Consider the following 72,089-nt stretch of genomic DNA (forward strand, 5'->3'; position numbering starts at 1 on the left):
AGTTTGAAGGAAGAATTCTTAGGTAGGGTGTTATTTGTCATAGATAGAGGTGGCTGAATAATTATCCATAAACTCAGTAAATTAGATGTTGAACAAAATCCACAAAACCATACTGAACATCACTAAAGAGGTCCAGACTTTCTAGAAAATAAATAAGCTTGTCGGTGACCAACTTTTCAAATCTTTGCTAATAACAGAAGACTAACAGGACCGTAGGACCATACTTAGTTGGGTCAGACCAATCACCAGCATTTTTAAAGATAAGATCAACATAGGACTCTATCCAACAAGAAAGGAAACAAGACTGAGAAAAAGAAAAAAAAAAAAATCAGAAAAGAAATCTACAAGGTAGAACAATAAAATTGTTGCCCAAAAGAAAACAACACTACAGCTTTATTTTAAAACTTTTATTGAAAAAATTAATTCAAGTGAATTGGTTATGTAGTAGAGCTGACATCTATTCAATGTAGCTTCTTTCAATCTCAATCACCACCTCGAGACAGGTCTGGAACTAGGATCATACCTTTTCCACAAGCAGCAGCGATCAGGCTGACTTTAGTGTTGAGCGAGGTCATGTTGGTGATGTTCTCGATGTATGATCACATGAAGTAGTCCAGCAGGTTCAGGTTGGGGGAGGAGGGGAAGTAGTAAGAGAAGGGTACAAAATCGTAGCACTCCTTCTGAAGCCAAGCCTTGGTCTCTTTGAACTTGTATGCTGGCACTGAGTCTTGCTGCTAGCAGCCATCCGATTGCACCAGGAGATCACCACACTCTTCAGCACATCCAGGTACACTTTGGTGTTGACTTTGAAAGCAATTTCGAAGATGTGAGGTGGTATGATGTGGCTCACACATGTAACCACACCAAAGACCATGACCGTGGCAGGAAACTTTTTCATCACCCTGGGCATGCCTTCAAGCGTTGAACCATTCGGATTTGCATTTTGAGGGTGCTGGCAATGGTCCTGCTATTATGACTTGGGTCAGTAGAGAGCATGAGTTGTGCAGCGACGCATCTCTGATCTCGCTTGTTAAACATTGTGTTACTTTCAGACATGATAGAAAGCCCCTATTGCTCTTGGGATTTGTACACAACTGGCCAATTAGTAGATGGTCTGCAACAAAAAGAGAAAACCGGTTTTCATCAAATGGAAATGGAATCATGTCGTCTTTGCTAGGGCGACAATTTTATCGTTCCACTATGTTGTATTCTCAGTAATCTTCAGATGTAAAGAAATTTTATTTGGTGTGTATAGTTTAATTGCTTTAACTTGTTTTCTTTCTTTTTTTTTTATAAGCGATAATCTAGAATTTATTTTTTTTAGTTGAAACATTTTTATATTTTATATTATGCCTGCTGATGTTTGCATCTTTGCATATCTTTCCTCATCTGCTGTTCACTCGGTTAACTGCTGATTTTACTCTAGAGGGAAGTGGTACATCCATGTTTCATCCCTTGTTACATATTGATGCAAAAACTTCTTTTTGTTGCATTGTATAAGGTGCAAACGATGCTCTAAAATGTTGATATTTTTAATCGACTAAGCCAGTGGTCTCTAAAGTATGGCCCGTGGGCCAGATCCAGCCCGCCAAGATCTTTAATCACTCAAGCCCAGAATTAAAATTTTCTTACCTTTCACTGTAGCCATAATTTTGGGGACGAAGACTTCGCTTTTCATAATCATCTGGTCTCTTTCATTTTTCCACCATTTTACTCTGTTATTTTAATATGTTATGCAATCCTTCTTTAATGAATAAATGTCACAAAAACACGAAAATCTAAGTTTTTTCCCCTGTTTTTACCAGAATTGCATGAAACTGAATCCAGCAGCATAATTGGTCACAGTGTGGTATACCTTAAAACATTGTGCAGAGTAGAGAGCCTTATCACACTCTGAACAGTAATAAATGGTTTCCTTCCTTCTGTTTTTGGAATAACAAATATAGCAACGTTTTTGTGGATGCTGCTTCTTTTCAGATGGAGGGTGGACTCTGTCAGCCGAAGGGGTGTGTCTGTGAAAGAAGGTCTCCCTCTTTTATTTAGCTTTGCTTGAGGTGGGACTCCTTCCTTGTACTTCATCATGTTATCTTTGACAGACAACTGGAAACTCAACCTATCATCATTACCCCCATCCTTGTACAAAATGAAGATACTGAGTGCTGCCATGTCCAGAATATGTCTGAATTGTTTTTTGATAGCATTTTTTCAAACGTTTCCTGACTGTTAGATAACTCACCAGGTATACATCACTCATCTCCCCCCCCCCCTCTCATTGTGTCATTGCAATCAGCACACACCTTTGGTTTTATATTCCTCTCTCAACCCCTTCTAGGAGGAATTTCTATTTTTTTTTATTTTACTTTTGTTAGTTTTAAGAGATCAAGGGGCTCCTTCCTGGGGCTAACACTTGATTCTATTATAGTTTAAATTTATATCCGAGGGCTCTTTTAAGAATAGACACTGTTCCCTTTATGGCTGCTATCTGTATTTCTTTACAGCTTGGTTTTCCAGGGATTGCTTCTAAGTATTTTTGAAGGTTCTTTTTTAATAGGCCAGTTGCTCCTGTCACAACTGGCATAATGTTTATTTCTTTCAGAGACCATGTTGTTTTTAGATCATTTTTTAGGTCCTGATATTTTGTTATCTTTTCCCGTTCTGCTCTATTAAGGCCAAATTCGTTTGGAACTGTGACGTCGATAATGAGTTCAGTCTTTTCGGGCTTGTTCCATATTACTATATCTGGCTTGATGGCCTTGTCTTTTATGTATCTGCCTGCCTGTATGTCTTTGTCGTAGAACACTGTCACTTTTCCATTTGATATTATCAGTGGCGGTTCATGTTCCCAGATGGTTGACGACCTATCTAGTTGCATCTCTCTGCAGATCTTCCAATGTAAGTATCTACATACTTTGTTGTGCTGAGCAGTGTAATGACCATCGGCTAGAAGGATCTTGCATCCAGATATTAGGTGGCTAGGGCTTTCAACAGCTGAGTAACAGAATCTGCATTGGTCGGTTTTTTGTAGACCAGCCATTTTCTTAAATCCATTTGTGAGTAAGCCTTGGTCTTGTGCAGCTATAATTAATCGTTCTTCATCAAATGGAAATTTGTCACTTTTAAGCCATTGTAGTGAGGCCTCCTTGTCAATGTAGCTCTGGTTCAGTTCTTCCATGAACCTGCCTGCTCTCTTATGTTGTTGCCATCCTTGTCTTCAATTCCCTTTTTGTATACTCCTTTCTCTTTTTTCGGGCGATTAGGGTTGCTGGGTTGTCATATTCTTCTATTGTGTTGTCCAGTGTGTTACCACTGAAATTTTCACCGAGCTTTGTAGTTGACGTCTGCTGGGGCAAACATTTGGTGTGATGTTCATTCACCATTTTTATTTTGGGGTCAGAAGACCATTTGATATATTGGCCTATGCTTACCACTGAAGCTTGGTATGCGTGGTTTATTTCAGTGAGGCCTAAACCACCTTCTCTCCGTGGTAAGTACAGCCTGTCCATGCACTGATGTTTGTAAATGACTTTATGAAGGGCCAGCATTTTCTGAGTTTTTACATCAAGGCTATTGATGCAGTTTTGTGACCAAATGATTATACCAAATCCATAAGGGACAACGGGTATTGCCAATTGACTGATGGCAGTAATTTTGTTTTTTGGTGATAGTTCTGATGAGAGAATTTTTTTAAGTCGCTTGAAGTATTCTCCCTGCACTTTTTCTCTCATCTTTCCATGTTCAAGTGTCTTATTCTCCTCCACTCCCAGGTATTTATAGACAGCATCTTCTTCAAGATCTTCAATAGAGCCATTGTCAAGATTAAGATGTTCTGATACTGTCTTTCTTCCTTTCTTTATGGTGCACTTAGCTCATTTGTCGAATTCAAATTCCATGCAGATGCCCTCTGTATAATTTTTAACAATGCCTATTAGAGAGACAAGTTGTTTCTCGGATTCTGCATAGTTTCAAGTCGTCCATAAAGAATAGATGGTTTACTCTTTTATTTTCTTCCTTCTTTTTGCCCATGCTGAGATTGTATCCAGCATTGGATCGCTTAAGTAGCTTACTTAGTGGATCCATTATGAGGCAGAAAAGGAGTGGTGAGAGGCTGTCTCCCTGGAATATTCCTCGCTCAATCTTTATGTTTGGGGTCTGTATCGTTCCTTCCGTGTGCTGTAATGTAATTGATGTGCACCATCTGGCCATTTGTTTTTGAAGGAATGATGTAATATCAGTGTGCACATTGTACAACTCCAAACAGCAAAGTATCAGGAATGAGGTATACTGTCAAAGGCCTTTTTGTAATCAATCCAGGCCATTGACAGATTTCTTTGTCTTCTTCTGCAGTCTTCTAATATGGTTCTGTTTACAAGGAGTTGGTCTTTTGCGCCTAGCTTTTTCCTCGTACACCCTCTCTGCTCACTTTCAAGGTAATCACCAGTAATTAGATGGTCGTATGTTGCATCAGCGATTATCCCTGTTAGGAGCTTGTAGGTTGTTCTGAGGCAGCAGATTGGTCTATATTTGCTAGCCATGTGGGTGTCCTCATTTTTGGGAATAAGTGATGTACTGCCTACAGTAAGCCACTCAGGCGGCTCTTCATCTCCACTGATGATTCTATTGAATGCTTTGGCATAGTGATGATGAAGTGCGCTCAGTTTTTTCAGCCAGAAATTTGGTATTTGATCTATTCCTGGGGTCTTGAAATTACTGCATTGAGCTACCTTCCAGCAGACAGCCTCCTTGGTAATTTTTAGAACTGGCATCTTTTCTTTCTCCTTGTTCTCCTCTTTGATGGTATTTATCCAGTTGTTTTCTTTATGTACTTTAGTGTCCTCATAGAGTGGACTCCAGAGGTTTTCAACTTCTTCTTGTGTTGGTGGGGAGCTCACCTTTATTTCTTCTTTAACGAGGCTCCTATAGACAATTCTTGGGTTTGCTGCAAAAAGTTTATTTATCCTTTTTGCTTCAAAGTTTTTAGTTTTATTTTTTATTTGTGCAGCTAAGGCTTTTATCTCAGCCTGATGTTCTGCCAACTTAGCTCTTAGCTGTGCTTGGTTTTGGAGGGAATAATAAGTTTTCAACTTATTCACCTTCTTATTTAATTTTTTGCCTGGGGTTTCACAGGATAGGAATGCATATATCTGGGCAGTTTCCTTTTCAGCTGGAGTTTACGTTTCCAGGCTGGGTTATATGATTTAGCCCTCATGTTTCCTCTTTTACTCTCCTCGTGTTTGGGTAAGAGTTTTAATTGAATAAATCATGCTGCCCCATATGTTGTATGATTTATTTCACTCAATGGTGCGTTAATCGGAGTGATTCTTTCGAGGGCATCGTTGACTTTTGAAACAAGCACCTTGAAGGCTTTATTCATACTAATTTTTACCAGTCTGGGCCGATCTTCAACAGCTAGACATCGTGCTATTCCTATCCTGTTTGCCAGCTCTTCCACTAGTTTCAACTGGTCCACGTCAAATGTCACATGTTGAAGTGGGACATACTATTGGTATGTCTGCCCATGTTTAAATTGTGTTGGGTCTGTTGGAAGTGATTCCTGGGGAGATGTTGCATTATTTGATGAAGTGGCATGTCGGGTATATTTCTGGTTTGTTTTTGGTAGACTTGGACTTGTTGGCATTGTCTCAGGAAGCTGTGTCAGGTGAGAATTTATTGTAGTGTCTTCTTGTTTGGTTTGGCAGATCTTGGGTATACGGAGGAGATTGATGATTGGGCAAATGCTGTTTTTAGTCATTTCATGGACATCTTTTTTTAGCTGGGATATTTGCTCACCAGAAAAGACATTGTTTCTCAGAAAATTAGATTTCTGGCATGTTAACTTTTTGTTCTCAATCCCCTTCTTGTTTGGGCAATGGTGCTTAAAAATCTTTTGCCATTGCTTACAACTGTCTGTGAGTTTTTGGTATTTTATTTTTGCGTATTCCATTGACCAAATCAAGGTCCATTTTTCCTCCCTATTCCACTGGGGTTGGGAAAATTCAGCAGTGTTAGATTTGGTAAAATTAATCGCTGCTTCACTAAAAGCTTTCTTCTCAATTGACTCTCTAACATCTTTTGGGAGATATTTATATATTTGCGATACAATTGAAAGTAAGTTCTTAGCTGTGGTTGTTGTTTTTTCTTTTTGTAAGGGTGAAGTTTTTATTTGAGCCTCGAATACTGTGTTCTTTTTCCTACCCCATTTCTCATACCTGGAGTATGCGAAACAGTGAAGAATAATTTTTTTCTCCTCAAGAGACCACTTGATTTGGTTATAGTGTCTTTTCTTAATGGTTCTTGTTTGGTCTTGCCAGGTTCCAGGACTAGAATTTGACTGGTCTGATGGAGTGTCCAGCTTAGTGTTTTCATTTCTAGAAACATCACAAGGAGAAGGTGCACCGTTATTTTCCTCATGTGACCCAATGCTTATCCATGTTGAGGGGATCTTTTTATCCTGGGCGACATCCTGCCAGTTGGATGATTTAGTTTTATTTTTCATTTTCATTTAAATTCGAACATTTGGTCAGGGTTTACTTTAAATTAAAAATTGAAAGTATCCTCATACCAGAGTCCCTGGTAAACCCCTGTACAGAGAGACCGAAGACACCCAAGGTTGGTGTCTAGTAGGCATTCAATTCTCCCTCCTTTCTACAGTTTGGCCTTTGTGAAATATGCTAAAAATGTCCTTTTTGTCCTTCCATTTCAAGGTCATTAGTTTTCCCCTGTAGCATGCAGAAATTTCACCTTTCAGTTGTTTTTTTTTTTTTCACAAGATCCTTAGGCACTTCCTTCCTGTTGGTCCTGAGGGTATCAACAGCATTAGTATTGTTAGCACAGAATGTGTTGTACACATGTGGGAAATTAAAACAATTGTCTATGTTCACCATATACTCCTTACCAAGAAGAGGATGAACTAAAGTGAGAACTACTTTGCTACCCATTGACCTTTCCTGAATGTACTCGAGCCTGTATTCAGTTTCCCTTCTTGTATAAACAAAGGAATCCCAAATGTATCTAGAACTGGATTCACACAATTCATGCAATTTTATGCGGTAGTGTGAACGCTTAGATGAAATATATTACTTCCAGGAATCCAGGAAAAGTCTGCCCTTCCAGAGAATGAAGCTCTTGTTGCCAGCCACATTTCTTTTTTTACAAGGTAGTCATCATTCTTATCAAGGCCACTCGAGGATAGGGGTTATTGCATGTACAGTAATCAATGGGATATTATCGTAGTAATCGTTAGTATTAGAGATTTGATAAAGTGTCTTACTTAAAGGTTGTTCATCAGGAATTTGTTTATGTTGGACTTGAAGACATCCAGGTTGTAGTCAGGTGGAAAACAGGTAAACGGAAGACAGTTCCACAGGCATGCACTTCTAAGAAAGACGCTTTGTTCATGGAATCTACGTTTTGGTTTTGGCACAGATAAAGAGTGGGGAAATGTTTTGACAGTGGTTTTGTTGGAATTTTTTTTGTACCAATAATGGTGCATTCCTCCCTGTTTACATTTATTATTGTTTATCTGGTTCTTATATATGATTTTTTGTGTTTTGTGTCCTTTATGATTTTCAGTTTTGTATATTTTGGGTTTGTACGAAACTCCCTTTAATTTGGAGAAAAGGGAAATGCTAGCTCTGTGGTGACGTCACGAGTCCAGCATGTATTTCGTCCTCTTTTGAAATTCTGCTGACGAGGAGAGTGAACGTGTTGTTCATTGCCCGGCGCTGAAAATGGAATTTTGATGAGCCTCCTTCAAAGAAGTAAACCCGGCAAGAAATTAATACCCGGCTGTGATGAGACAGACTTCTGAAAATTAACTACGTGGCTGCGGTTTTGCACGTATTTATGTTACAAGGAGTTGAATTTAAAGAAAATACCTTTTTACGTGACAAGGTATTATGGAATTTCCTATCTGGACAAGAGACAAGGTCTTGCTCCTGTAATACATGTGTGTCTACGGTTTTCATGCAACATGGAGGGAAGGAAAATTCTAAAAGAACTTTAAACAGAAAAAAAGAAAAAGGCACATGCCTAACAGGCTTTCAATTGTGAGTACGCTCCTAAAATTAATTTCATATGCGAGTGTGATTCGGATACTACTATTTTGTATATTCTTGTTGTATTCGTTAATGGATACACACAACTTCTTTATAAGAACCAGCAGTGTTGTTATTTTTTCATTACATGTTACTTTTTTCATATGTTACCTTGCCGTTTAAGTTTAATGCCCGCAAAGGGAAAAATTTGCAACTTATTGTAAATAAAGTTTCTTCTTCATTTCAAATCAAGACCTTTAGATTTCATTTTTACCCCCTCCCCCTCTTTTGTTTCATGTTTTTTTTTTTTTCAGCTTAGATACTTTAACGTCGAATTTATCTGGAAGCTAGATAAATTCCGACAGTTTCAGCTAGACGGGTGTTTTTCATGAAAGATTGGCAAGGGAGGGACCAGAGATTGGAGCTCAGACGATGTACACAGTAGAAAATTTCCTACGAACGTGATTCTAAAGCTTGTAAAGAGGGACCCCAATGTTCCAGTAAAGCTTTACGGGCACATTAAGATTCCTCTGTGTATGTGTAAAGTGCATGAACTTGCACAGCAAAAAAAAACAAAAACTTTCCCTGTCCATTGTCTTACAAAACACGGGGGTCTCAACCAAAGCTTTCTTACTGAAATACATTTTGTTTCTAGGTTTATGAATCACTCTTTTCAGAAACAGCAGTGCAAAAAAAAAACAAAACAATTTGATCCCATTTGCATTCATGGGGACCCAGTTTTTAGCAAAAGCTCTGGCTTTGCACAAACACCCTTTTACTGAAGAAACTGTTGTGCAAAAAAGGTTAGTCTGTTCAGCAATAAGATCCACTATCTCATCGTAATAAAATAACTCAAAGGGTTCTGAGTATCAATAATGTTCACCTGAATTTGCAGTGAAATCCAACCTCGCTATGCCTGTCCAGTTACCCTCCACATGGGAAGCATACCTGCACCGCCCTGTACATTCCCGCCATCGTCATGATCATTGTCATTATCGGAATGCTCAGAGTTACTGCTATCATCCTGCCCATCCGAACTGCCTTAATCAGAAGCTCCTATCAAATAACCATCTTCCCTACTGTCCTCATTATCATCTGATCCATCACTCCCCGATAGACAAGAATTTGCCATCAGTATCCATGAACAGCTTGTTTGGCAACACAACAAATGTTTTGGAGCCACCGTCCTGTTAACGAAGTGAGTGACAACTACTGCCAGCTGGTGTTAACTTGAAGAACTAAATCTGTACTTCACGTGGGGGATTCAGGCTTTTTGGGTGTACATTTTGCATGTATATATACATCATATGGACTGTAAGAACAGTTTATATATAAATACATTGTATGGGCTTAACTGATTAATCCAGCCTTCAGAACTCTTATGGAAAAAAAAAAAATATTTGGGGAAAATTTTTTGAATGGCAATGTGGTTGCTTTTGATTGTTCAGAAAAAAAAGCTGAAGGGCACCAGTTTCACTAAAAAGCAAAACTAATCAGTAAAACGGCAATAAACACATCCTCTTGTATCGGTACGCCGCATCTTCATCTTGACTTTTCATTGCTGATCTTCATTTTCATTTGCTTTCTGTGCATTCTGTGCACTGCATCTGAGACAGCAGTTTCCCTTTTTAAAAAATGGCCGGGGTTTATTTAATAAAATTGATAAACCACTGCAATAGTACATTAGCGATGGACTGATAGAGAAGGGGTGTGGCGACGACTCTTCGATGAGGCTTAGATTCGCTCATAACTCAGCTCCAACTGACTGAACTGACTGGCATGGGGACTCGTTTGTGTTGTGAGGTGACGGAGTAGGGTAGGTTGCTCCCTAGACCAATCGCCAGTAAGTACATCATCTCAGAGGGATTCTCCAATTCCTTGTATGTGTACCTTGCAGATTCGGTTCTCACGATCAGGAGAGGTTAACCCGTGACTCCTCGTCTGGCCTCAGAAACGAAATTATATTTTGTTATGTTTCTCAAAATGACATCAAATTGTCACTTTCACCATAAAATCAGATTTATATGTCAGTTTTACAAGAAAATAATAAATTAACTCTTCCTTTCAGCAGGGTCAGCCGCCGCTACCGGGACATACAATAATGCTTAACAAATAACACAAGCATAGTTGCCTGGCATTCCCCAGCGTTTCGGGAATCTTAACCTCCTCCAAATGAGGAGGTCTACTACTCCTTGGGACGGTCACGTTACACACCCCCTCCTCATCCCATATAATTATGTCAGAAATGCACCAATTTCATGCTTCTAAATTAACTAAATAATACTAACGAAATAATTAAAGTTGAAAAGGATTTTTAACAAAAAAATTCTACACTGATTCAAACTCTGGAAACAAATGAAATATTTACCATGTTTTATAGTTATTCATCCACTGTTTCTTAGTCAATTTATTTGTATTTTGGTCTGTGTAGTCCTGAAAAGTCAGCAATATTGTCCCCTATTTGAAACGTCTGGAGACCCCCGGACTAAGCAAACTTAGTACTCACTTTGAACAAAGCTTTCTCATGCAAAATGTGGAATACACTGGCTTCTGATATCTTCAATTCCTATCTCCCGCAACTTCAATGTATGATCAACTAAAACGAGTTTGAACTTTGCTAATGTTTTCCAAGACAGTTGATGGATTTGGGCGATTTGAACATTCATCAGCATTTATGCATGTATGATCATGTTTAAAGTAAAAGTATCACCTCTTAACCATTGTTTCTGATGGAACACAATCTGAATAACCCGTATAAGGCTATTGCTTTGCTTGAACAATATTATTCTCATTAGAAAACAATGTCTTAATCAACACATGGAATTTAGATTCTCTCATTGTTTTGAATGTTTGCTTTATTAAACAAATTGTAAAATGTGACCACCATCTGAAGGTTAGTACTTTATAACATTTTTTTTCTTGTTCTTTTTAAATTATTAGTGGCATTGTCTATATTAGGCCTGAGATTTATTCCATGTTAAAATGGATGATGATGATAGGGTTGGCGTTTTTAACGAACCAAACATTTTCTTTAGCTATAATGCCTTTTTTTCCGTTCAGATAACCTTTTTTACAATATTTTGAATTTAACAATAAATGCTAGTAAATTACCGAAACTTAAAAGTCCACACTTCCTCATGAGTCTCTTTTCCAGACGTAACTGTGGATAAAAATCCAGTGGGTTGTGTGTGACTGCACATTTTTTTTTATGTGTTGTATAGCTTTGACTATTTTAATGTCAAAGTAGTGAGGAGAGAATAGGTTGTAAAAAAAAAAAAAAAAAAAAAATCCAGAGGAAGTTGTGTGGTGTAAATAATCTCTTAACATATATATAAAAAAAAAGTGATGACGATCTGACAAATGAAAGTCAAAATAGAACACATTATGGTTAACAACCATTTCCAAAAATTATCCTTCTGCCATCATTACAGCATTACACGGTTTTACAAAACTTTACAAAAACTTAATGCTTTCAAGAACGTTTGGTATTCAAATTTATGCGCTAACCACATGATACATCATCCAAAAATGACTTTAATGCAACTGTCAAGAAGATAAGATGCTCAACTTTGTCTTCTAGAGTAATTGCTCGCAGAATTAACATCACCAAAATGAGAAAAAAACCAAAACAAAACACATTTGTATTGGAATTCGTTATTGAGATGAGTATTATTTATTAATTTTTATTTATTGCGGACCATTATCCTCATCTTTTCTTAGTTGTTTCATGACATTTCGGCCAACTATTCCTCTGGCCTTTGTCAGGTGATAACCGAAACGGGATAGGAACTTCAAATCTCCTAACTCCATCCACTGCAATTACTTCGGAGTCTGTGGCGCAGTGGATAGAGACATTGAATCTCTACAGTTCCAGGTGAGAATTGTCTGAAGATAGCGGTTTCAATCCTACCCAAAGCTGACCAGAGGCTTACTTGGCCAAAACATGGTGAGACGACAACAACTACGGAAGGCAGTATTGCAGTGGATGCATTTAGAAGATTCAGAGTTCCTATCTCGTCGCGGTTATCACCTGACGAAGGCCAGAGTAATAGTTGGCCGAAACGTTGTGAAACAACTAAGAAAAGATGAGGATAATAGTCCACAATAAATAAAATTAAAACACATTTGCACCAAAAGTCTCAGAAATCAAAAACGATTTTCATTTAATAAAACAAAAACAAAAAATTACAGCATTACTGTTTTCCAATGTTTTCATCTAGAAAATATGAAATAGGTTAATTTTATTTTTTATTTTTTAAATTAATGATCTATGGTTTTAAATTAAACACAAATCCGTAACTAAACACGTTTCAAGTTAGAAACTTTTTTCTGTTTTTCTTTGAGAAGAAAAGTAGATAATTGGTGTCTGTAAAAATTTAAAAAAACATTTTACGCTAACAAAAAGTAAAATAATTTCCAAAAGGTTAAACGTTTTAAATATATTACCAGTTAGTTTTAGAACAATTTGGTTTTTATTTTAATTGCCAAATGATAGTGTAAAATTATTTAAAATAAATAAAAAGCCCGGTAGATACAGTTAGTATGTTTAGTTTGTTTTTGAAATATATGGTCATTTAAAAAAAAACAGCATTTCTTACAAATTTGGAATATTTTTTTCAAGACATTTGATCAGAGTAAATTCTTCAAAACCAAACTCATTGAAACTAGTTTGGCATGAACTCTAAATTGTAGTCTAAATATCTTCTCAGATATTTAAAAAAGTAATTGAACTTAATTTAAGATTGAATTTTTCAAATTCAATCTTAAATTCTTCCACTGCTGGAGTAGAATGTTTGAAATATTTATTTAAATATAAATATAGTGTAATTTCTAATTATAAAATTAATAACCAATACTTTTGTGATAAAACTTGAAAATAAAATTATAACAACTTGTAAACAAGAGCTGCTTTCATTAAACAATCATAATTCGTATCAATATCTATGCTTACTGACATGAGATTAGTAGCTTTTGAATTTCAAATTACTTCCTTTGAGCAAGGTTCAACTCTTCACTTTTTATCAAGTAATCCAAGAAAATCCCCCCCCCCTTTACATGTGTATGTACTGTGCCTGCTAAAAATATCTCTAGTATCGATAATTCTTTTCTTTCTATTTAAACTTTTTTGAATTCTCAAATTAAATTGGAAAGTTATTTGTGTTCTTTTGGTGCTATGAAAGCTTTGTTCTTTGTTATTAGAGTGAAAATTAAGTAAAATCATATCTAGTGTCATGTCACAGTAAAAACATATCAAAAAATTACGAAAAACAATAAGGTGAAAAATTAATTATCAATGCAAAAAAGTTTTCAAAGGCAATCAGCAAACATTGAGTTTTGCTAAATTTGTCTGAGATTTTCAAAGTTTCAGAAAATAATTACTATTCGTTATGATTTACAAAACTTAGTTTTTGCTAATTTTCTTCAAAAACTGTTTTTATTATTAATTTTCTACTTGATTGTTTTTTGTAATTTTTGGATATGTTCATTACTGCAGCATGACAAGTAAGTAGATACCATTGGTTTTACTTCAAATTCAATGCGGGGTCGCAGAAATACCTGGATTAGGACCCAGGCGCGGGGAAAACCCTCTCGGTGCTGATGGACCCATAGATCTCCCAGGTCATCTGTCTAGAAGGAAAACTCTGAAACTAAACCTAAGAGGAGGGAGACCTCTTCAGTCTTGAATGACAACCTTCCTAGAGCTGGTGACTCAAACAAATTACCGGTCTGCAAACCTAAACTGCTTAAGGAGTAGATAGGCACTGTCTATTGCCCGGCTTCCATACTTCTTCTTTGCCTATTAGCCAGGCGTAGAGATCAAATCACAGGACTTCAACAGAAACTCTCAGTGATCAATCTTGTTTCCTGACTAGGGCAATGAACGCCATTTTCCCCACTCCCAACACATCCCATCCTTTTAAACTGGCCACTTGGAAGTGCTTGAATGCCGTAATGCCAGTGCAAGTAGATTGGGTTGACCATCATCTGATGGGTTGAAGGTACTGGATTGACAGTTCCTGGCTGCTGTTCTCGACTCGTAGTACAGGTGCCCTAACTCTTTGGTAGCACTTAGAGCAGCAGCTCCATCTACAGTTGAATAATATCGGGATGTTTGTGGTGCCATGTCACGCATGGAAAGGGACCCTACACTCATCCCCGGTGGGCTTTCCTGAGACCACAATCCTAGTAGATGGAAGGTCAACTGATGGTCTACTTGTGTTACATGTCTGGTATTCTGCATAACCACTTGTTCAGCACCCCTTAACTAAACTGAAACTCTTAAAAAAAATGACAGTACAATAAAAGATTACACTTAAACCAGGCCAAAACTTTAAAAAAAAACCAACTTGCCTCCTCCCTTGAGGCTTGCATTTATGAACATCCGTGGGCTTAGAACTAATTTAGATGATGTTGAAGCATTTCTCCTAACAAACATCCCGAATATCTTAGTACTAAGCAAGACTAACCTACACTCCTCTATCCCTTCTAAGTACTTTAATATGCCCGGATATCTCCCACTCTGCTGTAAGGTCTCTGACAGACATATGCACGGGCTTGGAGTCTATATTTGTAACCCCCCCCCCTTGACTAGAGAAACAAAACTAGAATCGGATGATCAAGTCTTTATGTGCTTTAGACTTAACATGCAACATAACATTAGCTACTTTTATTTTCTTTACCGCTCTCCTTCGACCCAGGACTGTACCCTAATAAAAAATCTCTGACAGTATAGACACAGCACTTTCCCTCGACACTAGTGCACAAGTGCATTTGGTGACTTCAATGTCCACTACAGCAACTGGCTTGGATTTTCTACTTACACAGATGCAGCTGGTACCACAACACATAGCTTCTCTATATCTCATTCCCTATCACAAATGGTTACATTTCCAAGCCGTTTCCCAGACCAGCAAGAATAACACACTTCATTTCTAGATCTGTTTCTGACCATAGTTCCCGATGATTGTGTAACAAATGCCTACAGCCCACTCGGGAACGCCAATCATGCAGTGATAATGGTTGAAATCGCTCTAAACTCTAGAGCCAAAACCAAAGCGTCACTGCTCAAAACGAGATATTATAAAAAGGCTGACTGGGAAGCCATCAGGGATCTCCTCAGAAACGCCCCATGGTGAAATATCTTTTCACTTCCTGCTAAACAGTGCATCAAGGAGACCACTGAATGGTTCAAAATGGCAATTGAAGCACATGTTCCCATGCGGAAATTTTATAGCCAGCCCCACTCTCCCCAATGGTTTACTTCTACTTGTGCAGCTGCTATTGCGCAAAGGCAGCATGCATACCACAGATTTAACCGACATAAGTCCAGTTCAAACAGACAGAGGTATATAGAAGCCAGAAGTAACTGTAAGAAAGAAATAGTGACAGCTAAGAGAGAATTTACTGAAACCACTAAAAAACGCACCGAAGCACAGAAATTAGGAACCTGTGACTTCTGGAAAATCTAGTGTAGTAAATAATGGGCAATCAACTATTCCCCCACTATCCAACAATTATGAGCTTGTTTGCTCAGCAACCGAGACGGCTAATATGCTTGCCAGTAGGTTTGCCTCCAACTCCACACTGGACCCTGCTAACCACCCCCTACCTGACTTTCCTTTGCAGACAGATGCCATGCTAGATGATCTGAAAATCACCCCTTCTCAGGTGCATGTTATCATAAAAAATCTTGACACTTCAAAAGCATGTGGACCTGATCTCATCCCTGCTGTGCTATTAAACAAATGCTCCACCGAAATAGCTCCAGTTCTCTCCAAACTTTACAACAAATGTCTTAATGAATCTTGCTTTCCTGCCTGCTGGAAAATTGCTTCTGTGGTACCAGTTTTCAAGAATTCTGCTGAAACCATTAAATTATCGGCCCATTAGCCTCCTCCCACTTTTTGCTAAAATATTTGAGTTCATAAGTAACCAAATTCAGTTCATCACCTTACAGATGCTAAACTTCTGACCGACTAACAATATGGATTTAGGCAAGCCCATTCCACAGCAGACATCCTCACTGTAATCTCTGAATGTATATAGCATTCACTGGACAAAGCAGGGGAGGGTAGAGCAGTAGCTCTAGATATATCTAAGGCTTTTGACAGGGTATGGCATGAAGGTCTTCTCAGGAAAATCAGATCATACGGTATCACTGGAAAAATACCTTAACATAATTAAATCCTTCTTAGATAAGAGAAAAATCCAGGTTGTCCTCGACGGTTGTACATCTAAACAATATGATATAAATGCATGAGCACCTCAAGGGTCTATCCTTGGACCTCTATTATTCCTAATATTCATAAATGACCTTCCTGACAAAATTGTTTGTGAGATGGGTATATATATATGACACCACGCTCTATAACAGACACAACAGGAAAACAAATGAACACATATCTAAAGAAATGGCAGAAACACTAGAGGATGATCTCTGATCTGTAATGGAATGGGGACAAAAATGGATGGTCACATTCAATATGCTGCCAAGACTAAACTTGTTTCCTTCAATAATTACAAGAAACCTTCTCTACCACCAATGGCAATGGCCAAAGACTCTTTATCTGAAAGTACATCTTTTAAATTCCTCAGTCTAACGTTCATAGGAAACATGAGTTGGAACAATTACATTGAGAGTATTGCCAGGACCGCTGCAAAGAAGGTAGGTTCTCTCTACCGTGCTAGAAAGCTACTAACGCCCAAAAGTATCCTGTACCTCTATAAGGCCACCATTCGCCCATGTGTATGGAGTATTGTTGTCATATTTGGGCTGGTGTATCTGCTACTAGTCTTCCGCTCTTAAACAAGGTTCAAAAGAGAGTCGCCAACCTGATAGGTTCTGAACTGTCAGCTAAGCTTCAGCCTTTGTCCCATCGACAAAATGTTGCATCCCTCTGTCTGTTCTACAAGTACTTTAACAGTGAATGCTCTAACGAACTGCAAACACTTGTACCCCCCTTGATGTAAATACCCCCGACAGACCCGACAAGCAGCTAAATCCCACCCTTTCACAGTAGAGATCTCTAGATGTAAGAGAGCCTTCTACTCCAGTAGTTTCTTCCCAAGAACCGCTCGATTTTGGAATTCCCTTCTGGGACCCTGCTTCCCCAACTGTACTGACATGCAGAAGTTCAAGTGTAACGCGAACCGACATCTTGCTGCCCAACTCCTTACATAGTACCTCTGTAGCTTATGTCTCTGATAGTAGCCTCCTACATCAAAGTGGCGATGTGCCATGTTTGGGGTGAAAATGTAAAAAAAAAAAAAATTTTGAATTTCACTCTGATAACGAAGAAGCACTACTGTTTGTACCAGTCACTGCGACATCACCATGTTCTGTTAGTATGAAAAACTTGAAAGTGATTTTTATTTATTTATTTCTCTCCTTAGTATTACTACTTGAAATGAATATGCCGAGTTTTAAGGGATTTGCAATTTGAATCTTTCAGTAGGATTACTTATTACTTATTTAATGGACACCTGCTTTTTATTGAATTATGAGAGGTGTAGTTTGCTTGTGCAAATATTAAATTAATTTCAAAGAAATAGGGTCTACACATTTTTGGAGCAACAAAATATTACTGAATATTGTAACCACGTCTGGGAGAGAGGTTGCACAGTCCTGCATCATGGGACCAATTATTGTGATCAGGCCAGGAGGAGTGTGTTGTTAACCTCAGCACAAGGGCACTAACCCTAAGTCCCAATGGCTACACTTTCATCTTCATCTAGTGATGGACCCTTCAAAATGTAACAGACACTCAGTGTTCACTGGAATTACCAGTCTGATGCACAGAGCACACAAAATACGCATGACCCTAAGTCTGTATGGCAATACCTTTAACTAGTTAGTTGCTGTTCGTCTTTAGATGCTGTGGTTGAGTTCTTAGTAAGTGCTTATCTCGATGCAGTCTGGCTGGCTTTGGTTGTAGTGTCAGTGCTGTAAATAACTGTATTTCTGAATCAAAGCAGACCTCTCAGTACAAACCAATAAGTCTCCTGTGCATCATGAATAAGTTGCTGGAGTCTGTGATAAACAGAAGTGGTTAACCACTTCAGCAAAAATAATCTGCTCAGTGACATGCAATATGGTTTCCATTCTGCTAGATCTACCGTTGATGGACTAATTGCACAAGATTAGTGAATCTCTTGACAGAGGCTTTGTTTCTAGAGCAATTGCTTGGCATTCAAAGGCTTTTGATAGAGTATGGCAAAAAGGTCTACCTCACAAGATCACCAGCTATTCAATAGCTGAAAATGTCCTCTCAATTATTAAATCCTTTCTTTATGATAGGCTAATAAGAGTAGTCGTTAATGGGCAGAAATAAGAAACAGAGTATTAACGCTGACATCCCTCAAGGTTCTTTCCTGAGCTCAATTATCTTCTAAGATCATTCGTAGACATTTATGCAGACGACACCACAATCTATGACAACACTTCAAAGGCCAGCAATGACCAAGATTTTTATTCTCTCTCTTCTGGTCTTGAGAACATGGCCAATGGGGAAAAAGGTGGCTGGTTAATTTTAATGCATTAAAGACCAAGCTTCTCTCTTTTCATCATTATCGCTCTGACCCCCATCATGCCCCAATTGAAATGAATGGCTCTCATTTAGGGGAAGCTCAATGTCTTGACAAGTTACTGGGACTGACCTTTACTCCTGTTGGCAAGATGGCTGGAAAAATGGTTGGATCACTCTACCGCTCCAGTAGGTATCTCACTGCTGATGCAATCCTCTATCTGTATACGAGCGCCCTAAAATAGAGTACTGTTGTCACATCTGGGCAGGAGCTGCTCGGTGCACCCTATCCAACTTTGATAGAGTTCAAAACCAGCTTTGAAACCTAGTAAGTAGTGCCCTTTCCTTTCCTCTGCAACCTCTTTCCCACAGAAGAGACGTTGCTATCCTATCTCTGCTCTATCGTTATTTTCGTGACAAATGTTCAACGGATCTACACTCTATGGTTCCTCTTGCCAAACTTTCACAAAAAAATACTTGACTAGCTACAACCACTATAAACGATTTACCTCACTCCCTATCTGTGCCTAAATCTAAACATAGATTCCATGAACAAAGCTTCTTTCTCAGAACTGCGTGCCCATGAAACACTTTTCTGCTGTCCTACTTCCCAGTTGAATACATGGTAGCCTGCAAATCCAATGCAAACAAGTTCTTGTTGAGTCGTTTCCATAAATAATCAAATTCTACTCAATTTACACCATTATCGATTACTACACTACCAACTTACATTCATTTATAACGGGAACATACTTGTGATGTATTCTTGGCTGTGTTCATCGCTCCCGGCTCGTAGGACCATAGATGCAACCCAGCAGGGCTACATTCCTACTTGTCTAGTGGTGAACCCCTCAAGCGTGACCAGACTCTCACCGGTCACTGGAAAATATCTCTGCTGCTCAGGACACGCGAAATGTGCATGACCCTAAGTCTGGGTGGCGACACTGTCGATTTCGCCCGTCACTCTGGCTTCATACTGGATCCAGTCTATCTCTTTCATCATCTGGCGTCAGGGCATACCTGAAATAAACTGCATCTTTATTCAGGTCGGCAATCGAGAAACAAAGAAAAACTCTGGTTCATTTTCGTAAAAACCAAACAAAATAATTATTTATAAATCATTTTACACTTGTTTAAAGTCGAGTTCTTTGATCCGAGCTTCATGATGCAGGTTGTATAACTTAAGTTCATCTAGTTAATTTCCCAGCTAAGAACAAGAGCTTTTCAACTTAGCTCTTATGAGGGTTTCGCCCCCCCCGCCCTTCTCCCCAGGCGGGGCAAGGGCGATGTGCACGTCCCAATACCAGCCAGCAAAAAGACCCTAATTCTAAAAAGCCAATCATTTTTATAAAACTGTCTTCTTCCCCCCTCTGTCATATTGAAGATTACTTTTCTTTTTTTTCTCTATCCGATTATCTTATATTCTTTTTCTTCTCCCATGAACTTCTTTCTCTATCCCCTTATTCTATATTCTTTTCATTTTCTCTTTTCTTGTGAACCTCTTCCTTCTCTTTTGTGTCCATATCTCTCCCTAGGTTCAATTTTATTTATTTATCTGTCCAACTAACTTATCACTGGCTTGGTGGCCTGGTAGTTAAATACAACAGGTGGACCTAAATGACAACATCTCCCAGACACCAAAACAGACATTTTGAATCCAAGTCATTGTTTCCATAATATTTGAATTGTTCTTTCTAAACTCAACCAGAAAACATTCCTGTATTGTTTTTCTGCCAAACTCAAGAATCTTATTATCATATTTATTTTTTTTTTTTTCCATTAAAATATTTTATTTCTTATAGACATTTTTGCTTCTTCTTATCGCTACATAAGTACAAAATGGAAATTAAAACCGCTTAAAGAACAATTATTATCTACTATCTCCTCCCCTCCTGATAAAGTCCCAGGGACATTTTTCTTTTTTTTTTCTTGATCAAATATCACACCCCTTCTCCTACCTTCTCTCCCTCTATTTGAAAAGCAAGACCATCTGGTATCGTCTGGAATCTTGCTACACACTAACACTTATCCTCAAATGGCTTTCGGGCCTTGATGAGTGGTGATTCCCAAGTAAAAAAAAAAAAAAGAAAAAAAAAAGCAATTCAATAATCAATGATAACTCTGAGATAATTTTCTTATAAATGAAAATAATTATTGCATAAAATAATTCCATATACAATTTGTGTAAAGAAAAGTTAATTTCGGGTTTTTCCCTGTGTTTAAGTAAAACAAACTAATGTTTTTGGATGCAGGCTTGTCTGCTTAAGACAAAGTTCAATTAGCTTTCTTGTGTTTGGAGATTTCATACTAACATTCAGGTTCTCTGAATTCACAGAGCATGGCTCTATATCGTGGGTTGGTCGGGGGGGGGGGTCAAGACAAAGCAGATCTGCACATCTAGCCAGTCGAGGCGAAAAGACTATTATCTGCTAAAACAATTGGTTTTATAAATTTGTGGTTTCCTCGCCTCTCTAGGCAAGATTACAATTTCCCCTCTTCTCTTTTACCGCCTTTCTTTGGAGTCTTTGGAAAAGACTGCATCTTATAATGGTCTCTCAACGTCTTATTCTTTATCAAACTATACCATGATGTGTACTAAAAAAATCGATTTGAATTGGACTCTTAGTTTGAATCATTTGTTTAATGTCCATTTTTTTTTAAATGTTAGCATGTGGTGGATAGCTTTTAGAAATTACTTTCCAGACTAACCTATCTCTGGCCAGGTCCTTATCCCTTTTTCTCCATGTTTTCTTTTGCTTTGCTTATCACCTAACTATTTCACATCTAATCCAAGAATTTTCATCCATTTTTTTCAATGTGACTATACCAACAAAGTCTCCCAGTTTGCGGTACATCTCTCTATACTGTCCATATCTAATTTTCATCTGAAGTCATCAGATCCAAATCTAAGACTCACATTACACATTCATCATATTCTCATATTTCTCTCTCTATGCAATGCATATCCTCAATTGTTGCTGGTCAGGTTTTTTCCCCAAAACATCACAATGTATTAACATGCATGATAATCTTTCCTTGGCCAACAGTAGTAACGCTCTGCTGGTTAGTAGAAGTGTTTTGAACTTACTACATTCACACAAAACTTGTAATCACACTAGTACCAGTGCTTCCCTGTGCTCTCACAAAAGTAACAGAACTCCTGAACAACCATCAGAAAAAAGTAGTACTTGTGAGTATTGTAAGTGTAAAGCAATGGAAACGGATAAAAATTCCAATGTGGAGAAAGTATACTCTAATCGCAGGTTGCTCATGAGTTTAATGATCACCATAAAACATTACCTTTTTAACTATTCAAAGTTTAAGTGAGAAAAATATGATAAAATGCTAGAAAAAAATTCAAAATGTTGATTTAAGGAAATAAACGGATTAGGGAGCGGACACATATATAACCCATCCCCATTAAAAAAAGAAAATGCTTTTATTGAACACCACATTTTAAGATTAGAAATTTTATTAGTTCAATTTATTTAGTGGAATTTCAGTTTGCTCTAAAAATTATCACTGCGTTGAAATTTTAAAAAGATGTTTATAAACGTTTTTGAATTTTTGAGATAAGGATCGATTTTCTGTATTCTTCGTTCTTATCTTAAGTGTCATTTTCACAATCCCGACCTTCTTCAGATGTATCTTGTTGAACTATGGAATCTTTCTTTGTGCGTAAGGATCCGTCGTATAGTAGATAAATCACTTGGTAAATATCAGATAAAAAATTACTCTTCTTCAGGCGACACTTAAAATATTATTTCGAATTCTTTAGGACTTTTATCCAGTGATGGCTAGTGGAACCTCCGTGGATTTAAATGTGAAATTCCATGCCTATCCCAAGTTTAACAAGATACATACACCTGAAGGTCTAAGGTTATATCAAGCAAAACGTTGTGGAAAAAATTCTCAGGATGAGAACAGTAGTCCGAAGAATCCAAATACGAATGTTTGTAAACATTATTTTGTCAAAATATTAAGTAAGGTAACCATTTAATATAATAAATTTACATGAAAAACAAACCGCTTATTTATTTTCTTTAAAAAAGAAAAAAAAAAGAATTTTTTAAATTCTGTTTGGATTACAATTTGAAAATCTATTCTGAAATAATTTGAAAAAGAAAATGTTTTTCTTATTGCATAATATACATACAAAGATCAGATTTTTTTTCCTTTTCATGTTTAAACCATTTTTATAACATGTTGGTTTATTTAGACAGTATGACTTTATACATCAACTTGGTAAGTGGAAAAAGATACATGGAAGAATCTTTGAGGTTTCTTAAAAATTAAACAGGCCAATTTTGTAGTAGATACTCCAAGAGCAATGAATTCTTTGAATATTGGTGCAAACGAGTAGTTTTCGATTTGTCTCAAATCCATTTGAGACACCTTATAATGAGCAAGAACCAAGGAGATATTATATCTTAACACTTTTTTTTTAATAACAAAAAATTCAATTTAAAATAGTTTTTCTATAAAATCCAGTATTTTTTCTGTAAAACGTCTAGGTACAAATTTTTTTTAATCAAAATATATAAATACTTTGATTAATGAAGATATTTTTTTATAAATCTTCAAAGATTACAAAACAGAACATTTCATAAAACATTTTTTTTTAAATCGTCTGCATATAACAAAATACTTGTAAATAAAATTCTTTTTTTATGGCCATTAATAAAACCTTTTGTAAATTCCTTTTCAGAAAACAAAACTCTGCAAAGGCAAAGTCACAAATGAGCAAACACAACATATTGTTTGTTTATAATTCAACCCAAAGTAAAAAAAAAGTGATGCTAAGACAAAATGTCCTTTCGATTGTTGTTCATTTAGGGTGCCTCAAATCTATTTGATCCAAACTTTGTGTGATATGAATATCAGTATCACCAACCTTTTATGTAAAACTACAATAATCATAAAACATTGGCGTTTTTGCTATTTGTATGCTTATTATACAGCATAATCACGTTTGACACACTGGTTCCCGTCAGATCACTTTGGAACTTCCAAGTACTGTATGTGCTTTCCACTTATCTCGGCGTTGTTTCCAGTCGTCCTGGACTACTTCTTGCCACTGGACTCAAGCAGTGTCAATTCAGAAGAAGTGTGGTTGGGGATTGCACAATCCTTGCCACACAATTACACGCGCAGCTGCCCTTACTCGGGGTATCCTTTGTCTTTCGATGCTGAACGGAGGCATTTGTAAGCTTATCTTATTTTTAATGCTTCATACTCTACACCTTCCACAAACAAAAAAAAATCTAAAAAAAAAATCTATCTTTTTATTTTTATGGCAATCCGATTCTAAAGAAGGAGCCAATCAAGCAGACATTTTACTTTAGATTCCTTTTTTCCTGGAGATTGAGTTTTCATTTGATTTCAAAACAAACCAAAATTTTCAAGGACTGTAAAGAAGTCTTTTGCAAATACCAACAAGAAGGATCCTTTAAGTTAAACTTCCATAGAAAGATTGAACAAATCAATTTAATATCAAAATTTACGTATTCAGATTCTTTGGACTACTGTTCTCATCTTGAGTATTATTTTTCACAACGTTTCAGTCCATGTAATTACTGACCTTCTTCAGGTGTATCTTGTCTAACTCAGGACCCACAACATAGTGATTAAAGTACTTGGTAAAATTCAGTTATAACACACTTCTGGAGGCTGATGGTTCAATCCTCAGTGCGAAATACATTCAAGACACAATTGGAAATTACTTAGGACTTCTACCCAGTTATGGTTGATGAAATGAAAGCATGCTACCCCCATGGATTAAATAAAGAGTTCTGTTCGAAATTTTGTGCAGATTCAGAGTTCAACAAGATACACCTGAAGAAGGTTACATCAACCAGAACATTATGAAAATGACACTCACAAAGAATTCAAATATGGATAATTAATCCTCATTTTAAAAATTCAGAAACAAAATTTTCATTTTTTTTTTTTTTTTTGTAATCTGACAATATTTCACAAAAGAAAAAATATTTGGGATGAGGGCACACTCTATACATTCACTCAAATCTTTGTCATGTGGATTAATTATACTTGTCTTTAAAGATATATTCCAAGAATGCAACAAAGTTGTAAATATTTTCTTACTGATATGTTGGTGTGTATGTGTTCTTCAGAAAAGAAATTAAAACTTGGAGATGAAAATCAGAAAGAAAGGAAACGCCAGCATAATTTTATAAAATCTATTTTTGAACACACGTAAAAAGAAAGTCTTTCCAATAATGGATATTTTCAACTGGAAAATGCACGATCAATGAGATATGGGTCGGAAAATTTACAAGTGACAATGTAGAATAATGTTGGGAAAACTGTCAGAACTAAAAGTGATGCATGGAATTCTGGCTTAGTCAGTTGGGTGATTGCAATGATACCGTAGGCATGCAAAAGCCAATGACCAATAATTATGATAAGATTTTTTAGTTTGGTAAAATTCTCCTCAAATAATCCTCGAATTGTCTGTAAAAGAAATAGAAAAAAATAGTTTAATAAAAATTAAAAAATTCATGAAACCAAAATTTATTTTTGAAACCACACATAAAAAAAATAAGTGAAGATTAAATGTAAAAATATTCTACAATAAGATCGATTTGTGTTAAAGAATCATGAATAGAGATGACATGAAATTCATATGCAACTATTGCAGTCTTTAGAAAGGTTTGTTCTATTTTCTTATAACAAATTTTGTAATCAAAATGGATATTTCCTTACTATTATAAAGTATGAATATTTGATATTCATTTATAAATACACGTGTTGGGAATATTTTTTTCTTCTTTTCTTGAGTATGTATCCATTCATGTCTTCCATGCTTTTATATAGTGATAGGGTTCTCGATTGATTAACTGTGTCAGATATATACTTGAGAGTCAAAACAATGAAAAGAATATTCTGTTGTCATAGCCCTAGTAATAACTAACAATAAATGGCTGCATAGTAACTTATATGATGAATGGTGCACCTTATCCAAGTGATGTTGCCTCAAGTAAAAGATACTCCATCAGACTAGATGAATTCTTATCCTGAAATCCAGCAAGACCAAGAGACCAAATCATATCTCCAGATATACTAGAACATAATAAACTGGGGAATTTGAGGTGAGGTGATTATTATTCTTCAATAATTCAATGTCTCAGATGTAAAGGAGAATCTGGATTGAATATCTATGTATCTCATATAGAAATCGTGTTGGCCCCAGAAGAGGGCTAATACTTACTTTCTGAGAATTTATACTGAAGTAAAAAAAAAAAAAAAAAAAATTAAAAAGATAAAACATGTTTATCATCTAGAGTGCAGCTATTAATTTTATTCCTAGTGATTTAATCAGAAAATTATTCCTTATACAATTATTCTGCTTAATCTTTTTTTTTTTTCATTTTCACATTACATAATTTACCAATTACAACTATTCAAATCAAATTAAAATTATACCAAACAAGTTTTATCTATTTGTTCTAATTAAATATTAAAACAATTAAAAGGGTTACTATAATTCGATATGCTAGTGTTTCTGCTTCCTTCCAAAATTAATATCAAATGTGCTGTTTCATCATGTACATCATAATGTGCTGCTTCATCATATGAAAATTAGTATATAAAAAAAAAAAAAATGTGCCTTTTTTTCTGATGTAATTCTACAATTTCATGTGAATATTTTAGCAATATGCGAGATATAAATAGCAAGTAATTTTTTTTCTGTCATCTTTGATGAAAAATATACACTAGTTAATAAATCACATTAAGAAAGTTAAGAACTACTTATAAAATATCAGCAAGTGTTGATGAAGATGAACATTTTCAGTTATTTTTCTTTGTTTTAGCAACATATTAACTTAATTTTGGAAGGAAGGAGAAATATTAGCATATGGAATTTCTGGGGAAGAGGATAGTATAGTATCTTTTCTTTTGCCATGATACCATACTTATAGGCATTACTTTTTATCATATTGCTTCCTTTATTTTGGCAAGGGTATTGTAGTATCTTTGCAATTGTCATGATACTATCCTCCCAGGCATTACCATATTCTTTTCAATAATAAAACCTAAGATTTTTGAAGAACAAAAGATAAAAGAAAAAAATTAAACTTGCCTGATTCCGACAATAAGCTAAATGCGTCGCATGAGTGGCCAGAGACAATACTATCAATATATAAGGATACGCATAATCTGTAAGAAATAAAGACAAAAGTTTTTATTCAATTAAGAACATTTAAAAATACACTCATTTCTATTGGGTCAACATTATGTTATGTATATTGTTAAATATTTGGAAATTCCAAGGTACAGCTACCCATGTTAGATGAGTCAGAGTTCTGTATAAAGCTCACAAAGATTGTGCCTCAGGATTGTCTGGTTTGCATGAAGTCCTCCTTGTTAGTTGCAGGTATTCATTAAGCTAGCAAGATTGCAGGCTTTTACCTTTTACACCGAAAACAGCAAATGATCTAGTTTTATTGCATGTTTAAAAGTGAAACAGTTGTGCGAGCAATTCAGTATGACAAACAAGGGAGATAACTCGACTTAAATTAAGGATCCACCATCTTTAAACATACTGTCTGGGGACATAATTGTGGCTGATTTTTTTTATTCCAAACACTTCTAACACATCATCTACCAGAGTGTTTTTCATAATTTTTGGAATTTATACAAATTTTGACATGACTCGAAAGTATATAATAATGTTTTCACCTGAAATGCGTTGGTTTAAAAGATCACCAAGATAAACAAGCACCAAAATTTGATATTCAAACTAATGTTTCAAAATAGATGAGGATGGATGAATTGGACAACTATTGGTTGCTATACTCACAACATTTCAGCCGATGTAACCAGTGGTAGGATTCAAATTTTTCTAAGAAAACAGATTGTGTGTGTGTATATATATATATATATATATATTAATATTATATAAACTGTTATATTAATAAGAATAAAGAATCTACAGGTCTGAATAGGGGTTTACGTAATTTTAACAACCGGTTTGCCCAACTCATTTTAAGCACCGGTTCGCACAAATCTCTATGTCAAAACTGTATGAAATTAACCCTTTATTTAATCCACTAAAATGCAACGTTGCCATTATAAACAAAGGAAAGAAACAAATAAAAATCTGGGTTGGCATTTTTTCTTTTTTAACAAAAGCATTTATTACCATTATTTTTGGCACCACATGTTCATTTTACCTGGCTTGCGTTTCTCTTTCCTTTGACTGCATACCAGTCTCAGCCGGCCCATTCTTGTCTTTGACTTTACACGTCCATTTTCTTTGACAATTTTGCTTCTATCTCGAGCACGTGGCGGATTTTTCCATTAATTTTTTTCCTTCTTCTCACACACACTTCCTAATTTGCATATCCACATTCTTTTGCTAACGCTCATCTCTTTGCAAGCCAGCTATCCTTTGCTGCTGCTGATAGTTTTCCACATGCTCAGATGCACTAGGTTACAAAAGTAGATTGTTCTCATTACATCAGCCAAGTTATGTTATTCTTATTTAATAATGCATGTAGTAAGGATTGAACCTTCAACCTCTAGATGTTTGCCATCAAGAACTGATTGTTAAACCAATCCATAAAACAAGCAATAACAACTAGGTAAGAATAATGGCAATGTGTCTTGTTTGGGTTGAATAAAAGTAAAATAGATAAACTGACACTTCTACTCTGTCATGGGTGAGAATAATCGACCCATGTGGGTTAAATAAAAGTATTTAGTTTAGCATTCTGTATAGTTTTAGACTTCAAATAGGTTTCCAAAATTTGAAAGATGTAACCGAAGAAGGTAGATTATATTGTCCGAAATGTGAATCTAATTGAAATCTAAAAAGAAAAAAAAAAAAGAAAAAAAAAGAAAAAAAAAAAAGAAAAAAAAAATGAAACCCAAAATAGGACCTTACTTACACAACAGTCCTCCAAAGACAGCCTGGATAATAATTAATAAAGGAAAGAAATACAATGCAGCGTAGATGGAAGTCGTTCCTTTTCGAGACACACATTTGTAGGAAAGAAGTGGTCGGATAAGAATCATCAGCACAAGGGCAAAGGCATAATAAATAATCACTATTGTGTACCTGAATCAATAAAAATAAATAAAATAGATACATATATTTAACACAAATTAAGGATATGCTAAACATGTTTATAATGATCCAATGGGTCATGCATATATTCCCTTTATAATAAAAAAAATCAAGGTACATGACACAAGTTTAAACTCTTCTAAAATTTACATTTTTTTTTTTTTTTTTACTTCAGGAAAGGCATGAGATTAAGAAAATATCTATGTTACAAAATAGACTAATAACACAATATACCATTGTTTTTCTAACTTATTGTACCATTCTAGAGTAAACTGTCTGAAGAATATTATAACTGTAGTAGCAAAGAGAGATAACTTTTCTCTCTTCAGTTTATATTAAAAAAAGAAAAAGAAAAATAGATCTAGATTTATTGAAATTATAGATCAAGGACCCCCATCTTATACTTGATCCACCTTGATTTAATTTCTAGATTCATAAACTGATACATATGTAAAGAAAATGCTTTGCATAACCAAAAGCAATAAATCTCTTCACTTTTCTAATATCCCTACAAATAATAAAGTAAAGCAACTGATTATTTTGCTATCTAATTTACATATGTGTTAACGGCATGTATGAACACACTATGTAAATTAGCTGAAAAAGAGAGTCACTGTTTCTCTAAATGCTCACAGAAACATAAGGAAATATCAGAGTGGTTGAATCAATCAGTAAGATAGAGCAAAAGAAATACATAGATAACTAAGAGAAAAATGGCCGACTTGTTCAGTTAATTACAAAAATTAAAAAAATTTTTTTTATTTAATACTAGCCGGTCCCTATGTACTGTTCATAACTTTATGTGCATATATATATATATATATTAAAAAATTTGACTCATGTCCAGGTAACCTAAAATTTCAAGTGTTTAGATCTAAAATTAGCAGAGGAGTTTGGTAGAGTCTGCAAAGGTCAACTCTTTCAACTTTCACCTCTTGGCAGCCAAATGTTTGCCCAAAAACTGATTAAAAAGCTTGCTGCTTGTGTGAATATCTTTTGTGTAAAATTTCAAATGTTTAGACTCAAAAGTTGCTGATTAGTTTGCTCGACCACAAAGGTCCAATCTTTTGAACTTTGATCCCTTGATAGCCAAATGTTCGGCTAAAACCGATTAAAAAGCTTGCCCTATGTCTGAATACACCTGATGTAAAATTTAAAAATATTTAGACCAAAAATCGGCTGTGTGGTTAAATGTTTTTAGTTTTGACCCCCTTAACATTTATTGTTTTGGGCTCAAATCAAGTTAAAAAGTTTGATCCATGTCCAAAGAACCTACATCTAAAATTTCAAGTGTTTAGACCCAAAATTGACGGAGGAATTTGGTAGAGTTTTCAAAGGTCAAATCGTTAAACCTTGACTCCTTAATAGCTAAATTTCTGGCCGAAAACTGATTAAAAAGATTTTCCCAAATCTCAATACCCCTTATGCCAAATCTCGAGTCTGTAGACTGAAAATTGACAGAGTAGTTTGGTAAGGAAATACACAGACATTTTCACCTTTATAGATATATAGATAAATTGATTATTTATTAAAATTAAAAATACAATGGCATAAAATGAAACCTTAAAAATTCTATTTAAAAATAATGTAATTACAGATTTGAATCAAGAGAATGCATTTCAGTTTCTTAACTGTGATCCCCATGCTCACACACTGAACCAATGTAGCAAGTTTTTCTTTTTCTGCATCCTTCATGTAAATATTCACTCATTTTCTCCTTATGAACTCATCTGGTAATACCATTATGTTTTGCGCAATCAACATTTTCTTGGTTTTAGTTTCATAACAATTTGTTTCAATTAATTCAGTTGAATGACCAAAGAATTAAAATTCAACTTTCAAAATCCTAATCAAAAAGTAATAATTTGGTAAAAAGAGAAAATGTATTTATGAGATTTAGATGCGATGTAGCTAGGAGTGTTTTTCATCTAATTTTCACAATGTGTCCACTTTTATCAGAAGAACCTGCTGGTCGTATTCATGTAGTTCTCAGTTGAAAAAAAATGAAGGAATGAGAAATTATGAAGATTTAGGGAGAAGAAGGGAGAAAATATAATCAGACATTTATTTCTGGTCTGAGTCTCAAGGATTTTTTTATTAACTCGACCTCATGTTATAATTTAAAAAGAAAAACGTTTTATTATTTCTAGTCGTCATTTGAAAAAAAATCACTCGCAAATGCGACAATTTCATTTGCAATGTAAAGTCCTGTAGTTTAAAATCAATAAATATTTATCATTTCATCATTAGTATGAGCTGTGGAAAATTAAATATTTAACAAAAACAAAGAAATAAAAATAATAAAAAAATTATTTCAGACATCGAAAAATATGCACAAATTTTTCTGATTCTGATACCCCCCAAAATTCTGATATTTTCATTCCTGATTCTGATTAAGCGTCCCAACAGTTATGTTTATACTTACAGTGGGTAAACAATTTCTTGTGTACATTGTATGGTGTCAACATAATTAGTTGAAGGATTGTGCCAGACAGTATACCAGTCAGACAGGCGTTTTACAGGGCATGCACGAATGGTGAGTTTACCCTGGGGGTCAAACATTAACAAAGTCAACACCCCTGAAAGTGCACACTCAACAAATGCTGATATGTGTAACAGGATCAAAGATTTAGAAAATCTGGAAGGAAAAAAAAACATTTTCATTCAAACAAGATTAGAAGAAAATAATTTTGATTTTACAAACGATTATATTTTATAAGAGAACAACATTTGTGTAAACCATTAACTCCTACTATTGGTAGAAACTCTCAGTTCAAAGGAGAAAGAGTGGGAGAAGGAAAGAAGGAGAGTACTTGTACTTGTGATGGCATTCACCCAGGGTGGCTTAAACTGGCTCCAAGTGAATTTGTTGAGCTACGAGTCAAAGTGGTCCATCTAAGCCTGTCTGCTGCTGACTTCTCAGCATACTTCAGCCATTTATGATTCCATCATCACACAGTGAAGACACAAGGGCCACTTATAGCTTCCAAATCAGCTTTGACTGCTGCAAACCACATCCTCAGTTGACCACCACTCCTTATCCGTTACTTTGGTTTGTTATGCTTAAGTTTAAAATATTTTTTACTTTGGTCTGTCATGCTGAAGTTTGAAATATCCTATGCTTCGGTCTGTTGATTGACATGTTGGTTGTAAACACATTTTTTTCTGAAAAGGAAAAGCCATCTCATTATGTATGAATTTGTAACAGCAAAGACTTCAGTCTATTATCTGTTGGTGATGAAAAGGGATAGAAAACTCTTGAGTGATAGGAAAGTTATGGTGAAGAAATTGTGACAGTATGAAATTAGTTATGGCAATCTCTAACAAATGCGTTTCTAAAATTAAGATGGCAGATAGAGTTTATGTAAATATGAAACAGAAGTCACTTTGCATGAAACGAAATACAGATCCATATAGAAATATTGTATTTCAAACAGTTATTTTAGTTTTAACATTTCTGTGTTATGAAACAATAAATAAAAAAAATAAATTTATTTTTTGACATTTCTATAAATAATTTTTAGTTTTACCCCCCAATTTTTTTTTTTTATTGTTTCGTTGTGAAACAAGAAATGTAAAAACTAAATCAACCAACCTGTCATCTGTCTACAGGATGTACAGAATCGCTCTATTGCAAATTCGTAGAGAGGTGATAACAGAGACAGAGCGTGATAAGCAAAGCAACAATAATCATCATCCCTTATTTGGACATCAAGAAGTGCCGTAGCGACTATCACAATGCAAGAACTTTGCCACTGTTACAGAATTCAGATGAACAACACCAGTTTCCTTCCACCTGCATTGGTAGAATAAGTCAGTCACAGACAACCAGAATGAGGAACTTCTTGCACAGAAAGAAGACCTACCAGCAGGCTCTTAACTCCTTTGGAAAGAATTGGGCTTAAGTGAAGATTGCCAAAACATGGGACAACCTGCACAAATGAGGCTATGTACAGAACGCTCAGTGTCCTGCAGTACCAGCATGTAGACTATTGCACACACCCTCACAGACTGTTTCTTAAGTGAGACATACTCCAGTGTGGACCTGAGGAATGCTTTGAACACTGCCCGACGATGGACCTCGAGATGGAGTGAAACACTATAATGATGATAGGCATTTACAAAATATTAAGTATTTGCATCTGGAGGATGCATGTTTGTTCGTCATTTATGGCTGTTTAATTTTAAATGTTTCAGTTTTATAAGTAACTAGTCTGTTTAAATATCACACATAATGTGATCAAAATCTCATTGAAGTTGAAACATATTTGGAATAAATGCACCAGAATAAATACACCAATTATAATTATAGCTCAAATGATTTCAACATGTTATCTAGAATATCGAACAAATCCCTGAGAAAATAAACATATCTTATGAGGAGAAATTATATATTCTTGGATCCTTAGCCTTAACCATAGTCATTCAGGAATGTACAAACAAGGACTGCAGCTAATACATACCCAGTCCCTTTCTCTTAATGAAACGTTACCACTTTACATACTCTAAACATCCCATTGATGTGTCGAACAGTTATAAATTAGTTACAGAATTTATGTACAACATTAATTCCAAAGACACAGGCTGGGAACAAGCAAAGCATTCTTTAAGTTTTAATGCTTTAAACCTTTGGTAACATATAGACTTAACCCTTATAGCATATCTCTTTACCCTTTTTCAGTCCCAAATTAATTAAAAGTTCATTGAGTATGTATCTTGATACAAAAAATGATTTTAATTTCATAAATACTAAACTATTTTTATATGGACCAAGTTAAAGAGAAAGATAACTCTTGAGCTAGTTGTGGATTGCCCAAACAGACAGAATATTTTTTTTTAAATACATTTGTATATGGATTAACTAACAAAATTACCTGGTAGTGTCCGGGCTATAACAGCGTTGATGGCTGAACAAAAAAAATATAAAATAAAAGATTTGATTCTAAAACAAATTTTTAAAAAAATGTTAGAATCTTTCTTTAAATAAAATGAAAAATTTTAAATAATAACTCAGGAGTTGTAAAGAAAAGACTTTAAGAGATGATAATTATAGTATCAGCATTTAAAGAGATTAAGACTTTATGAAATGCACTTCACTTCCAGCAAGAATAATTGAAGTTAGTTTTTGTAATTCTTCAATTCAAGAAAGAATAGAAAATTCGGTTCTTGTCCAGAACTCACCCTATTTTAAAAAACAAAAATAAAAAGGTGCATGATGTACATAACCGTAACCAAAAGAAAATTTCATATTCATGTAATGCCTAAAGTAGTAGCGAATTATCGAGTTTTATCATATGTTTTAACATGAAACCAAGTTAGGATGACAAACAAGGGAGATAACCCTTGACTTAAATTGACAAATTAAAGGCCTGCTACTTTTAAACCAATGCATTTCAGAACATGATTGATTTTTTTTTGTTAAAAATACATTTAGCACATTATTTATTCATTGCAGACTATTATTCTCATTTTTTAATTGTTAGAAGGGGCCAATGGTGCAGTGGATAGAGACGTTGAATCTCTACGGTTCCAAGTGAGCATTGTCTGAAGATAGCGGTTTCAATCCTACCCAAAGCTGCCCAGAGGCTTAGTTGGCCAAAAGGTGGGGAGTCGACAGCAACTATGGAAGGCAGTAATTGCTGAGAATGCAGTTAGGAGATTCCGAGTTCCTATCCCGTTGTGGTTACCACCTGACGAAGGCCACAGGGAATAGTTAGCCGAAACGTCGCGAAACAACAACTAAAAGATGAGGATAATAATGCGCAATAAATGAATAATACAAATTACTCATCTCAATAATGAATTCCAATTAATTAAATAATACATTCAGCACATATTTTACTATATCATTATTCATACTTTCTGAGAATTTATACTAATTTCAGCATGAATGTATGTATGTAATAATGTTTTCACCTGAAATGCGTTGGTTTAAAAGATCACCAATATAAACAAGCACTACAAAATTGTGTTAAACAGGCGTAAGAGCAGAGATGAATATACAAAAGAAATGAGCAAAGAGTGTAAGAAGATCAGACTTACTTTGATCTTCTATTCTTGTATTCGACAAAGAACCAATGAAGTAACAGCGGCAAAAGAGCCATGAAGCCCAAAAAGAGGCAGTCATAGAAAGGAGGCACATCATTACATTCTTCACATATGGAGTGTTCATTCGGTCGGAAGCCTCGAGGACAGGCCTGTGGGACCAACAAAAATGCAAATATGTACAGTTACGAGGAGACAATTTTAAAATGAAATTTATTTACAATAAAAATAAAAACATAATTAGGATGAAATGAATAGGAAATAAACAAGTAAAATCAACACTTTTCTAGAACTCATCATTAATCCAAGGGGGATAACTTCATTTTACTAAGAGATTAATTCATTTTTTTTTTTCATACGAGAATTTCAGAACGCTGAAACCAATGCAACTTTGAGAAATTGTAAGAATAGAAAGTTGCGACTATTTCAAAAAAAAATTTTTAATTAAATGTTTACCTTAAAAAACAAAGGAAGAAAACATTACAAAAGAAAAGTTCATAACATTTAATAACACATAATATAGCTTTTAACATTACAAAAAGGAAAAGAAATACAATATTATTTTTATTATTAGAATCCTTTTGAGATGAGTAGTTTATACATTTAATTATTTGTGGACTATTATCCTCATCTTCTAGTTGTTTCACAATGTTTCGGCCAACTATTCCTCTGGCCTTCATCAGGTGGTAAACCACAACGAGATAGGAATGCTGAATCTTTTTTACTGTATTCTCAGTAATCACTGCTTTCCATAGTTATTATTGTCTCACCACGTTTCGGCTTTGGGTAGGATTGAAACTGCTATCTTCAGACAATGTTCATCTGGAACCATAGAGATTCAACATCTCTGTCCACTGTACCACAGGCCCTGAAGGGCGATCAAGGTTGGATTTTTTGGTCTTATATATACAAGTTTTTTCATTCTTCCCTGGCCTTACATCGTCGGGTCCGTACAGAATGGTATATTATTTTTATTATTGGAATCCTTTTGAGATGAGTTATAGGATAAAGTTAAGCGACTCAACATCTCTATATCATCACGGTTTACCACCTGACAAAGGCCAGAAGAAACAAGAACTAAAAGATGAGGATAAAAGCAAATAAATAAATGCGATGATAGTTGCAAAGGAACTGGAGTTTTATTAAAGAAAACTGTGATTTTCTTGATAACATTAATAACTAAACACTAAAACCATTAAAAACATAATAAAACTACTTGATCAATTGATATAATTTTTGGAATATGATATTTTCGCTTTGTCATCATGATCTATGTACCTGTGATGAAACAAATATATCATATTCCAAAAAAATATTTTTATAAAGAAAATCATTTTTTAGCAATTACTGGAAATTCATAGGCATTACAACATAAATCTAGTAATTATGAATTATTGTTGAGTTATCTACCCTTATTTAATAATGTACATAAAATTTGATTTTCTCTATAGAAATAAAAATACTTGATCAATTTATATGATTTTTAGAATATAATATTTTTGTTTCATCATGCAGATTTTTCTTTATTTTTGTTTTTTAATATAGGGGAAATTCTTGACAAGAACCGAAGTGCTAATTTATATTATTGCATAGGTTATGAACACGTCTTTTGATATATGTTAGTGACAACCATTGTAATCTATTGTAATATTTATGTGTATGGATGAATGAGTAATATATGTCCTATATGTATTGTTTCCTTAAAGAAATTGCACTTGCCTTAGGTTTTCATTCCAGAGAAGTTGTATATAGCTAGAATATTATACCTGATTGCTCAAAGGCTTTCCTATGATCATTGATCATTTTTTTTCATGTAGATGATTTGTTTGTATGATCTTGCTTGTTATTTTTCCACTCCATAAAAAAACAAAAACATTCCTTGGAAAGGGGGAGATAGATAAGTATCAATATGACCATTAACATATGTTAGAGTCAACCATTGTAATCTGTTGTAATATTTATATGAATAAAAAAAAAGATCTATTCTTTTTTAATTGTTTCCTTAGAAAGCCTCCTTCCATCATCTTTAGAGATGATGAATAAAAGATGAAGAAACTACATCTACCTTATGTCTTCATTCCAGAGTACACAGTTATTCTTTGATATTTTCACATAGATTGAACCTTCAACCACTAAAAGACTATATCCATTGTGAACTAAATTTAATAACTATTAGGCCATATGAACAATTCTAGTATGAATTTTGGGGGTCTTAAACATAATCTTACCTAGATGTGTTGTATTACAACTTATTACTATAGAATTATCACTTTTTTTAATCTTTACTTATATTGCAATTTCTTTTACTGGTGTTTATATTTACTATTTATAATTATCAGTTTTCACAATGTACAAAATTCTAGGTACTTGTCCAGAACCCCCTCCGCCCCCATTAAAAAAAGAAAAAGAAAAATCTGTGTCATGTATGAACTTGTGATGGAAAGAAAATATTTTATACCAAAAATTAAATAAATGATGCAATTCAAAATTCTGTAAAGATGCCTAAGTTCAAAAAGATGCACCTGAAGAAGAGTTTACATTTGCTGAAATGTGAAAATAATAACGACAATAGCAATCTCAATAATCCAAAAATATGGGCAAATGACATTGCAAAACTAAAAAATAATCATGTTGGAAGAGACACTCACTCCACAGTCGCTAAGTTTGCCATTTATGTTGGTCTTTCCACAATATAAACCAGGACAGAGAGGCATTTTTAGAGCTGAAAGTAGAAAGCATAAGAGAGTTAACAGAAAAATACATGGAATTATCTACAAAATGGGTTATCACCAAATATGAAATATATTGAATAAGTATTTGCAAATGTATCATAAAAAATAATGAAGCCTTTAATATATATTGTGTGTAAGCTGTCATCTATATATATAAAAGCGAAAATGTGTGTATGTATGTATGTGTGTTTGTGTGTCCACTAAAACTTTCGACAGACACAACGAAAATAACACAAACTCGGTATCATATTGAAGCTCCATCTTTCGCTCGAAAAATATAAAAAAATTGGCCAAAACGTTCATTTTTTCACCCCGAAATTGACAATTTTCGACGGGGGGGGGGGTGTCAACAAAAACGGTCCTCTCGTGACAACGACCAGTTCTACGCATGTGTCAGATGACGTCATGACCTGATTTACTTTAAATAGTTGAAAAACTGACTAAATTTCATGTACGTCGCATTAGCTCAATTGGTTAGTGTGTTAGTTCGTTATCTAAAAGTTTTGGGTTCGAATCGTGGTGTGAGATGTCTTCTTTTTTTTTTTTTTTTCAATTTTTTCAATTTAAATATTGAACCAGTGTTATTTAAGCCATTTTTCACGTAACGTTCGTTTTTCTGGGTTTTTTTTTTCCTTTACTTATCCACCCCCGACCACACACCCAAAAACACCCGAGTACCCACCGATTTTTTAAATTTTAATATCGAAACAGGCTCATTTAAGCCATTTCTTTTTTGTTTTTTTGATTTTACATTTAACATCGTTCGTTTACGTTAGTTTTTTTTGTGTTTTTTTTTTCGATGTTCAGTTGAGGACAGTGGCCAATTGGACACAGTTGATGACATTTGTGAATTTGACTCAGTAAAACATAGTCCTAACAAATGGGGAAATAAATTAGATTTATCAATGATAAGAAAGCCTTGGCAGACGGCTACTAAGTTATAGACTTTAATGCTTAAACCATAGTACAATCTATGATCGTGTCACAAACGCACATCCAGAGTGCAACTAATATTTAAAGAAAGTGTCAATGTCTAGGTTTTTCTTTTTAATTATTTTATTATATTTTTATACTTTTGAGCCAGTGTAACCTCTTAATAGTTGCCAATGTGAGAGGTGACGACATGGTCATAAGAAGAGAAATAAAGGAGAACAAATCCATAGCGCACAACACTGGGGTTGACAAGTGAGGTACCACGTGGTCTTACAGACGAAACACAATATCTATTGTTAATGTTAATGATATGAGTGGCTTGAACTGTGAAAATATAAAGTCAATATTAATGTGGTATTTTTTTTTTGTTGAGGGAGGAAAAATGTGGATCAGAACTAAGTATATTAGCTGACCCATTACTAGTATCTGGACAAAATATTCTTGGAATCAATGACAATTAGATAGTTGCTGCAGATATCCCTGGTTAGCACAATAATTACCCAAAAATTGTGAGAAAAAAAGAGGCAATAATCATGTCAAGAACAAGGAAAAAGACTCATCTTGACTGAATTGACAATACCTTATGAGAGCTAGGTAGAAAAACAACATCAATACAAGATAGAGATATATGAAGATCTAAAAAGAGAGCTGACCTGCGAAAGTAATAAATATTGTAATCCTTCAGGCTGTTGAGAATGGGGCAAGGGGTTTTCTTGAAGGCTTTTTATATCAACTTTTAAGCCAGCTTGGAATTAAAGACTGAAAAAAGAGTTGTAGTCAGTAAATGCCTCATAGAAATAACCAAACAATATGCAGTGTGGTTCTGTACAAAAATACTGCATGGTGATATAGTAACAAGTGTCTACAGTATAGTTATCTCTAGGAGGTGATTTTTTTATTTATTCATTTATATAATCTATCTATATGCCTATAAAGTTGAGTCTTTTTCTTGCTCTAACATTGATATTAAAAGCCTATTTTTCCTTTTTAAAAATTATTAAAGCGAACTTCTTAATATGCTCAGTCATGGATATACAAACGATTACATGAAAGCTAATTAATTTGCATATATTCATTTAAAAAACGTGTTAATTACTTATTCATTTTTTATGGTTTCTTATTAGATGGTTGGTTTCATTTCACTATTATGCTGAATTCTATTTATGCATGATTTCTACATTTTGCATAATTCCATAAAATATAAGATCAAAAGGTTCTAGCACGCAGAAATATTTAAGGTGACCTACCAAACTCCTATCTGAATATTTGGTCTACAGAATTGGAATTTAATAAATAGGGTTTTTGGACATGTAGTATACTTTCAGTTTCGGTGTTAACCAGTAAAATAGCTGCTAAGAGGTCAAAATTGGACCCCCCCCCCCAAAAAAAAAAACATTGATCTTCGCCTAGCATAAGTCGGCTACACACATTTTTTTCTGTGCATGCATTAATTAAAAGTTATAGTTTAAACGTTATTTTTTGCAGTTTTTGTATACATATGGATTTAGGTCATACGCTCATGGATAAGGCTGGAGAGCTATATGTTTTGGTTTCGATTCTAATTGATGGCACACAAGTAATTTTTTTTTTTACTTTTGAAATCACTACTATATATTAGGTCCAATATAATAATCGATAGAAAATTAGCTCAATAATAATAAATACAAAATCTACATGAATCAAAATATAATATTGAAACATATTTTACGACCAAGCAATTTGTTAGTATACATATAAAAGTGATCTTGTCTGTCTAAGAAACAATCACTACCAAACTCCTCTATCAATTTTTTGTCTAAAGACTTGAAACTTGATATATAGGAGATTTGTATCTGTGGAACAAATTTGATTTGGTCTTTAACCGGTAAAAATAGCTGCTAAGGGGTCAAAATTGAAAATAAACTGGCACTTGGCAAATGTAAGTCAACTTAAAGTGTTCTAGTACACATGTGCAAATATACATTTATACGTTAAACAATGTTATGATTTACGGTTTTTTGTATGTATTTAGATCAGATGGTAGCAAATAAGGCTTTGGTTTTGATTATAGCTGATGGCACCAAAGTCATATTTTTTTTTAACTTTTAAAATCACTTCTATATATTGAGTACAATGCAATAATTGATAGAGAATTGACTCTATAATAATAAATACAAACTCTGCAACAATTAAAATATCATATTCAAGTTTATTTTACAATCGGGCAATGATTATTTATATTTTTATTTATTTTTTACTTATTGTTTTTATAGTCCATTGTTAATTTTTCTACTTTCTTTGCAATATAAGTGTGTCGTTAAACATTTAAACTAAAATGTTAAGCCGTTGATTGAAATAGGAAATACTAAATTGTTACATGTCCAGTTTTTATTGTATTAGTTCATTAAAATGAAATTTAGATAATGGGGCCTCACATCAGTGATGGGGGGGGGGGGCGCGATACATAGAAAAGCCATCGAGAGGAAGGCTCCGAAATGGTGCATATTTTGGCCTCCAGATTAATATTTATCTGGAGGCCAAAATAAAATACCCCATAAGTGAAAAAGATGATAAACATGATTATATATAAGTCTATAAGTGAATTAACTAAGAAGTGGAAGACCCTGAAACGGCCCCTATTCTCTCCTGATAACCTGACATTAACTGGAAGTTGAAATTAAATACTTCACAAGTGAAAACAACTGCAAAAACATGATTACACCGGTAAACAACAAATTTGTTGTCTGCATTTTTCAGCTGATTAAGGACGAATATTTTTGGCTGAATCCAAAAGTCACATTGGTTTGCTCAATCAGGTCAAGTTTTTGTTCACATTTATGCATGTGTGGAGCATTTTAGAATTAGTTGGTAGGAGTAAAATGCTATGATGAATAATCTTTTGATTAATTTAATGACAAGAAGTATTCAGTTTCTGAATTTTTGAGATGAGGATTGGTTATTTGTATAATTATTCATTGGACTACTGTTCTCATCTTAGGTGTGATTTTCACAATGTTTCAGTCGATATAACCTCTGGCCTTCTTCAGGTGTATCTTGTTGAACTCGGGAATTTGGACTGAACTTTGAGCGGAACACTTTATTTACTTCACGGGGGTAACATGCTCTTGTTCCGTCAGCCATGACTGGATAGAGGTCCTAAGTAATTCGCAAATGTGTTTTTTGGTCCCTCATACTGAGGATTGAACCTTCAACCTTCAGGAGAATATCACTTTTATATGAAGGGCTTGTCTGAAAAACTTCTAACGAATATGTAATCCATATGACGTCAGGATAGTATTCAGGAGTGATTCAACTCTCCGAAAACAGCTTGTTAGAGTCAAGCCCTCTACAGAAAAAAATCATGACTAAGATCTGTGTATATGAAATCCCATGTAAATGTGGAAAACTATACAGAGGAGAAATGTGTCGTCCATTAAAAGTACGGTTAGAAGAACATCGAAAAGCCATAGTACGTGGAGAGACTGAAAAGTCAGGTATAGCTGATCATGTCTGGAGAGAAAAGGGAAACCATCTATCATTATGGGATGGAGTAAAAATTATAGACTGAGAGGAATGGTGGAGAGTAAGACGACTGAAAGAAGCAGCACATATGCTGGGGAATAACCAACTACTAAGTAGACCTAGTATAGAATTCAATACGATATGGGAACCAGTAATTATAAACAATAGATAATATATACAAGTAATAAGTAAAAACATTAATATATACAAGTAATAAGTATAGAGATAGATATACATTAATATATAGTAATAATTAATATATAGATAATATAGTAATTATTAGTAATAAATGGTGATATTTACAACTAGAAATAAACATAGGTTTAAGGCTCCTAAAATTCGTACTAGCAGAATTGTCTGCAAGCACCCGTCGTGCAGTGGTTAGAGTACTTGGAAAAATCAATTGTAAAAAGTGATATTCTCCTGAAGATTGAAGGTTCAATCCTCAGTGTGGGCAACCGAAAAATACATTTGCTAATTATTAAGGACCTCTATCCAGTCATGGCTGCAGAACAAGAGCACACTACTCCCGTGAAGTAAATTAAGAGTTCTGTTTCAAGTTCCATCCAAATTTACTACAAAAACATTCCCGAATTCAATAAGATACACCTGAAGAAGGTCGGAGGTTATATCAACTGAAATAGTGTGAAAATCACACTCAAGATGAATAATTATACAAAGAAGTATTCAGGTTCAATAGGTCTGGGTGATTATGTTGAAAAGAGATAAATTTGAAGTCATCAAACATTGAAATCTTCTAAAAAAAAAAAAAAAAAAGCATAGACGAAGAAGGATTGACCTGTCCTTGTGCGGGAGGAATTGGTCCCTTGCAAAGAAAGGAACATCATCAATGACATTCTGGTGGACAGACGCAAAATACTCTTCTCACCGTTACACATCAAGCTCAGCTTAATCAAGCAGTTCATTAAAGCTCTGGAGAAGGATGGTTACTTCTGCTAGGCTTTTTCAGGATTGACCATGGAGAAGTTGAAAAATGGCATCTTTAACAGTCATCAGATCCAGTAGCTCATCAGAAATTCAAAGCTCAAAAGGCATGGAAGGCATTTGTTCTGGTAGTGAAGAACTTTCTTGGCAACAATATGGCAAGAAACTATGCAGAATTTGTCAACAGAAACCTGGGCTGCATCAAAATGCACTACCTATTTTCGCATATGGACCAGTTTCCTGAGAACCTGGGTTCAATAAGTGACGAGCAGGGAAACAGATTCCACCAGGACATGAAAGAGATCAAGATCAGGTATCAGAGTCACTGTGATGCAGTCATAATGGTTGACTATTGTTGGAATCGTTGAGCATTTCAGAAGCTTGAAGAAATGGAAGTTCAAGCCATGAAGTTTGAACAATGGTGAAGTAACATATAATTTGCGTTTACTTACCTTTATCAATACCCACCATTCAGTTTACAGTAATCGAAGTAATCAAGTAATCAATATTTGTTGTTAGTAAAACATTTGTTTCTCTTAAAAACACATTTAGGATGATATGCGTTGACAAAAATCAGCTGATTGTAGTTGATTTTTGTCACAAGATCTAATTTTTTTTTTTTTTTCAAATCAACTTAGCACAGAAACCTGACCTGATGGAGAGAAATGGATGCCATTTCCTGATTCAGCCGTGCAAAAATACCCTAAATCAGTTGTAGAAATGTAGACAACATTCAAAAAGTAAAAAATTGTTGCCAAGTGTTATAGAAAAGCTTACAAAATAAGCCATTGCTCAAAGGCAGCATGCATTCTACATACTTATCTGACACAAGTCCAATACAAATAAACAAAAGTATATAGAAGCTAGAAATTATTATAAGAGTTAAATAGCCGCAGTTAAGAGAAGGCATACTAAAATCACCAGTAAATGCATTGAGTCACAGAAAATAGGAACTTGCGATTTCTGAAAAATTTATAACAGTGTAGTAAATAATAGTCAATCAACAATTTCCCCTCTTTCCAACAACCATGAGGTTGTTTGCACAGCAACTGAGAAGGCTAACCTGTAGTTTGCCTGCAACTCCACTTTAGACTTAAGAAACCACTTCCTCTCAAATTTCCCTTTGCGGTCAGAAGCCACATTGGATTTGAAAATTACTTCTCATGTACATGATGTCATAAAAAATCCTACACACCTTGAAGGTGTTGTCCTGATCGCATCCCTGCTATACTATTAACTGAGGTCGCCCCAGTTCTCTTCAAACTTTTCAGAAATCCACCCAATAAGTGTCATGAAATGTCACAGTGACATTTATTAGGTGGATTTCTATTAGTATTTTGTTTATTTTGGGACATTTGAGCTTTTATTGATGCTCCAAATAGGACATGTTCTCGTCCGCGATGGTGAGTGTTGGTTTAATTTACAGACATGACACAGCTTGTTTTTCGAACCGAATAAAAACTTTAGTATGTGTTAATATACAAAAAATTATCCAGGTAAATAGAAGAGTAACTTATCTTGCCTTTGGTAACATTTTATTTGTTATGTATTTGAATTTTTGGTACTCATGCACTTATTGATCCGTGCAACATTATTTAAAAAGCCATTCTTAACGTGGAGAGGGAAGGGTGTTTTGTACCTATACTGTACAATTGTCCTTACAATTGAATAAAAAACATCATAAAACTTTAATTAAACTTGGAAATACAATTTAAAAAATAGCGCGGATCAGTAAGTGCATTAGCACCAAAATTTCAATTAACTTGTTTGCTTTTTCGATAGAGTAATTGATTGCAATTGTTGACGCTTATGCACTATTTGGGCCACGCTATTTTTAATAGTATTTTTAAGTTAAATTAAAGTTTTCCGATATCTTTTTTGGTCAATTTGGCCTGGTTGTCGCACTGAAGACTTACCTGAAAAGGGTGTTTATTCCAAGAGGAGGTTGGGGGTAACATGCCTAAAAAGCAACTCTTTGCAGTGGGACAACCAGGCAACATTGACCTCTTTTTTATTAAACTGTTAGATGACAGTACATATTAGTTACAAAACACCATCCCCATGTTAAGAATGGTTTTCTAAATTTTATTTAGACGTTAAATGTTATTTCAGCACGCGGGCAAATAGTGCATAAGTACCAAATTGCTCAGGTATTTTTAGTTTGTTAGTCTATTCATTTCCTTTCGTAAACTGTTGACAATTCTTATGCGCCTACCTACACATTTGTGATCTATTTGCGTTATAAAATAATATTTCAACCGAATATATAAGGATCTTAAAGTATCGTAAATATGAACAGCTGATTTGGGTATTTCACTTCCTGTGACTAAACAAGATGTCCGATTCCTTATTACTTGACGCATAAAGGTCGCAAATGAGTAAATAAAGCAATATAAATTATATTTGCCTAATTTCCCCACTGTATTTCCTTAAAAATAATTTAGGTGCTTCTTGTCTAGAGAAGGGACGACAGATACATTTTTTGGTGCTTTTTGTGCACGCCACTGCACTGGCTGCACAGTGCACTCACTGCCCATTGCACCGCGCTATTTTATTTTTTTTTCAGGTTAAATTCAAGCTTCACAATATCTTTTTCTTTTTGGTACTCATGCAGAGAGTGATCCGTGCTGAAATAACGTTATTATTTAAAAAGCCATTCTTAACATGGAGAGGGGAGGGTGTTTTATACCTATTCTGTACTTTAACCTTACAATTGAATAAAAAAACATAAAACTTTAATTAAACTTGGAAATACGATTTAAAAAAATAGCGCGGATCTGCATCAGCACCCTTTTTTAAAATATTAAATTGTTAGGTGGAAGTGCATAATAGTTACAAAGCACCCTCGCCTTCCCATGTTAAGAATGGCTTTCAAAATAATGTTATTTCAGCATGGTGGAAAAATACACAAGTACCCCATTTCTTTTTTTTTTTTTTTAATGTCATTTTAAGCAAAAACAATATTACTTAATTTGGTGCCAATATCGAGAGTGATCCGCGCTATTTTTCAAATCGTATTTCCACGTTTAATTAAAGTTTTATTATATGCTTTTTATTCAATTGTAAGGTTAAAGTACAGAATAGGTACAACCCCCCTCCATGTTAAGAATGGCTTTTTAAATAATAACGTTATTATTTCAGCACGGATCACTCTAGTACTGAGTGCATGACCCTTAATTTTTATGTCGAAAATAGTAATATATAAAAACATTACTAAAATCCATCAAGTAGAAATTTAGTTATATTTAAAAGTAACTTTTGGGGGGAATTGAAATGACATATTTTTAAAAAAATCGATCTGACGCTTCTCTCTCAACAAGCACCATAATTTATGTCACCAAGGGCAAAGCTTAACACAAATAAATAGTTAATGGTTCCAAATTATATTTGTACAAGCGACATAAATAAAGCACGAATTAACAACGGCAATTTAAGATGCGTCTTCATTAACGAAGACTAGTTGTTGTCGTTCATTCTTGTCGACGCTTAATAATATAAGAGATGCTGCCAAAAATGTACTAAGGCAAATACAATATTAAAATTAATTTAGACATGAAACAAATATAATAAGAGAGATTTATTTTTTAAATGAAATTACTTTAATAGAAATGCGACACAGAAATAATGATGGCATTTTCATTTGACGGAAGGCATAACTTAAAACAACAATAACAACACCGCCGTGGCTGATTTACGCCATAATATCTTTTGGAATAAGAAAAAAGCGTATAAAGTTTTCGTGTTATATTCAAAATAACAAATAGACTTACAGATTAAATCTCTTTCTTCAAAAAGTTAGCCCAATCCCAGTTGTTTTGACGGATTTTTAAGGTAGATCCATACTGCAACTACTGAAATGGCGTCTGCTTGTATTTGCCTACAGACGCCACACTCGTATTATTACATAAAAAAAAAAAAAATCGGTGCGTCAGCCGGATAACATTTATTATTTTTTAATTCTAAGTTTAGTGCTTCTAAGATAGAGTCAACAACTCGATTTTTTAAATATGTCCTTTTAAGCACAAATAATATTACTTACTTAATATTCATGTAGAAAATAGTAATATATCCAAAAATTACGAAAATTATAATTCATCGAGTAAAATGTTATTTATAGTTAAAAGTAATTTTTACGGAAAATTGGGTAAAGTTGAATTTTTCTTGGATGTTAAAAGTAGTTAATGAAGGAGGGTTCACACACGGAACGCATATTTTAGATTACAATATAATGGCTTCCAATATTTCTAACCTAGGAATAGACCTTTTGGTAAATGTTTAGTTTAGCGGCGTAAATTATTTTATGGACAAAAAATTATAAAAACTATTTTTATATAAAACACATTATTAGACCCTGAGGCTGAAATATAACCAGAAAATAATTTCATTTTTTATTAGACTAAATGTACGACATTCGAGGCCTCCATATTGCTTAGAAAATTTGGCCTTTCTAAGATTTGACAGATTGGCCTTTCTAAGGCCAAATTTTGCCCTTTTCTTCCCTCTTTCATTACAAAAAAATATGGCGGCCAAAAAAAAAGGGATTCACAAAAGCAGTTAACTTCCTTTCTGGCTTGTCCAATCAAAGACCATCACTCAGGCGAGTTGAGCACGTGACTGAGTTTATAAAGAGTTAACACACTGCAATTACCTCTCTTTCTTCCCGGCTCTTGCTTGACAACACACTATTCTGTTGAGGTGCAACTTTGCCCGGGCCTTTGGCCCCGGGTCGATGAAAAGACTAACAAGCCAACATGGCTAACTCCACACTCGAACTTCAATGCGGTACACGCATGAACGCTCCTTCTCCCATAAGACACTGTCCCCGTCCATACATGGATGCACGTTTCTACTACTAACTTCAATACACATCCATGAACGCTTTCTTTCAACAGGCCTGTTTAAGCTTTCATCTACGTCTCTACACATAAACTCCTTCTAATACTAACCCTTTTTCTTACCAGTCATACTAACGAATATAATCAATAATAACGTTTTTTAAATGTTAGAATGAGACTCTTATCTTCAATTCTATGCAGAGCCAAGAGAAAACCCCCGGTTGGATCATTCCAATCTTGTTATTCTTTCCTTTCTTTATTACCTTGAATCATTAATAAACAATGAGAGAGTGTTGAGATACGAAAAGACACATAGTTAATAAATGCATGAGGTGAATACCATTAGTTTGATATATTCACATATAATATTTATTTATTGTATCTATATATCAAGTCAAGTGAACTTTCACTTCTTTCATTGACCATTGAAAAGTTGGATATTGAATGCAGCAAGCCCTAGGAACATATTTACCAGAAATAACAGTTGGAAATAAGTCATACACCGTCCACTATGACTATACAATTCATACAGCTATGTATGAGTAGTAAGGATCCATAGCACAATTGATAAAAGCACTAAGTTACAATCAGTTCAAAGTGTATTTTGGGATTTAAGGTTCAAACATCAGTAAAGGCGATACTAAGAATACAATTATGAATCATTTCAAACTTCTACCTGGTTGTGGATGATGAAATAAGAACAAGCTACTTAAAAGGGTTCTGTTCAGAATTTTGTACAGATTCCTGAGTTCAATAAAATGCATCTGATGAAGGTCAGAGGTTACATCATCATGTCAGTTTTGGTCATGATCGGTCCAGTGGTTTGGGCTGTAGGAGAGTTGTCCACACAGACACACACAGGAACGCTACTACTTTATATATTTTATTGCCTACCCAACATAACAACATCATTTATGTGAGATAGAGGTTGCAGAGAACAAGAAAGGGTAGGGCCAATCAAATTACAGAAACGTTTCTGCATTTTATTAAGAACCTTCAAATTGGCAGAGATTCACTGGCCCAAATATGATAACAGTACTCCATACATGGTCTGATAGTAGATTTGTAGAGATAGAGCATAACCTCAGGTGATTAAAAATTGACTTTCAAACTAACTTATCTCTCAGGTTTTTATTTATCTCTCTTTCTCTCAAATCCATCCTCATCACTTCCTCTTCATGTTTTCCTTGGCCTTCCCCTGGCAACGGACCTTTGTACCTCAACTGTTTTGCATCTATTTTTTAAGACTCACATTACACATCCATCGTATCATTCTCATATTATTTATCTTCATGCAACGCATGTCCTCAAACCTTACTAACCAACGTTTTCATGTACCTGACAGACGTTTCCTTTGGTTCACAGTGGTAACACTCATTGCCTCCGTTAGACTCAAGAGACAATGGATACCTCCTGTAAGGATATTTGGTCGTGTGAAATTTCCAACCACACTTCTCCTAAATCGGCACTGCTTCATTGGAAACAATGCAGAGATAAATGAAGAGCACATACAGCATCTTTGATGCCTCCGTTCAGTCTCGAAAAACAAAGGATACCTCCTGTAGGGGTAGCTGTATGTGTAATTGTGAGGCAAGGGTTGTTTAATCTCCGATCACACTTCCAAATCTATACTGCCTGAGTTCAATGGCAAGGAGAAGTCCAAGACGACTGGAAACAATGCCGAGATAAGCGGAGAGCACATACAGCACCTGGAATTCCTAAATGGTCACTCACTTTAGTAGTGACCAGGCTCAACGTTTCTTAACTTTGGTGACCTAACAGGAACCAGTGTATCAATGTGATTATGCCTTATCTGTTGGTTCGTAATAAGAAAAAATAATAATAAATCATCATGATTAGCATAATTCTGTAATTACTAATTTTTCTAAGATTAGGAATCAGCATCAGTGAATGTTATTTAAAAGTTTTGACTCTCAACTGGACAAAATCTCAACCTGCAACTTTTTTCAGCCAACCACAAGTGCTGCTATATGCCAAACACACATTGTCCATTTTTAGCCAAATCTAGTACAATTGTTTCTCTGCTGCTTCCTGCACAGCTACCATAAAATTTTCTTATTCCTCTATCTCTATCCCTACTATTATATAAAATGAACTTTGTCTGTGTGTGTGTGTGTGTGTGTGTGTGTGTGTGTCTGTGTCTGTGTGAGTTCGTATGTATATATATATATATATATATATATATATATATATATATATATATATATAAAATCATGCTGATGCAGAAAGGCCTGGCATATAAAATCAATAGTAGGCTCTTTGATATGGCAGAGGCACATTCGAAATGAATGTTTTTGTTTAGAGCACAATTAAACCATGATACTTGATATTTGCGTTTTAAACTTTAATTTAAGCCATTATATAAAAATAATTTTTATAAAATCAACAGTACGTTCTCTACAGTGCAATGTAAACTACAATGTATTGTGGACTAGGTAACTGTGGGGAAGAACTGGAAGATGGGCGATTTTACTGATTTTGATGATATTAAAATATGGGAGGGTGAAACATTCATTGATCTTCATTCATTCCTGGGCAACATCGGGTCTCCCTGATAGTTCACACAGTAAAAACGACTTTTCAGTATGTAAGTTAACTTTCGCTCAAGCTAACCCTTATGATAACCCCCGAGAAACCGTAGTCAAATTATAATATTCCACATTCCATCTTTTTTCCTGACATATGGTTAATAGCTCACCATATTACTAATCTTCTTCTGCAATACAGTCAGTTCCAACAGAATTCCAATCTTTTTCTCACTCAGTATTACAAGGTCTGGTTTCTGCTGCGTAAGGACCAATGAAAAGATCAAGGTATCCATGAATGACTTTTTGCTATGCATGTTGTTCCATTATGATGAAAGTACAATTTAATCTTCTCTATTTTTGGTAGTACTCCCTCGTTAAACCAATTTACTGTTTAATAGTTTATCTCTCTCTTTTTGTATATATATATATATATATATATATATATATATATAAAATCATGCTGGTACAGCGGTTCCTGTCAAATCACTGAAGTTAAGCAGTATTGAGCCTGGTCAGTACTAAAATGGGTGACCATTTGGGGATTCCAGGTGCTTTATGTGTTCTCTGCTTATCTCGGCATTGTTTCTAGTCAGTTTTGGGTCTCTCCTTGCCACTGGACCCAAGTAATGCCGATTCAGGAGAGGTCTAGTTGGTTATTGCGCAACCCTTGCCTCACAATTACACATGCAGTTACACTTACAGCTACAGGGATGTCCGTTGTCTCTTGAGACTGAATGGAGGCATCACACACATATATATATATATATATATATATATATATATATATATATATATATATATACTCGCAGGGAGACCTGGTGTTGTCTGAGATTGAATGAGAATCAACAAATGTTCCACCCTCCCATACTTTTATTGTCAGCAAAATCAGTGATACCGTCAATTTTTTTTAATCAAATCAATTGATTGCCTGCTCTAGTGTACCGGGAGGAAGCTTCACATGCCTCCTGGTTATGAGTTAGTTCACAATACGTTGTCGTTTACATTGCACTGTAGAGAATCTACTGTTGATTTTATAAAATTATCTGTAAATAATGGCTTCACTTAAAGTTTAAAATGCAAAAGTCAAGTATCATGGTTCAATTGTGCTCCAAACAGAAACATTCATTTCGAACATACCCTTGCCTTATCAAAGAACCAACTGTTGATTTTGTGAAACTGTTTTACATAATCACTTGAATTTAACTTAAGTGTACAAAAGTCAAGTATTATGCCTAAATTTTGCTCTAAAAAGCATTCATTTCGAATGTGCCCCTGTCTTATCAAAGAATCTACAGTTGTTTTTATAAGCTGGTTCTTTCTGCTTTTCAAATATGCTTGTGATGTTAGGTTGCATAAAAATCAAACTTTTGTCAAAATCAGATTGTTTTTTTTAATTGGATTTTTTCAATTATTGATTCTTATCGGAAGCATTCTGATACAAAACCTATGTAAGAACACTCCCAGACACATCAAGTAGCTTCATGTGAAATTAATAAAAAAATAAAAAATTTGCCCAGCCGTTTCAGAGTCCATAGGGAAAGAATTCACATGCACACAAAGTATATATATATATATATATATATATATATATATTTTGAGAAAAAATAGAAAAACCGAATGAAATTATTAAAATAAGCAACATTTCGTCCTTATTTCAGAGGACATCTTCAGGATATTGAAGTAAAAATGCAAGAAAAGAAAAAGTCATAGATCGTACGAAAAAGAGAACAGTTTTTGAATCCTACCCATGTCGGGAAGGACAAACATATGTGTGCATATGGGAAGGTTGGGTTGTCCAATGTCTATCTATATACTTTTCTTGCATTTTTACTTCAATATCCTGAAGATGTCCTCTGAAATAAGGACGAAACGTTGATTATTTTAATAATTTCATTCGGTTTTTCTATTTTTTCTCAAAACATAACGTAAACCACCGCTGATATTTTTATTTTTATTTTTTATACACACACACACACATACACATATATATATATATATATATATATATATATATATATATATATATATATATATATATATATATATAGATGAGCTGTGAAACAGCGGAGCAGTACTGTATGTGGATGACTATATATATATATATATATATATATATTAAATGAATTTGTAAGATAAAAGTTTAATTTATTTATTTCATAGCAGCAAGGTCAGAAAGTTTTGTTTTGTTTTGTTGATTTTTTTCTTACTTTAATTCATCACAAGCAAACCACATTGCCACCGAGATGTAAGTAGCTATTGTGAATAAAGGCACATATTTATAAGGGCTTTGTAAATAGGAAGTTCTGCAGTGACATGTTTGTTCAAATTGCATTTCTGCATGTTGATACAGTCAGAGAAACAGGAAGCAGGTAGGGAATTCCAAGGGAAAGCAGTTCAAGGAAAGAAGCTATTAAAGTAGAAAGCCTTCCGACGTCTAAGGACCGCAACAGTTTAGCTGATTGTCAGATTGGTTGGGATGTAACATAATTATTATATCAAAGAAACAGAGGACAGGAAAAAAACTCGACTCATTTCCAGTTTTAAACAAAAGCCTTTATATCTGATATTTCCAACAACGCATTTTTTCTAAATATTTAAATAGTTCATTTCTCCTTCTTATTTCTCCTTCTCTGGTCATGTGTGGCTTTTCGTTTCGAACACTTCTCTTTCTCTGAACACATTTTGAATATCTCTGCTTCTCTGAACACCAGTTTTGCTAAACACCAGTCCTTTTATCTCTGCTGTGATGTTACTTCATGCACCTGGCGTAGTCATTTGTATATCTTTTATGATCTGTTGCTGCTACCAGTGTCAGCGGCTCTGTTACAGGGAGTGTAGCGAGTTTGTTGGAGCACCTTCCATTAAAGTATTTGTAAAACAAGCACAGGGATGCAATATAGCGGCAATGGGACAGAGACTGGAGTTTCGTTAACTATTAGATTAGGGTGTCTTTTTTGGACCCCTTTTAAGAGGAAGAGAGACTACTGGTTGGAGCACCAGCCCAGACGTGACATCAATACTCCATGTATGGGTGGATAGTGGCTTTGTAAAGATATAAAATACTGGCAGCTGTGAGAAGTTTTCTAATATGGTAGAGGGAGCCCACCTTTGTTGCAGCAGCAATATCTTCCATACATCTGTTCCAATTCATGTTACACGTAAATGTTAGGCTGAGGAATTTGAATGTTAGGCTCTCAGGTAGAGTGCTATTCGCCATGACAGTTGATGATTGGAAAAGTTTCTTATAAATGGCTTTATTAGGTTTGTAGCATTAAATGTTACCATTTTTGTCCCTATTGAACTATAGAGACTGAAAGATTTATTATATGATGTGAATGTGTGCGAACTATTGCCATTTAATTATTTTTACAACGGTTGAGAAGGATTACAATCACTGCTGTAAAAATTATTAACAATATTTTTATTTTCACCACCGCCAACAACACCACCACCGACAACAACAACAGCAACAATATAAAAACAACAACAATAAATAACAAACAACAACAACTACAACAACAAATATAGCAACAAACGCAACAACAAATATAACAACAACAAATAACAAACAACAACAATATAACAACAGACAACAAGAAGCAACAACAATATAAGGACAACAACAACAATATAAGAACAACAACAACAAATAACAAACGACAACAGCAACAATATAACAACAACAACAACAACAATATAACAACAATAACAAACTACAACAAATATAACAACAACAAATATAACAACAACAAATAACAAACGACAACAGCAACAATATAACAACAATATAAGAACAACAATATGACAACAACAAACAACAACAACTACAACAAAAAATATAACAACAACAACAAATATAACAACAATAATATAAGAACAACAACAAATAACAACCACCACCACCACCACCACCACCACCACCAACAACAACAACAACAACAACAACAACAATGTAACAACAAACAACAACAATCAACAACAACAATATGACAACAAACAACAACACCCTACTAAAATCCAAACTTCCTGACCATGGTGGTGGGTGATGACAATGTGGTAGTGTCATAGTCACGTAGCGAACAGAGCTTTGATGAAAACCTGGGAAGAAGAGTTGACATCAGAATCCATCATCCTCTGGTTAACTCTGTCTCTGCATGCAGCAGGCAAGGTCGTATTAGACACAGCAGCGGCAGTGCAGATCAATATAGTGCAAGTGGCAACATTGCTTCTGTGTTATACCTTTGCATGTGTAGTGGATCAAATGTTTCTTGACTTTGCATGCAACCGCTGAACCTTGATGTTGGGAGTAATAAACACTTGCAATCCTGCAGATTAATGAATAGATGAACGAGGAGGACTTTGTACAGACTAGACAAGCCTGAGGTATTTTCTTCATGAGCTCTATGCCGAAATTTTACTTGATTAACAAACAAACAAACAAACAAACAATACTAAATACTACTACCACTACTACTACTACTACTACTACTACTACTACTTTTAGTCCAATCAGTTCGAAAATTATTCTCAGATTCAGCTGAATCATTCCCTTCAATCCTCTCTGTCAGACATCGTTATTAGCAAGTCCATCAAATGACATCTCCATAAGTTGTAATTTATGTTTCTATCTACTTGGCTCCCCACAAGAGCAAAGTTAGACACATGATCAGATTTTTTTTTTTAATGTGGGGAAAATCCATCTCCCCAAAAAGAGGTACTCTAGATTGGAAAAAAAAAAAAAAAAAAAAAAAAAAATGAAAATGATTTCTCCTGCACTGGCCGAGGACAAAAAGATAAAGAGTAGTACCAGGACAGATATTACACTTTGTTACAGAACAGATGTTATTTGCAGACTAAAGAAGATCGGAGTTTACATCGACCAAAACGTGAAAATAACACATAAGATCAGAAAAGTAGTAAAAAAAAAAAAAAAAATCCAAATAATATGAATGATCGATAAGGATTGATTATTCATATTATTTGGATTCTTTGGACTACTTTTCTCATCTTGAGTGTTATTTTCACAACGTTTCGGTCGATGTAAACTCTGACTTACTTTAGTCTGCAAAGACCCATGGCACAATGGATAATGTACTTGGTAAAAATTCAATTGTAAAGTTAAACTCTTCTGGAGGTTGAAGGTTCAATCTTCAGCGAAGGCAACATTAAAAAATATAACTATAAATTACTCAGAACTTCTACCCAGTCATGGATAAATGAACAAGAGCATGCTACCCCCCTGGATTACATAAAGGGTTCTATTCAAAATTCTCTGCAGATTCTCAAGTTCGACTGAAAGATTCCCAAGTTTGACAATATACACTTGAAGAACTCGGAGGTTACATCGACCGAAACGTTATGAAAATAACACCAAGATGCCTGAATAATCGAAATATAGTAGAACCCCGGGATATGGCGGACCTAGGAAACATTTATTTTCAGATTACAATGTGGAATACAATGTTTTTCCGGCTCCTGGTTACTGTATTTGTTCTGCCTTACGGTGTTATTTATAATGTTATTTGATTATATGCATGTGTATTATATACTGTACTGTATTTTGTTGCTAATTTTTAATGCCGTATCCCGGGGTTCTACTGTAAGATATTTGTCTACATTATTTTTGTTTGGCTTCAACCTTTGTCCCATGCAACATAAGATGACTGCAATAATTACAAGGGTATCGATGGTCCAGCTGAAATCATTCCAAGGTTAGATATTTGTTTGGCTCGAAAGATACTTCTAGAACTCATATGAAGGATCCAGTGCTTGTGTATATTGGTGATCTTTTAAACCAACGCATTTCAGGTGAAAACATTATTACCTACTTACGTGTCATGTTGAAATTAGCATAGATTCCAAAAAATCACAAAAATGATCTAGAAAAAAAATGATTACAAGTGAAAAATGAATTTATCAAATTATCGAGTTTTATCGTATGTTTTAATGTGGACGAGCTGTGCGACCAATTCAGTATGACAAACTATCTTCCTTGACTTAAATTTACTTAAATTAAGGATCCATCATTTTTAAACAGACTGTAATTGTGGATGATTTTTTGCTAAAAATACATCTCACACATCTTCAACTGGATCATTTTAGGTAGTTTTTGGAACTGAAATGTGTTGGTTTAAAAGATCATCAATCTACACAAACACCAATGATCCTTCCATTCACTCACTTACTATCCAGGTTTATTGTTTATGTCCTCTTCAACAAGAGGCTCAATGCTCTCTGGTTGTCCTTATGCTAAGTCTTCAGTAACCACGACAATGAGGATTGACTGCATCCATTTGCCAGTGTCAGCATAAATCAAATTAAAAAACACTACATAGAAACTAAATGAAGCAGTCGGCTGCTAGGTGTGTCAGAAACTGACCTTACAAATGTGTGAAAAAATATTGAATAATTCGACCCCCCTGTCTTTCCAAACTTATAACTACTCGAAAAATGTAATTCAAACCCTAATTTTTTTTTCAATTAAAGGGGCAAGAACCAAAATTTAAAAAAATTACAGGTTTAATAGCAAATTATGCAATATTTGTTTTTTTTTTTTGGAATTGGTTTTCTTTAAAAGATTTGAAGTAAATAAACGAAATTTAACTTAGGTCGATTATAAAAAATCGATATAAATTTCAAAAAAATACTTACCTTTAAAAATTACTAATCAATGTGTAGTTGCATTCTTCATTGTTAAGAATTTATCCATATTTATATTTTAAAATACATTTATTTTTAAAATAAAAGAATTTTTTAAACGCCTATTTGAAAAACCCGCCATCATGCAAACATTTTACGTTTTTATTTAAAACCGTAGATAGTTTTTTTTTTTTATTATTACTAGCATTTCAGCCCGGCCTTGCCCGGGTGTTTGGAGGTGTATGTTGAGCAAAAAAAAAATAGCGGTCAATTTTTTTTAACTTTGACCCCTATTATGACCCCTTAAAATTTATAGTTTCGGGCTCAACTCACTTTATTAAGTTAGATCCAGGTTCAAGGAACCTATATCTAAAATTTCAAGGGTGTAGACCCAAAATTGTCGGAGGAGTTTGGTAGAGTTCTTAAAGGTCAAATCGTTGAAATTAGACCCCTTAACAGCCAAATTTCTGGCTGACACCCGTCACATCGATTTTCCCAAATCTCAGTACCCGGTATTTCAAATTTCGAGTCTATAGACTAAAAATTGACAGAGTTATTGCGTAGGGAAATGTACATAGACAGACAGACAGACAGACAGACAGACACGTTCACTTTTATAGATATATAGATTGTTTTGGAATTACGGGTGGACAGAAGGAAGTAAAAACCACACATTCGCATTAGCCGCCTACCTTTGCGTGTAAAGAAATGTGTGCCTCCATACCTGAAAACTAGTCACATTTTATTTATAATTTTTTGCCTTAAAAAAAAAAAAAATTCAAGAAATATTTTTTTTTCTTTTCTCAAAAAATACACGAGTTTTTGATTTAATATATTTAATCTCCACTTTATGGCGTGAATTTTTTTTTTTTTAATATCAAAAAAAAAAAAAAAAAAATTGAATGAAATAATTTTCGTAATAAAACGAAACTTTCTGTACAATATAAGAAGATTATAAAGTTTCATTTAAAAAACAAAACAAAACAAATAAAAAAACGACGTGGTTTAAAAAAAAGGTTTTAAACTTCGGACTTTACAGGTAAATTTCTAAAAACACTTCTTTTTGTTTTAAATTTGAATATATTATTTATTGATCTTTTATCTTCAATTTGTGATATATAAAACGTTGGTGAGTAAATTAATTATTTACTTTTTAATAGACATTTCAAAATGGGGTGGGTGAATTAAAAAAAATACGTTTGTCTAAAATATATTCGGTTTATTGGAAAGAGCATAAAATTTCACATTGACCTTGAAAATACCTTAAAAAATTGAATAATAAAAAAAAAAATTTTGATAGATTTTTAAAGTTTAAAAATTGAAAAATATTTAACTCGTAAAATTCAATTGATTTCATTACGTAAAAAAAAAAAAAAAAAAAATGGCTGCATGGACGCTGGCCGGCACTTTGTAAACACTTTTTTTTTTTTTTAATTAAAAAATAATATTTCTATTACTTGTTATACAACTTTAATAGTTTATTTTGGAAGTATAATCCATAAAGAAAATAAACAACCCACTTTTAAAAGAGTTTTTAAAAAAATATTTTATTCGCAGTTTCGTGTTAGGGGTGCCAAAAATTCCCCCAAAATTCTGATACACCGAGTCGGCTGCTGATAACTTTTCTTTTTTCCTTTCCTTTATTTTTTTTTATTATTACTAAGCAAGTGCAAATATTTTCATATGAATTATAGAGAGGAACAATCAGTGGGAGAATTGCATGAAAAAAAAAAAAGGGAAATCGACTGTGTTATGTCACTGTACCCTTTTCTGTGTAAATTTCTAGCCCCTTAGATGGCAATTGAAGCATAGATTTTTTTTTTTCCAAATTTATTGAATTGAGTTGGCTGAGGGAAAAAACAAACTTTTACACACACTTTTTTTTAACTGCATTATTATATTTTCTTTTCCAGGGCCCGAGCAACACCAAATAGCCCGTTTAGTAAATAAATAAAAAAAAAAAAAAATGAAGCCAAACACATATGCAAACATAAATAGTCTCAGGTAACGCTGGATAGTCATAACTAATATGGCCAACTGGAGATGATAAATTGTGAACTGAACAAATTGGATTCTTTTTATTTCCCAAGTGCGTTTGATATTCAAAGGGAAGCAACTTTTAATAACGTAGAGAAAATTACTTCCCTTGACTGCAAATTTTGAAAAATTTTAAACAAAATGTAGGAATGTGTGGTTGTTGAATCGTCGCTGAAATGATAAGATCTGTGAAATCTAAGACCTATCGTTTAGTCTATTCATTTATTTATTTATTTGCGGACTGTTATCCTCATCTTCATAGTTGTTGTTTCACCACGTTTCGGCCAACTATTCCTTTGGTCTTAAAAAAATAATATATTCCATCGTTTAGTCATCTCACCAATCGCAATTTATTGTTCTGAATGTTGGCCACTCACAAAAGTGCTGGAGAACCGTCTCAGTATCATAGAGATGAGGATGGTGCGTTGGATATCAGATATTACCCAACGTGACCATATTGTCAATTACAGTATTTATTGGCGAAATGGAATGGCAACAATAGCGGACAAACTTTACTAATATGGTACGGTCGTTCTATGAGCCAACGACAATCTTATCAAAGTGTCATTGTTCTGTCTTCAGACTGGGCTCTTTTTTAACAAGGGACACACGCTTTAAGAGCACCGGTGCCTCGTGCCTCGTTCTCATTCATCTCTGTGCGAGTTTTTTCATATATAGTTTTCTTTCTTATTTCTTCCCTTCCTGATCTTTCTTTAATGGAAAACTTAGCCGTTTAGGCATTCCAAATAAATGAAAAAAAGAAAAGGAAAAAAATGTCATATCGCTATCCTTCGAGAACTCTGTGTTCCCACACGATCTCACCCTAGTCTCGTTTTGCGATTCTGTCCCTCCTTCTTTTCAATTTGAATGATACGGACGGATTTTACTCGACTCCATGAACTGGGCTTTCCCCGTTTAAGCCATGAGATACGTTTAGAACATCCTATTATTCCTTTACCTGGCTATTCCTTCTATGAAGAACTCGAAACCCTGTTTCTGTTTATTTAATCTAGTATGTGACTTCTATATTTAATTTGTAGAAATTCTAATTTATTCTTTCCTTCGTCGCCCGCACAGAACTTATATCTTTTCTCAGACTTCTATTATTTTTATTTCATGGGCGCTTGGGTAGTTTATGCGCCACACTAGAATAACAACCTTTGTAAAAAAGAGACATAACTGTTCCATACTTTCACCCAACGATTTAATAGAAAAAGAAAGACATTTTCTAACCGCTCCATACTTTCACCTAACGATTTAATAAAAAAAAAAAGAAAAGACATTTTCTAATCACTCCATACTTTCGCCTAACGATTTAATAATAATGAAAAAAAAAGAAAGGACATTTTTTAGCCGCTCCAGACTTTCACCTAACAATTTAATGGAGAAAAGACACTTTTCTAACTGTTACGGACTTTCACCTAACAGTTGATTGAAAAAGATAAGATATCCCAGAATCTGTTAACTTGGAAGCCTGTCCAAAACATAATTATTTTCATGTATTATTTCCTTTTGTTTAATTATGTTTTCTCCTTTTAACTCTTTGTTTTGTTTTTGTTTCAGATTTTTTTACCTAATTAATAAAGCGTTTTCAACGTAATAGTTGTTTTCGTTATGTTAATTTGATTTTATCTATCTTCCCAACGCACGCTTTCTAAAGTTTGACTGCTAGACGGTATTGTAGGTACCTGAAAGCAAGATTCTGAGGAATAACTGTCACGAGTTCCAGAACAGTCATACAAGCTGACAGTTGAGCACAGTAGCAAAGAGGACGGCCAAAAGACACGCTCCATGAAAACTTGGAAATCGATAGTGTGCACCCCAAGCAAGCATACAACTTAAGGAAATTTCGAGGAACAAAATAGCATCAATATGATGCTGGACCATGCAAAGAAGAAGCAGGAATTTATGGTTATTTGTAAAAAAAAATTAAAACCTTTAGTTTCCATAACTGTGCCAAAAAACTCAGAAATGTAAATATCATAAAGATATTTTAATATTAAATATCTTTATGAGACTCATCAATATTGTTATTCGAACAAAAGAGCTTAATGTTCTTTGACTCCAGTCATGTAAAGAAATTATATCAAGAAGATTTCATTCAAGAAAAAGATCAATAGGACAAACATCAAGCAGATCGCCTGAGCAAATAATGGTTGATATTGGCATGTTACTCCTGACACCTGAAAGACTGGCTTATAAGTGGCGTAATTTTGTTTGCAAGCATGTGATGAAGTTCTCTGAAGTATCCAAATAAGTCAAGAATTTCTAATATTTCTTTGGTATACAAAATTTGCATGTATGCCACAAGATTTTCAAAGCTTTTTTTCCCCAAAATTTTCTCTTAATATTTTTCGAAAACATGTAAAACTATGATGGCATTCAGTGCCACTAACCGGGACTAATTTGAAATTAGGGGCCACTATGATAATCCTATGTCAACCCCTATTTTTTGATTTTAGTTAATCACCCATGATTTTTTTTACCCCTAAAATTGAGCTGTAACATATACATGGTACAACTATAACATATTTTATGTTTTCTGCAAATGCTAAGCCAATGTAAGAAATTCTTGGAAATGTGGTTGTCAGTATTCTGGAGGATTATATTTCTAAAAAACGTGAATCAAAGATATCTCCAAGAACAACTACTTCATTGAGCGATCTTGCTGATGTATGTGCATCTATGTTTGGTGTAAGAAAATCATAAGTGTCGCGGATTATTGTTACAAGGTGGAGTTATAATGATATTGTATGGTGCGGCTCCTATAATAATGCATTAAAAAATTCAGTTCCAAAGCACAAAAGAATGCACCTGAAGAAGGTCGTGGGTTACATATTGTGAGAATAATATCGAAGATGAGAAAACTTTTGGGAATAATCTAAATAATGCATAAAACTTTTTTTTTTATTTTACATATTTTATTTTTAGATTGTGCAACCTCTGTTTCAGCTATAACAGCAGCAATTATTGCGAGAAAACCACATTGCTGATCATTGCTGTTCCTGAAGTCTTCTTCTCTTTCTCCTTCTTTTCTGGCCATGTTGTTGTCTCTTACATTGGCAGCTGTCAGAGGGGTGTGCACGGATTCACAAGTATAAAAAATAAAATGATACAAGAAAAAAAAACAAAAAAACAAAGACCCTGACACTTTCTGTAAATATTAGTTGAATTTTAGGTGTGTGTGTGACACCATCGACCATTTACACGCTAAGTTCTACATCTTAGTTTTCTCTCAAAGCCTTGTTCATTAGTTAACTCATCGATTCATCTTGATCTTCTAAGGCTCTAACAATCTGATACAAGTCATGACCTGAATTCGACTGCCTTCAATGTAGGGATCTAAGTGAATATTTCCGTTTGTCGACCATTTTTGCTACTTTTTGGTCTCTCTCCTCGTGAATGAGCTTCTCTTCCTTACAAAACCTTTGAAACCGCAATGAGTTTTAAATAGCCGATCAATAGCCACTAGATTATGCACTGATAAAAGGAACAATACACATAGAAAAGATTGAAGTCCAGAGCAAGCATTTATATAACAAGTGAAGCATGCATGATCCCCTGTGATGGCACAGTGAATGAGGCATAAAAAAATAACTAAGTTCAGCATTTGCCTCTCCTCCTCCATTTAGCCCCAAAAGTCTCCAGGAGACGTCAAATCCTAATGAAAATGAACAAGTGGTGTAGTTTTAGGGCTTGATATATGTAAATTTGAGTTTTGCACCATGCAAAAATAGAAATGACTAAGTCCATCACCCCCCCCCTCTCATTTAGCCCCAAAAGTCTCCAAGGCCTTAACATATTTAAATTTGAGTTCAGCACCAGGCAAAACTGTTAAATAGACATATACAAAAATTTTGGACAAATATGATAAAATAGTCCCCAAAAGTATTTTTATTAGTCCTAAAAGAGCCCCTAGACAAACAAAATTATACAGAAATCAGTTAGTTACAACTTTTCAGAAAGTTTTATAAAAATCCAAAGCATCAATTTTTTTTAATAAGCAGAAACGTATTAATTTTAGCCATTTTAACCCAAAAGGCACCTCTAGAGGGGCAACCGGAGTTTTCCTGGAAAATCCATTCTGTTACTTTTTTACTCATATCATGTTTAATGTTTGTGTAAAATTTCAAAAAATTCTAAGTCGTAGTTATTAAGAAAAGTGTGTACAGATGAACAGACGAATGGACAAGGCTAAATTTATAAGTCCACCCTCTTTTTGTCAGGAGCCCAAAAAAAGACTTTTATTAATTGAATTGTTTTTTGATCGCCCACTGCCAAAAACCCTACCAGTGCAGTGTGCACGCCTTTATGTGAAAAGATTATGTGCTTCCCTTGAATATTTTGTGTTTATGGCAATGTTATAAAATTAACATTCTACTATAGCATTTTTTGTGTGTCTCTTGCTTAACTTTTTAACAAGCTTTTTGGCTAATCTTAAAGCTATCTTTTAATCGGTCTCGAAATAGCGTCTTTGATCGGTCTTGGAATATCCTTAAAGTCGGTCTTAAAAATTTAATTTTGAAATAGCATTTTCTTGAATCTTACATTTGTCAATAGCATTTTCATAAGTTTGGTAATAATATCTTTTTAGAGTGCAAGGGAGACAACTCTTCTCCTCCAAATTAAGCTGAAACAATAATGTAACTTAACAGAAAGATACGGTAATCTATATATATAAAAGCGAAAATGTATGTATGTATGTATGCACGCTTTTCCTAGATGTCCACAAAAGGCTTCTTTCAGAGAAGCGCTCACTCACGGGCGACAAGATCAAAGTGTAGTATCTGTTCCGACAGATACTGCAAGCAAAGACCAGATGTGGGAGCAAACCACATGCCTGACCTTTAACCAGCTCCCATTTCCCACCTCTCGGGAGCTGGTCCCCTTTTTCCCTTCCCCCTCCCTTCACTCCTCACATTAAAAATCGGCCTTGTGCCTAATTTGCTCGGTGGGGGAGCAAATAAATACCCACTGGCCGAAAGCCAGTGGTCTTTAGAGAGCTAAGTAACGTTTGGTCAATGTCGACTTCGTCATATCAGACGGTAGCTTTCATTTCGAGACGAGACGCTCCCCCTAATAAACAGGGAGCGGGTATTTAAAAACAAACAAACCGATTTATTGACCTCATTAAAAATTGTCCCGCACAAAATGCTAACTGCTGAATACCTATCGCCGTCACGTCAATCAAAAACGTGCACCTGTTTCTTTTTTCACACTTTACTATTTTCCAACTGTGCGTCGTCAAGGCTTTTTTTTTCACGGGCACCTGTTTTTTTTCACACACACCTACAAACACCCGGGCAACGCCGGGTACCCCTCGCTAGTAAAAAATAAAACGCATATTTGCTCTACAACAGTATTGAGCACTTTCTTCAGTTTTTATTAATTACCATTTTTACTATATATATATATATATATATATATATATATATATATATGTGTGTGTGTGTGTGTGTGTGTGTGTGTGTGTATATATATATGTATGTGTGTGTGTATATATATATATATATATATATATATATATATATTTACTATAATAATTATTAAATACCTACAGGCACTAGTGTTTCATCCTTTTGGGAATTGTCAATGCAGGGTGTCACGATAAAAACCAGTTAATAGATTTGGACCCCGAAACAGAAGCCATCTCTGGCTTCATTAGCAAGGACCTAATCCATTCAGCTACCGTTAACCTCAATAAATATTGTTGAAATGTAAACATTTATTTTTTAAATGCTTTTTAACGTCTGTCAGAATGATCTAATCATTTATATGATGATCTGCACATTATATATATATATATATATATATATATATATATATATATAGGCATGTATGCATATAAAAATGGTTGTAAAATGAAGCATTCAAATCATAGAAGAGTCATCAGATAGCAAGTGCTACCTGAAGCATAAAGTTTTCATAAATGAAAAATTTGAGAAAACGAACTTCTAGAACAAAGCATTTTTATACAAGAAGTAAGAATAACAAGGCGCTTTCAATAGTGAATGTGTCCATAGTACAAACACGTATTTGAGTAAAGAAAGTTAAGTAAATAGTAGTCACAAGTCAATATGTTCATAGTGTGAATAATGATATGCTTGTGTAAATATTTGGCAGCATGGCATTGCGTGTGCGTGTCCGTTTACCTTGTTCTTGTTAGTCCGTATATAGATGTGCATGATTTGATAAAGCTAGTATGTGAGTCATTGGGTCTTTTCACCATGCCACTCTGGCTCCAAAGGGCACGTGGTTGTTTTTAAAGAATACAATCCTGGGTTCTTTTAATTCAGCCAGCTGGTGAAGTGTGTCTAGTTTGGGATGTTTGTCTCCTCACTCTATTGAAGTTTCTAACTTCGCTTATCACATTCACATGTATGTGTTATTTTTGGCAAAATTTATATTAGTTGAAAATTGCTTTGAATTAACAGGTTCATTAATTTATTTATTGCGGACTATTATCTTCATCTTTCTTAGTTGTTGTTTCCCAACGTTTCGGCCAACTATTCCTCTGGCCTTCGTCAGGAGGATAGTCTGCAATAAATAAATTAATAAATAATACTCATCTCAATAATGAATTCCAATTAAAATAATATATAACATGTTCATGTTTTCGGAAGTGACGAAGATAGCATATCGAAACAAAACAGAGAAAGAAAGAGGGTAAGCGATTAGAACCATTTGCGTTTTAGCATTCGTTGGAATCGCATCTTGACCACAAACACAAGTTCAGTTATTTCATTGATCTTTATATAGAAATTTTTTGATTGAAAGAATCGAATGTTGTGGGCAAATATGTGTCACCTGTTGGCACTGAAGAGGCATTCATTGTGATCGTTTCTTAGGAAAAACACAGATGTTCGTTCATGCTATTAAAACCGTGTGAGGACAGTGATTGAAATTGATTTGTCATCCATGAACAGAAAATAAACTTGTTATAAAGAAATTGAAAGTTGGTTGTTGGGTTTTGCAGCATGACTCAGTCAGCAATGACACATCAACACCAACATGCAACCATTTAGGATGACCCCACCTCCTCTATAAATCTGGTCTCTCATTCTCAGTAGCTCCTTACGACTCAGTCGCACGTCTTGTTTGGGAGCGAATAAAAGTAAAAAAAAATAAATTAAAAAAATGAAAATAATTTTATGGAGAATATTATTTTGTACTGCAATGGCTAACGTCGTGATGTTTGTAATATATAGTGCTGTGCTAACGTTCGACCCACATATCACTTGGAAAAAACACACAAAACAAAGAAGAAAAAATGAAGAATAAAAAGAGGAAGCAACAGCAGCAGCAGCAGCTGCAGCAAGAGCAGGGAGATGACGGTGGCAAAATGGTTAGACAGACTGACAATCTGGGTGTGCCAAGTTCGAATTTAGAAGAAGAAGAAGAAGAAGAAGAGGAAGCAGCAGCAGCATGGGTCATTTTATACTGAAACGTTTACACATGTTTTGTATACGATTGATTAGTGCATTTATTTGCTTTGTATGCATATATTTTGTGAACAAATTGTCTCTTAACGATAGCCTCTGTTGAATCTATAGATGAGACCCTAACAGGTGCGACCGTCCCAGGTCAGAGTAGACCTGGTGTAACATTTCAGCATTAAATAAACAGCTTCATAAACAAAACGTTAAATATTAAACAAACCGTTTGCGGATAGTCTTTTCACACAAGTATGCACTCACTACACTTGTGGAGTTTTACCAGTGAGTAATCAAGAAAACAAATAAAATTATAAAAGTCCTTTTTTACATATGTGCGTAGTCACTGGTCCTCATTCTCTGATCGTCATCTTTTCATGTGGGCTGTTCTCTGTGTTGTTGTGTTGTCTACTGAATCTTGATTAACGGACTTATTCAAATAAAACTCATGTATGGAAACACAATAAAGACTTGTTGGCTTTCAAAGGTTTTATTGGACAAAGAAAATTTGGCAGTGTTGTACTTTGTCCCGAAAATGTTCGATAACTCTTGGCGGTTCACAATTTACTATGACACCGTCTAAGCAGGTGCGCGTTCATATTAATTTGATTTTATGCAAACGAAAATAAAATACACCTTCTAAAAAGCACGCGGTCGCTTTTTCATTAAAGTTTCGATAAATTTGCACGTTTTTTTTTAATAGGCACTTTAAAGTTATTTCAAGTTATTACAAATACACAATTAATTTATTTAATTTGCACGTTTTAATTTTTTAAGTTCTTTGTATTTATTACAAATTAATTTATCTTTATATTATTTATTTATTTTTTATTTATCTGTTCAATATGAGAACAGAAATTGTTAACCGTGTGTTAACAATTGCCGAAATACATGAAACGAGTTGGACATTTGCAAAGTTTACCGAAGTCATTGGAACTGATCAGACGCTGCAGCAGTGCAGCTCAGCTTCTTTAGGCCTGATACAGAATACCAGCGTATGCCAAAGTTGCAACAATCGTAGGGTTCTGCATAAACGGTCAAAAACTTCTGATGGATATGTGTGGAATTGTCCCTCAGATTCTTGCAAATAATAAAAATGTTCCTGTTAAATAATTTTCATGTTATTCAATATTTTGTTAGTTCGTGTTAAATAATTTTTATTCAAAAACTTAATACAATTGTCATTTTATTCAATATTTTGTTTGTTCGAAATTAATTTATTTGTAATAACTTGAAATAACTTAAAAAAAATTAAAGCGTGAAAATTAAAAATAAATTGAATAATTTTGTATTTGTAATAACTTGAAATAACTTTAACGTGCGTATTAAAAAAAAATTGCAAATTTATCGAAACTTTAATGAAAAAGCGTCGGGTTATTTATTCAAATTCGTCTGCGTAAAATCAAATTAATATGAACGCACACCTGCTTAGACGGTGTCATAGTAAATTGTGAACCGCCAAGAGTTATCGAACATTTTCGGGACAAAGTACAACACTGCCGAAAATTTGTTCATGGAGGGAGAGAGACTAAAAGAAAGGCTACCATTAATTCCTTCTTACTTGTTCTTCTACTTGGGGATCGAAAGGCACAGACGGCTTAAATGCGTTCAGATTCTCTCTACATCTTCAGACACATTCCACTCTGTCACTTCTTGGCTCTGACTGTGTAGAAACTCTATTCTGCCCCCCCCCCGAACTTATGATATTTCTCTGTAATATCATTTGACACCTGACTTCTAGCATGTTTTGTCAAGAGAGTTAACTCTGGACCCCCCCGCCTCACGCACACTAGCTGCACTGGGTCTATTTCTGTTTGCTACCAGGTTTTCCTGACATGTACTTAAAGTAACCCTTGCCGAAAATCATACTAGTTAACATAATCTCTAATTACCAGCATAGGATCCCGATATATAACACTGGCAGTACTGTTAGTATGTATTTCCCTCCCACTTCAAGAAGATGTGACACAAGGTCGAAAGGTAGAAACTGAAAAACCAACACCCAAGAAGCAGAGTACTGTGGCCTACAAAGATGTCTGAGCAGCCTTGCTGGTATTTCTCAGAAGGGGTGTCTCAGGTGATTATCAATAACGTAAACCTCTACTCAAAGAGAGAAGGTAAAGCCTGGGAAGGTGGACTTTCTAGAACTGCACAGAAACATACGTCAGCATGACAGAAAAATAAAGACTACCAAATTCAAGTGACATACACTCTGTCGAACTGATTATCAAGGACAAATCTTCGACTTGGTATGAAAAACAACATTCTGAAGGTCAGAAAGTAGTGTTGACTAACGGGTGACTCTATACTATACCTTAAACTCCCAAATTGGGGTATGAGCATTGGATGCAGTTTTGCATCAAACCCAGAACAGTTGAGTATTTGATAGGGTTGAAAATTGGGAAGGTTAAGCAAATTTACAAAATGGTGTGAACAGTTAAAAATATGAATTTTGAGCTGATGAGTGAGATACAGCATAATCACATCATCAAAGTTAATTATTGGTCAGTAACTGTTGGTGATTAGGCATTCTGTGTGAGTGGACGGTGAGATCTCCTTGCAGAAAAAAAAAATGCAAAAACTAACACCACCATCTCTTTTGAGAGGATATACATGCAACTGGGAACCACTTCTGAATTCAATATTTCCTTCGATCACTCACCGCACCACTCTGACTAATTTTGTTCTTGAAGAATGAATATTGGAAAAACAAAGTGTGTCCATATTTTAGGTGCTTGTGCATCTATACAGTGTGGAACGATAAATTTGTTACCCTAAAGAAAACAACACTACAGCTTTATTTTAAAACTTTTATTGAAAAAATTGAATTAGTTAACTTGATCATGCAGTAGAACTGACATCTATTCAGCTTCAATCACCATCTCGATATGGGTCCAGAACTAGGAGCATGCCTTTTCCATAAGTGCTTGTGAGAGAGTGGCGAATACTCAGCAGATGGTGGCGATCAGGCTGGCTTTGGTGTTGTGGGAGGTCATGTTCTCTACATATGACCAAACAAAGTTGTCCAGCGGGTTCAAGTCAGGAGAGGAGGGAAGGGCAGTGAGAGAAGGGTACAAAGTCGTGGCACTCCTTTTGAAGCCAAGCCTGGGCCTCTTTGAACTTATGGGCCAGTGCCGAATCCTGCTGCCTTACCCAGGGCCTGCCAGTGGCCACCTGACTGCACCAGGGGATCACCACATTCTTCAGCACATCCAGGTAAACTTTGGTGTTGACTTTCAATCTGATTTCAAAGATGTGAGGTGGCATGAAGTGGCCCTCCCTTGAAACCACACCAAAGACCGTAACCGTGATTGGAAACTTCATTGAGCTATACCTTCAAGCGTTGAAACATCCGTATTTGCATTTTGAGGATGCGGGCAATGATCTTGTTGTTATAACTTGGATTAGTAGAGAGCACGAGTTGTACAGTGGTGCATCTCTGATCTCGCTCGTTGAACATTATATCACTTTCAGACAGAATAGAAGGCTCCTATCGTTCTTGAGATTTGTACACAGCTGGCCAACTAGTAGATGGTCTGTAACAAAAAAAAGAAAACCGGTTTTCACCAAATGGAAATGGAATCATGTCGTCTTTTCTAGGGCGACAATTTTACCATTCCACCCTGTATTAGCATGCAATTTTTAAGAAGTATTTTTAAGTAAAGTTCAATGTATAAAATGCTTTTGCTTATTAAATTGTTAAGTGAAAATCCAAAATAGTTACAACCCCCCCTCCTCATTTTAAGAATGGGTTTCTAAAAATGACACTATTATTTCAGTGGGGTGACATAGATGCACAAGTACCATATTTTACCCAAGGCAATGTTGAAAAAGAATATATCAATTTTGTGGGTGTGTCTCGTGTAGTTTCTTTTAGCTGGACGCATGCACACACACACACACACACAGACAACTGTTCATTATATAATAGGATTAAAATAACATTTGCATTTTATACAAATACTACTTGGTTCACAGTCAAAGAAGACTACAAGAAAAATTCAGTAGTTTTGTTTTCTGTTAAATATTACTAATTTACATTATTATTAATATATATTATTAAAAATTTTGAAAGTTAAATTCGAGTTTCGTTTTTAGATAAATACGACGTCAGTGCAAATTGGGTGGCCATTTTGTTTTGATTTAGCTTATTCTCATAACGCTGACACATTTTAAACAAGTTTTTCTTAATTTTACATGCATAATACTAAATGGATTTTAAATGGAAATGATTCCTCATTTGATAACTAACTCTTCTCTGAATATTTGGTGTACTGACTTGAAACTTGATTTATTAGGTTTTTGGACCTTGGGGACACTTTCGATTTGGGTTTTAGCCTGTAAAAATAGCTACTAAAAAGGGTCAAAATTGAAAAAAAATGTTAGCCTTGGTAGAAGTAAATCACCTAACTTATAAACATGCTATTTTTAGCTTAAACTCGCTTTATTTTTAGCCTTTTTTACCCATCTGGCAATAGCTCAGACAATAACGATGAAAGCAAAAGCACTAAACTGAGGTTGCAGCACTGAATGTTTTGATTTCGATTCCAACTGAAGGCACCAAAGTTTTTAAAACTTTTGAAATCATTACTATATATTGGGTGCCAAGTAATAATCAATTTGTTCTATGATAATAAATATGAAATCTGAATGAATCAAAATATCATATTTAAGTGTATTTTGTGACCGGGCAATGCTAGGTGGCCTGCTAGTAATTTCAATAAATATATATATATATTGAAATTAACATCTATGTTATATATATTCGAGAGAGTGGAGAGAAAGATGACACAATTGCTCAAACCCTGCTTGATATAAAGCAGACGAATCAATATAACAATGGCGTCCTATGATTTTTTAAAACCTTTATTTGAATTTGAAATATGAGCAGCATTCTTAACATCTGTGACACAAGTAACTAAAAGCACAACAATGCTATGTTTACAAACACGATATTCAATAATTCTGAAAAGATATTTTACTGCGTATATTTCCATTTTATTTTCACGTCAAAAATTATGAATTGGCTTGTAATGTTTAAAAAAAAAAAAAAAAATCAAAATTGCTATAATCATCCAAATAGTGTTTGACTTTATTAATATCTATAAAACTAGTTAAAGTATTGAGATTAATTTTACCCCGGAAAAAAAGTTAAATTGTCACACGTGAGAATGCAATAACAAATTAAGGATTATCTTTGAAACAGAATATGGCGATAGTTGTTTTGTGAGAAGAAACACGACAAGTCTATACAATATTTAAAGCAATTTTACTGGATAAACAAATCGATGATACAAAAAAACGTTAATTGTACAGAAAAGAAGATTTGCAGAAAACCTGCTTTGTGAAAACTTATCTGGGGTGATAAGATAAAGGTAACAGCTCCTTCATTCTTGACAGACTATGGATACCCATTGTAAGGATTCTTGTGCGTGAAATCTTTGTGGTAAGAGGTATGCAATCTCTAACCACACCTCTCTATTGTTAAATACCGGTGACAAGTGAAGAGTATAAATCTATGTTCAGAACGATTGGAAACAATGCCAAGATAAGCGGAGAGCACATACAGTGCCTAGAATTCCCAAATGGTCACCCATCTGGTACTAACCAGGCTTAACGTTACTTAACTTCGGTGATTTAGTGAGAACTAGTGTGTCAACGTGATTATGCTGTCTATTATCTGGGGTGGAAAGTCCGAATAATAGGTGACATATGTCCGTCCCTCAAATTCTGGCTCTTTTCGTGTCAGACTTGGTTGCAATCCAGCAGGAATTTGGTGTATAGTAATGGC

The 72,089-nt window shown here is 34.6% G+C and overlaps 1 protein-coding gene across 2 annotated transcripts; it reads right to left on the reverse strand.

Annotated features, from left to right (window-relative positions):
• Nucleotides 1-24,079: 24,079 nt before the first annotated feature.
• Nucleotides 24,080-46,702, reverse strand: LOC145293957 (JNK1/MAPK8-associated membrane protein-like). Of its 2 annotated transcripts, XM_080140827.1 has the most exons (8): nt 46,576-46,702; nt 37,343-37,416; nt 34,692-34,846; nt 33,524-33,556; nt 31,075-31,287; nt 28,471-28,640; nt 26,661-26,737; nt 24,080-25,030 (listed from the first exon to the last, which is right to left on the reverse strand). In XM_080140827.1, the coding sequence occupies exons 2-8, from the start codon at nt 37,406-37,408 to the stop codon at nt 24,806-24,808; spliced, it is 939 nt and encodes a 312-aa protein (XP_079996953.1). In that variant the 5' UTR covers nt 37,409-37,416; nt 46,576-46,702; the 3' UTR covers nt 24,080-24,805. The 2 variants fall into 2 exon arrangements, with proteins under 2 accessions (XP_079996953.1, XP_079996954.1); XM_080140828.1 differs by lacking the exon at nt 33,524-33,556.
• Nucleotides 46,703-72,089: the final 25,387 nt, after the last annotated feature.

This window comes from Euprymna scolopes, chromosome 15 (assembly GCF_053919585.1).
Source record: "Euprymna scolopes isolate OS-2025 chromosome 15, ASM5391958v1, whole genome shotgun sequence".
NCBI classification, from domain to species: domain Eukaryota; kingdom Metazoa; phylum Mollusca; class Cephalopoda; order Sepiida; family Sepiolidae; genus Euprymna; species Euprymna scolopes.

Coding starts and splice junctions, on each gene's coding strand:
- LOC145293957 (XM_080140827.1), bottom strand. CDS start 37,408: ATGCCTCTCTGTCCTGGTTTATATTGTGGAAAGACCAACATAAATGGC. Junction 28,641..31,074: donor CAAGAAATTGTTTACCCACT/GTAAGTATAAAC, acceptor TTATTGATTCAG/GTACACAATAGTGATTATTT. Junction 25,031..26,660: donor TAGCTTATTGTCGGAATCAG/GCAAGTTTAATT, acceptor TTTCTTTTACAG/ACAATTCGAGGATTATTTGA.